Consider the following 72,089-nt stretch of genomic DNA (forward strand, 5'->3'; position numbering starts at 1 on the left):
TATAAAGTAAAAGAGAAGATTATTCCAGGAATGGAATGACTCTCTTCTAAATAAAAGTCACAACATGTTCTCAAAATATTTCCAAAAGCATTGTTGACATTCTGACTTCCACATCCCAAACAGTCTTAGTATGTAATCCTGAACCCTCTGTCTGGAGCCCAACTTTGAGGCTGAATCAATTACACAAAACTTTCAGGATGGGAAAGCTATCTGGCTGTGGCATCTCATGCATCTACTGGATTTGCCATTTTTAAATGTAAAAGTTTCTAAATTATTAACTTTCCCTAAAGTGATATTTGATGGCAAAAGTAATATCCGCATGAAGTAGTAAGTGATTTTAAAGAAGAAGAGCCAAATAATTTGACAGAGCATAATAATTACACTGTCAAGGAATACAAGTTTCCATTTTCTCAGAGAAATCTCTATTGCAGGGTTTTGGTTTCTCAAGCTGTCATCAAGATGGTCAGATTTATTTTTCCTTTAATTGCACCATGACAGCTATTTGATGGAAAATGTGTATGTGGTACTTGCTTTTAATAAGGGTGCAGAACCCATGACATCATTTAAGCATTTTCTCATGTACAGTTAAGATCCTGGTATGCTTCCCAAGAGAACTAGAGAACAACTGGCATTAAGGTCCCATTGTGTTCATCAGATGTGGTTACCTGGGTAAGAATGATGAGCTGTTCTGGGCAGGAAGACAGACATAGCTTCTTCCAAAGTTTTCCCCTGAATTGAAGTTCAAAATAATTGCCCACCAATTATTGTTTTTTCAACTATTCTGAGGCATCTCGCTTTTTAACACATAAATAATACAGAGACAGATAACAATCTAGAACAGAGGATAAGGGGAACAATTTAAAATTTGCATCCCTCCTTGAATAAGCAACCCTGTCATATATCAGCGTAATTTGTCCACATTTGTTCTAACTCTGCAAAGACCATTTCTATTTAAAATCATGCATTGAAAGAGATTCAGAATATATGAGACTAGTATCTCATTTTGTGCAAGGTTCTGAAAGCAGTAAGCAGTCATCCTATGTGTCCCATTCCTCAAGAGCCTTTAATTGAGTTGAAGAATTACAACTTGTGTTTATGTCCTTGAGATTTTAGTACAGTGTTATAGAAAAAGAGAGAGCCTGGCAGCACAGAAAGTGCTACAGAGATAGGCAAAAAAATGTCTGATATTCCTTCTCATAATACTGCACTGTGATTCTACGCATGACTGCCATGGCGCTGAGGAAAATGTACTGGGATGTAAATGAAGGGAAAATGAGGTGATTTCTGGACCTTACCCTATTTATCTCCTTTTTGCCTCTGACCTTGAGCAGATCTTCCACTCCATGTTTGATCCTGACTTCCATGTCTGATTTTCATGCATGGATTGGATGAGTTTATTCTTGTGAAATTAATTGCCTTGTATGTTGTTTCAGGCTGTGTTAATGTTAAGATTAAAAAAGAGAAGATGCATATGATAACAGTAGCACAGGATCCATCCTGGGTACACAGCAGGAAAAACAAACTCTCAAATTATTTAACCATCTTTTGTCATCTTTTGCATCACTACCTCATCACCACCAGTATTATCCATGACTTTCTCTCATGATTTTATCCTGCAAGATGTAAATCCAACTTTATCCCCTTCTCTAAATATTCCCCAATTCTACTTAACATTTAAGGCAAAATAAACACCTTCCTCTTCTCCATACCTCTTGTGTCCTTTTATGACCTTTCAGTGAGTTCTTCCCTTCACGACTTATTCTTTCTCTTCTTCTCAAGAATCATTATACCTCCACCCTCACCCTGACTGCAATGGCTTAGAGCATGTTTTTCCTTCTGGTAAGAATGAGGTCATGTTGTCCTAGAACAGTGAATGTCATAAGGTAGATTAGTAAAAAGTGATAAATAAGCGAATAGACAAATATGTGAATGTCCCAAAGTTTTCAATTTGAATGCTATATGAAGTAAAGAACAATTATTTCTTAACAGGGACTAACCAACCCAAACTACTTTTTCCTAAAGCCGTGGTTTTTGAGGAAGGTTAATATCTTCCAAAACTCTCAAATAGTTTTACATCCAGCAGGAAACACACTGTACACTCATTTGTGATTGATTTTACAGACTCAAAACTATTTCCTTCTACATTGTGCAGAATCATGGAGGAGCTAGGAAATGTAGCAGAGGAATTAAATGGTTTGGTAAAGGTCTCTACACTGACTCCTGTGTCCCCAAACAATAACTGGTTTCTCCCTGGTTTATTTAGTAAAATATTATAATCTAGTCCTATTTACCAGTACCTTATGGCAGGAAATTGGCAACTGATAAAGAAGCCACTGACTCCCTGACCATCTAAGAATCCCCGGTCAAGGGACAAGATGTCTAACACTGGACAGCTGAGTACCAGTTGTAGACTCCTAGTCTCTGTCCCATGTGGAGGTCCTGTCTCTGAATCAGCTGAGAGTTGGATCTAATGGTCATACTTTATCCCAAAGGTCCTTCCCTAAATGACCACAATAACCGTGTCTGCTAGATTATTTTTACTACACAAGCCCTGAAGCTTTTACTCTTCCATGTTTAGCACCTCTTGTGAAAACATCTCTAATGATGCATTAGCTAACAGGCTGCCAAGTCCCCCCTAATAAGTCGTATTTATCATTCAGCTATAAATTTTTTCAAAAGACAGAGCTTGTTGACATTGAGTTCTGATGCCATTTTATTACTGCTTGCTTTCCAACAGAGGAACTCAGAGGATGGGTGAGAAAGAGGAAGGAAACTTGGAGGGAAAGGAGTGAGAAAGGAACAGAGAAAACATAAGGAGAAAAGTGAGCATTTCCAAAAAAGCCAGAGTGTTATCAAAGGTTGGAGGAAAGAACACATGGGAGATACTTGCAGTAAGCCAAAGACCGAATGAGGAGCCAAGAAAGAACAAGAAATGAGAAGATGATTAAAAAAAATAAAATAAAATGGCCAGGAGTGGTGGCACATGCCTGTAATCCCAGCAGCTCTGGAGGCTGAGGCAGGAGGATCATGAGTTCAAAGCCAGCCTCAGCAAAAAGCAACACACTAAGCAACTCAATGAGACCCTGTCTCTTAATAAAATACAAAATAGGGCTAGGGATGTGGCTCAGTGTTCTAGTGCCCCTGAGTTCCATCTCTGTCACTGAAAACAAACAAACAAACAAACAAACGAATGAATGAATAAAGAAATAAAGCAAGGGATGGTGGTACATGTCTATAATCCCAAAAGCTTGGGAGGCTGAGGCAGGAGGGTCATGAGTTCAAAGCCAACCTCAGCAAAAGTCAGGTGCTATGCAACTCAGTGAGACCCTGTCTCTAAATAAAATTTACAAATATACAAACCTACAAAATAGGACTGGGGGTGTGGCTCAGTGTTCTAGTGCCCCTGAGTACAATACTTGATACTCCACCCCAAAACAAACAAACAAATAAATAAAATAGAAGACTTTCCTCATCAGGGTGGTCCTGTTAAGTGTTTTTCTTTCTTTCCATTGAATTATTGAATTAACATTTATTGAGCCTCTGTTTATTATGCCTTTGTCAAGTGTTCTATACAAGCTATTAGCTGTGTTTATTAGAATGTAAATTTTGTATAAATTCCAGCCAGTAGGAGGTGCAGGTTCTCAGTGGCATAGAGTTTTCAGAAGCCAAGGCATATGCCAACTAGAAAACTGGAGTTCTGCTGAGTATTGAAGACTAATTAGAATCTGAGAAATATAAACAAGATCTCAGGACACTCTAAGCCCTATGGGCTGGAAAGATACAGAAAAACACAGCTCATTCTAGGGACCTGCAGTCCAACAGCCCTGTATTCACTGACAGGAAAAGAACCAGGGCCAGCCAGCAGAGAACAAAGGTAGGACTAATGAGGGGAAAAGAAAGTAAATTTGGAAGACAAAGCAGAATGGGGAATGGATGAGGGAGAGAGAAAAAAGGAAATACGGTTGCAAACCTTTCCAGTAGAAGGAGGATCTTTCAAGCCTAAGTTGGAAGATCCAGTTTCAGAGACTCAGTATCTATCTTGTTTTTCCACAATCTCTAGAAACTTTCCCTCATTTGCATTGTTCAAATTGGCTTATCACATCTATATTCCAACCAGCAGGAAGCATGAGAAACAGAAGGAAAGGTTTGTGTTGGTTAGGTTTTCATCACTATGACCAAAATTCCTGACCAGAGCAACTGAGAGGATGAAAAGTTTATTTTGGGTTCAGGGTATCAGAGATTCAGTCCATAGTTTATCAGCTCCATTGCTGTGGGCCTTACATAAGGTAGAGCATCATGGAAGAAGATGCTCAATTTAGGACAGCCAAGAAGGGGAGGGGAGGGGGGGGCAGAGAGAGAGAGAGAGAGAGAGAGAGAGAGAGAGAGAGAGAAAGAAAGAGAGAGAGAGAGAGAGAGAGAGAGAGAGACAGACAGACAGACAGACAGACAGACAGACATAGATATTGTGTTGCCAGGGACAAAATATAAATCTCAAACACATGCCTCCAGCAACATGCTTCCTCTCACCATGTCCAACCTGCCTACACTGGCCACCCCAGTACAGTAGTCTTTTCAGATTACAAATTCATCACATGGATGAACCCACTGAATAGGTTAGAGCTCTCATAATCTAATCAACTTACCTCTGAACATTCCTGTCTTGCGCATAAGGTTTCCGGGGAACCTCATATCCAAATCATAGCAAGACCTTTGTCTTCCCTTAAAGAAACTGATCACCATGTTTTTCACTTCTACTTACGTCCTACTGGCCAGAACTTTGTCTACATGGTCACAGTTGGCTGCCAATAAGGTCTGAGAAGATAGGATTATTTTGGCTCACTGTATGATTTCTATTAGGACATGCTTTTAGAGTAGCCTGCAGTTATGCCAGTTCATTATCTATAGCATCATTCTTTAATCAACTGTTCCCTTCACAACATCCCTGAATACATACTGTGATCTGGGGTCTGTACCCCTAGTTTCTTGCAGAGTCTGGAACATTGTACTCATACAGCGAGTACTGCCGGAATTAATAAATTTAAATACTCTGAACACATTGAGCAAGCAGTGGGCATATGGCCCAAACAACTCTGTTGGACTCTGTTATGGGGGGGAGGTGTTATCATGATATGCAATGCTAGATAGTTTATGTGTTGGTTATGTGACAAGTTCAGAGCTTAAGAGAGCTACTAAGTTCTTTCCTCAAAAAGACTGCCTGCTCTGCCAGATTGTGAGGGCTGAAGGTGGAGAGGGCTGAAGGATTGAGACAGGAAAAGAGATTGAACTAGGGAGAAAATAGGATTAGCATTTCATAACTATAAGACTGGTTCATGGACAAGTAAGTAACCCTCTTTAACCTTTGTTTCTTTTTTTTTTCATAAGGACAATGGAATATAGACTTTTGTGCAAATGCTGGCTATTATCATCATTGTGGGAAATGTAAAGGCAAGATTTCAATGGAAGGGCCTGCTCTGTTTTAAAACACACAGAGACATGTGATTAGTTGAGCACAAATGTGTATCTGGCGAAACTCAGTGCCTGGGACTCTGCTGATTTGTAATCTGTGCTGATTCAGTCTGTGCTGATTGTGATTAAACTGCATTCTTTAGGAAGAATGGGGTGGCAATAGAAATGCACTCATATAATAAATGGAAGAGTAAAACTTCTGGTTAAAACCACCTTTGTCAGTTACCATTTGAGTCATTTTCTAAAGTAGACACCCAAACCATGGCCTCACAGAACTTACACAGAGGATGAGATAAAAATAAACACAGTGGCCAAGAGCCACTTAAAAATATTGTGAAGAGTTATCCAAAATGTAATGTCTTGGAGATAATAATTGTATAATCTTATAGAGCTATGGAAGTATATCAGGATGTGTATATGATATCACTTACTTAGGACAGCAGTCGTCTTCCATCAGGTAATCTCTTTCTGCACTCTGAGGTTTTATTCTGGTTGGAACCAGGCATTCGTATATCCCCTACTTCCCACAGCCTGGTCCCTACTGGAACCCACAAAGGAAGTCTTGTAACCTGGCTGGGCCACTCACTCTTCTCAGTTTTCAAAGTCAGTCATAAATGTCAAAGCATATTTGAAAGAAAACCAAGAATAAGGATCACCTAAGACTCCAAGCCATTCTCATATCTTAATAATATGGGGTGATACAAGGAGCTGGATACACAGGTTTAATTTGTTAAAGAAAATGAACATCTCTGAGTGGACCACCTAGGTGGTGGTACAGATTGGTTTCAGAGATGTACTGTGTGGAAAACACAAAGGAAGATGAGGTTTTCTATAAGTATGTAAATTCATATATGCGAGTTTGATAATTGCTTGGGTTATTTCTTGACCTGCTCTAGTTGCAGTCTACTGTAAAAAAATCAGTGCATGCAGATTCCCATTGCTCTCCCCCCGTCTGTCATTCAGTGTTCTTGCAATAACTGTGTGTTTGGGAAATAATTCAGTTTGCCCATTGGCTGCAGTTGTTATATGAAAATGCATTGTAGAACCCATCACAGTTCACTGCTTTATCCAGCTCACTGTACCTGGAAAGGTCAAGGCCACGGATAGGAGGGGTATAGGGAGTCTGATAGCACCCTCCTTTTTCACTTTGCTAGTTGATTACCCTGAGCATGACTTGGTTGTTTTTTTCTGGACTGTAAGTATTAGATATTGGGCAGAACAAATCACGGGGTTGTTTCAGCAACAGTATTTGGATACTGATTATGTCTGATATCTGTGGATTCTTTGCAACCTAGATGTTCTTTGGTTAAACAGATGCCTCAGCATTCAGGGATGTTAAAGAAAGTTTGACTGTCACTCTGTATCTCACATATTCACCATAATTCTGTATTCCTCACAGCATCTGAAACCATGGCTGTGAGAAGAAGTGATTCTGACATTTATTCTCTCATGGATTTATCCTGGTCCATACTTAAGAAAGACTATTTAGGGTTTGCATTCCCTAATGATAGCAGAAGGAAATTAAGAAAGCTCTTTACAAAAGTTTTTAGTAAAGAGAATGCAAAAATGTTAAATCCAGAGAAGCCGCCTATTTCAAGCACTTCATTTTACACATGGGAAAACTTGTGGAAAGTTGTTTTAACTTTCTGGTTCTGAGTCATACAAGTTCATTCATGGTCATATGAAGAGAGCTCACAGATGCCCTTATCATCAACCCAAATCCTACAAAGTGGCTAACAGTTTACTCTTAAGAGTTTGCTGAACTTAGATTTAAAATAAGTGTCTGCCAATATAAAGCAGCTTAGTGACCTCAGTTACATTTTAGATATTTATAAACTGAACTCAGGGAAGGTAATTTTCCCAGTCCCTAGAATGTACTCTATAAAATCAATGTGAATCTAAGTGCTCAAATGAGATTATCTTGCAAAGCCCTTGACACAATGCATGGTGCTGGATAAAAGTGGGCTAATATCAACATTAGTAGAATTATTATTATTGCTACTTATCTGAGTCCATTTTGTGCTGCTGTAACAGATACCATAGAATGGGTGATTTATAAAGAACAGAATTTATTTTTTTCTTACTTCTAGGGTCTGGGATGTTCATTATCAAGGTGCTAACAAGTTCAGCCATCTGCTTCCAAAATGGCACCTTGTCACTGAATCCCCCAAAGGGGAGGAATGCTGCATCCTCTCATGCAAGAGGTGGAAGGGCAAGAGGGTTGAACACTGTGAGAAGTCATTTAAAAAAAAAATAAAGGGCCTTAATCCCATTAACAGGGGAGGAACCCCCATGACCTAGTAACCTGCTAAAGGCTCTGTATTTTAACACTATCACATTGGCAACATTGAGTTTCAGAGGGGACACATTCAAGCCATGTGAACTAAATCATGATACTGTTGCCTCTCTTTAATAGAGTTGGCTTCCATCAATAACACACCTGTAAATTTCCCTTCCTTCCACACATGGATGTTTCTTCATCATGATTCCCATTCCCAAGCTGCATTTGGTCTCTTCCTCAAATCTCTCCTATTTGCGTCCTCTGCATCAGATGCCAAGCATCTGCATTTCCGCATTTCCCCCACTTATTTTTTGCCATTAGATGCTAAATCACCATCATGAGAAAGTGCAAGCGACAGTTTGCAACCTTTTATCATTATAAACTTCACTCTGTGAAAACAAACAAAAAGCACAGAAAATAAGAGTTTGGAGATCAGAAGGAATATCAAAGTATATATACTGTTTCAAGCAGTTTGAACTTATGCGAGTCAGAATATAAAATGTGTTACTGCTAAGGAAGTAAAGAGATTCCGTTAATGAAACTTATTACCTCTGATAACAGGACTGTCACTGTTGTTTGCCACATAAAAGAATGGACTTGTTAATGTTGAATGCTAGTTTCTTTAATGGAAAGATCATTTGTTCATAATGAGGTGTTCCCCAGGGCCAGCACTTTATTAATAAAGATTAAAAACCTTTCTGAATTGTCAGAGGTTATCTCCCTGTTCATGAAACCCTTCCAATAGTATTTTGACTGTGAAATGAGGGAATGCTGGGTACTTGCTCCCTGTGACAATCCTGATGTGTTGTCTCCTATAGGAGTTAACTGCATCTCAGAAACAGCCTGAGTCCCTTAAGTTGTACCCCAGGGTTATCCCTGTGTCACTTCTAGACTTTAACCTGGGGAGATTCTATAGAATAGGGAATTGAGAGGAAGAAATCTTAAAATTGCAGAGCCAAAGTAAAGAAGCATGATTGGTAGAAAAAGCATTCAGCTTCTCTTTGTCTTCCCTCCTTGCAAAATCAAAATGATTTATAGAACTCTCTCAAGTGTTTTCAACTTTCTCTCTGTCTCCCTCTTCAGTTGCCTCTAAGCTGGCTTCCATTTCTCTACCAAAGAAATCACCTTAAAAAATCATTGATGCTCTCGTGATAATTAAAGACATAAGTAGTTTTAGCCTTTTTCATACTTGACTTTTAGATGTAATTTCCCGAAAACTAAGACCTAGAATTTGTTGGAGACACTCAGCTATGACTTACTGAGTGGAATAGTTTTCTGGGATATTGCAATATAAACACTTGCTGAGAAACCCTGCTAGACTTCTATTCACAGTATCATAGAGGCCAACCAAGGGACATGTCCTCATCAGGTCCCATTGAAAAATTGTTCCAAAGGCTACCAGGGGAAGTCAATGGTACTGCAGCCACTGGTATTTCCAGACACCTCGTACTGCAGAATGGAAGTGCAAGAACTGCTCACTGTAGGAACGCTTGGAGAGAGTGGCAGAGCTAGGAAGAGCAACTCCTCCTTCATCAGGTTCTTCTCCAGAACACTCAACTGGCAAACCCAATATAAATCTACCTGTGAAAGACTACAGGGTCCATCTCTATTATTACAGAGGAGGAATATTGGGTAGATATGGATGGGAAAAGCAATACATTGATGTAGGACATATCAACCTAGACAGCTCTACTGAGTTTAGAATTCTCTTATAAAGTGAAAATTACTATTTAAACATCTCAAAAAACCGTAAACTTGACCTGTCCAGGACAAAATACAAGCTCTTTCTCCTCAAACCTGGATCCTTTCCACTACTCATTTCTGTTTCTTTTTCAAAGCCAGAAATTTGGGATTAAGGATTAACACCTTCTTCTCACTTTAGACTGGCCAAAGGGGAGGGAGGAGAGAAAAGGGGACATAAGGATAGGAAAGATGGTGGAATGAGATGCACATCATTACCCGAGGTACATGTATGACTGCACGAATGGTGAGCTCTTACTTTCTGTACAACCAGAGAAGTGAAAAATTGTGTTTCATTTGTGTTCAATGAATCAAAGAGCCTTCTGCTATCATGTACAACTGATTAGAACAAATAAATAAATAAATTTTAAAAAGATGTTAAGAGACTGAAAAACAAAAGAAGAAGAAAAGGGCTGGCATGTAACTCAGTGGTAAAGAGACCCTGGGCCTAATACTTAGTTCCTAAATAAATAAATAGGTTCGAGATGGGGATATTACCATGCAATATCCAGGTGCCTAAATTCAGATAAATATATCCTTATAAAACAAATGTAGAGGAATATTTAACAGGCACCAAAGAGAAGAAGGCATTGGGGCATTGGTACCACTAAGGCAGAGACAAAGGAGACACAAGTGATATAGCCTCAAGCTGAGAGCACCATCACTCTCTAGCAGTTGGAAGAAAAGAGGAAGGAATTCTCCCTTAGGGTCCTCAGAAGGAGTGCATCCCTGTCGACAGAGATTGTGTTGGACCCAGTAAAGCTGACTTGGCTTCCAGAACTGTGACAAAATATATATTCCTATTGTTTAAGCCACTAAATGTGTGGCAATTTGTTACAGCAGCCATAGGAAAGTAATTCACCCTGTCAACAGCACCTTAGTCCATGCTGCCGTGGTTTATTTCTAGAAATGTTTCAAAAATGTCCACATTGGCCTTCCTAATTCATATTACCTTCCAAACTAATCAATTTCCCACATTATACCTAAAGGAAATTTACTAAAATAATTATCTCTGATCATGCCGTTCCCTAGCTTATACCACTTCTTCAAATAATTGTTCCTAGGATGGATAGGATGAACATTCTTAGACAACTGCATGACCTGCAGTAGCATGCATGGCTCAGTCACTGCCTATCTTTCTCTCCTCCTCTCATACTTCAGACTCCCCTTTCTCTCTTATCCAATCAAACTGGCCACACCCATTTTTTGCCCCTTAAACTCCTTGCATTCCTACTAGATCCTCTCAAATGCCTCTACCTCATCATCCTTACTAACCCCGACTCACTCTCAAGGTTGCAGCTCATTTGCATGCCCTCCCAAAGTCAACCCATTGTATTTTATTGTCTCCTGACATAATGTACTGCTGAAGTTATAATTTTAATTTGTGTTATGTGTGCTTCTGTGTTTGTGTATTTGACTATAACCCCTCAGAGTACCAGCTTTAATAAGGTAAACTTCATGATAGCCAAAACAACATGTGATTTTCCTCTTCATTATATTCCCTAACATATCATGGTTGATGTTCAAAAGGATAAGTTTAATATATATCTTAGGAGACCACTCATTGCTATGCTAAGAACTAGGGCACTGCATCAAAGAAATTTCTCTTTTGTTATTGAGATTTATATATGCAGGCCTAAATCTTACCCTCTATGGGACTCTTCCATTTGGGAATGTGTATTTTAAGTAATACTCTTATTCTCTGAAAGTTTGAATAGAGGAAATTACAAAACAAACATTTCCCATTTTCACACTTTTCAGAATAAAAAACTTAAAAATTTGCAAAGTAACGAGTCCTATTCTGTATCATCCACTAGTTTGGTCTGGTTTTGAATTCAGCTTTATACACTAAAACCACTACATGCATTTTTAATTTTTTAATTTACATGTATTGATTTTACATATTAATGAGGCTCAGTGTGATATTTCTATACATTCAAAAAGCATGCATTGACCAAATCCACAATATTTCTTTAAAATTTTTTACAATTTTTTTTTTACAGTAACTCTTTCATATATAGAGGCCATAGACATAGATATAGGGGAGTTATAAGTCTATATTAGGAATGTGTGTGTATGTATATATTCTCCCAATATAGACTATAAACTCACTCTTTGGAAGAGCAAATAGAGATTTATGTTTCTAAGTAAACTTTAACTGGAACACAATACATATGGTCTAATGCTTGAGTGGATCAGACAGAAAGCCAATGACCAAGGCAGTCAGATCCTTGATGTCAGAGGAGAAAAAAATAATAGTTAGACAATCTAGGGCAGAGAGAATTTACTCACTGCTGGGTAAAAAGGTTAACTTGGCCACACAGTCCCATTGTATTCTGTGTTTCCCATAATTCAATATAAGACACACCTAAATGACTATGCTATTAAATTAAATTGGACAGCTTTACAATAAAGTAAACATATAGTCAAGATCTGCTTTCTAATTCTTTATTAACTAAAGCCAAACTTTCCTTGGAAATTCAGAAGGAAAGATTTGTTCTTCTTTTACTTTTCTTTTGTTTTCTGCAGAGATAAGAAGGTAGATCTTCAGATACAGAGGTTGAAAGACAATTTCTTTATTGTGCATTTTAACTGCCATCAATTTAGGATGTGGTGTAGTTCCATGCACTACATCTTGTTGGGTTATGGAAAAATTCTATGTATCCCAATTTCCTTCTTCAGTTGGCTCCCTCTGTATGGTCAGACTGTCTTTTCCTGAGTGATAAGACATCCTCTGAAGGATCTCAATATTTGATGAGTAATGACCTCCATCATTTTCATGAAATGATAGCAAAGCAAGAAAAATCAGTCCTAGACAGTTACAGAAAACACATTGCAAGAGAGAAGGAAAAGAAGAAAAAGAATGCACAAATACACTTTCCCTCTTGCCATTTGGTTGTACTTGTGCCATTCAATAATCCTATTTTGACCTTTGAATGTAGAATATCTAATATATTCAGTTGACTTCCATGTCAGTACTCATAGAGAAACTTCTTGGCCTAGACTTGAATTTGATAACTAGTGAAGGAGCATAAGTATTACTTAAAAGACTTATGGACTATTTTGTCTTAGCAAAGAGTCCTTTCTGGGCCACAAAGTCACTACAATAAGCCTACCTAGAATTCTGTATACCCTTTCCCAGAGTAACAACTCATTCCTGTCTAGTCACGTTAGAATTTACAAACAATTTCATTTATAATGCATTAGGGTCACTCAAAATTTAACTTGCCATATACTAAATCCTACAGGAATTCAAATATTGTCTTTACCCAGTGAAAAGTCTCAAAACTGTTAATTGGTTGTTTGTACATAAATTTCTATACTGCTCTAGAATTACTTTTAGTTCAATTCTACTCATCATTATTTATGGAGATTCTTCAGTTGAGTGCTAATTTCATTTTGTGGTATATGTCTTCTTTTTTTTTCCCTTGAATCAGTTCCTGAGTTTGTCATCTCTAATATTTTCATGCTAAATATAGGATATAAAAAACAAACTGTTACAAATCATGTAGCCAATTAGCACTGGAGTTAGCCTGACAGCAGGGGGAAAGAAAAGCAGAGATTTAAAACTTTTCTAATCAGGGCATTTCAAACAACGCAGTCGCAGCTCTGAAGACAAGGTTGCTTCCGCCTCTGGGGCAGGGGGTTGGGGATGGCATCAGAGTACAGAATCCCAACTAACTGTGCCAAGTGAATTGCAAAATTTATTTTTCTTAATAAATGTGCTTGTCTGTTTCTTTACTTATTTCTTGTGAAAAGAAGATAAACAGAAAACCTTTCAGGAGAAGTCTAATTTTCACTTATTGCAGATACATCTAGAATAAAAAATATGTGTAAAGCAAACTTCAAGGTAGAAGTCAAATATTTGAATTTATCTTTATTGTGCACTTTAACTGCCATCAAATAAGGGATTTAGCTCGATACATTTTAAAATTATTAATAATAATTATTGAAACTTCAGAGGTGAAGTATTTTAATACCTAAGCCAAAAAAGGCTCTCTATGGCTACCCTCTTGGACATCAAAGTTATATATTTGATATTCCACCTCTAAATGCTCAAGACCAATATGAGATTAGTGAACATTGCAAGTATGATCAAGAGATTAAAAACTATGTCATACATTTAAACCACAATTTTTTCAGGCCAAATTGAGAGAGATGAAGAGTCTAAAATTTAAAATGCCAACTAGTCTTAATACAAAAATATTCTAATAATGCCAGCTTAGTTTTCACATGCAACTCAACAACAAAACTGAGTCTTTCTAGATAATTGCTTTCATGGATACTAAGATTAACATCTGTTAATTAAGACTGAACAAGGGGCTGGGGTTGTGGCTCAGTGGTAGTGCGCTTGCCTAGCATGTGAGAGGCCCTGGGTTCCATTCTCAGCACCACATAAAAATAAGTAAACAAAATAAAGGTATTATATCCAACTACAACTATTAAAAAAATAAATATTAAAAAACGACTGAACAAAATAGAATAGACTATCTGCTTAATAACAAAATAATGGAGCAAATAAAATAGTAATGTATGATCTAGAAAAATCCTCGTTATGAAGATACAGTAAACCCCTAGTACATTGAAGCTACATATAAGAGGAAGAGGTTAGAGGTAGTTGACATTAGAGATGGTTGCATATGAACCCTTGATAGTGTGCTTTTTTGTTATTTTTGTTTTTTTTTTCTCTTGAATGGTTCATATCTTCTGCTGCAAGGGAATAATGAGATCTCAAGGCAAGAGACTTTATTCTGTTCAGTAAGGCTACAAGCTGTTAGCTGGCTGGTAGGTTTGAAACTAACCCTGCCACCTGAATTGATCATTAAGCTTAAGCCCGATTCTCTAACCTGGGGAACAGTTCACTTCTAAGCTCCTGCGCTTGTTGCTGAATCAGTACCCCAAAGGCTTTTAGATTAAGGGCCTTGGTTGCTAACTGGCTGTTGGATGAGGGCTCCTTTCAGAAGTTTCCTGCTGCATGGTCCTCTTCAAAATGGGAGCTGGCTTTATCAAAGCATGCTGTCTGTACAAAGGACAACAAAGAGACTACAGTGGCGAGACAAATGTCACAATATCTTATAACTTAATCACAGAATGCCATCCCCTAATGTTATTATAGGTTTTCATTATACCCAAAGTACTTCAGGAGATTACAAATACCGTGAATGGCCGCTAGACAAAAATCAATGAAGGCTATTTTAGAAGCCTGTCTACCACACAGTCCTAGAACCGTCAGGGTAGATTTTTGTCAACCAACAAGAATTCCAAAGGTAATCTGAACCCTGCCAAAGATAAGGATTCAGAGCTGAGCAGCTGGTCATCACTGAGCCCTGAATTCCTGGTCAGGAAAGCTGAGATTACAGGCTGGGATTATGTCAGAGCCAGCCTCCAGAGGGAAGCCAAATATGCTATATCAGGAATTTATAACCATTTTGGGATCTAAGGATGCCTACAGGCTAAGATTGGTGTTGAATGGTAGCAATGAAGGCACAGATCATTCAAATGCTCTGCTCTGCCTGATGGTTCTCCATGTAGCTATTTGAGGTTGAAGCATTGGTTTTACTTTTTTTCTCATTTCCTTCTCTAATACCCGTTCACAGGGATTGAAATGGACTTCATACACATACATCATCTAATAGCCCTTTATGGTTTGAAAGCCTGATTACAAAGTATCAACCAAGACAACTCAGTTTTCCATCATTTCTATCAATAAGATTTGAGGAGCATACTTTTGAACCACAGGCTATGGGAGCTTCCCAGGAGCTACAATCCAAAGTGCTACCTGTCGGACTCCTCCACAGAGATATTCCTGGGTGGTCAATGAAGAAGCCCCTTTGACCAGGAACCTTATTTAAGGGTATGGGGAGAGTTGGTGATGGAGCTGGAGTGGAGCAACATAGAAGAGCTTTTGGTCTATTTTCTTAAGAAAGTCAACGTTGATTTCTTTTTTGTATTTTCATAGTAAGATGTTCAGTAAAAGAAAAGTGGGATAAAAGCCTGCCACCTCATGAAAGGAAAGAAGAAAGACAACATGGAAATAAAAGTGGGACACACAGAGTCTCTCCTCAACCTGCAACTGTCACCTCCAGTTCTCTGACCAGCCATCATTTTTTCTTAAGTGACAAGAACTTCCGGTTCCAAAAACATCTGTTTTTGTTAGTCCAACATTTTGTGAAACCAAGAATGACATTGTTCTTCCATTGGAGTCAAACCCCCTAGCTATTTGAACATGGATTATATAAATATTAATTTGCATAATAATGACTGCAACCTGCAGGCACCTATTTGGAAATTGTACATGTATTTAAAACTAACTAGGATTTTTCACAGCTCTATTTTGTTTGAATTTTTTTTTCATTTGAATATAAAACCAATTTACTGTGACCAACATTCACATTTTTAAAGACAGAGAAGGGGAGGGTGCTTTTTTCCTTCTTGTTTTGTTTTGTTTCAGGTGCTAAAGGGGATCTAACCTTGGGCCAGGGCCTCACACATGCTAAGCAAGGGTCCTACCACTGATCCCAGAAGGGGCAATCTCTAAGGGATTTTTCTTTGACGTGGTGAAGGCTGTTCACTCAATGTAAAAAAATGATTGTTGGAGGTGTAATCCTGTCCCTCAAACTCTGACTCAGCTTTCCTGTGAGAATGGTGGGTCTAAACAACAATGATCCAGCCAAATTTCACATTTCCTCAGTAGTGAGGCATTTTGTTATAGTCTGTTTTTCTAGTTGCAAATCCATTGTAGCTCAATAAATCCCACATGGAGGGATATACACACACACACACACACACACACACACACACACACAAAGGGCCAATACTAATTATGAAAATATTTACAATAAAGAATCCAATAATTTAAATGTAAGATGATGCCTTCATCAAAATCGTATTACGCAGCATTAAAAAATGACGAAATCATGGAATTTGCAGGGAAATGGATGGCATTAGAGCAGATTATGCTAAGTGAAGCTAGCCAATCCCTAAAAAAACAAATGCCAAATGTCTTCTTTGATATAATGAGAGCAATTAATAACAGAGCAGGGAGGAAGAGCAGGAGGAAAAGATTAACATTAAACAGAGACATGAGATGGGAGGGAAAGGGAGAGAAAAGGGAAATTGCTTGGAAATGGAAGGAGACCCTCATTGTTATACAAAATTACATATAAGAGGTTGTGAGGGGAATGGGAAAATAAACAAGGAGAGAAATGAATTACAGTAGACGGGGTAGAGAGAGAAGATGGGAGGGGAGGGGGGATAGTAGAGGATAGGAAAGGTAGCAGAATACAACAGTTACTAATATGGCATTATGTAAAAATGTGGATGTGTAACCGATGTGATTCTGCAATCTGCATTTGGGGTAAAAATGGGAGTTCATAACCCACTTGAATCTAATGTATGAAATATGATATGTCAACAGCTTTGTAATGTTTTGAACAACCAATAAAAAAAAAAATAAAACAGAAAGTAAAAAAAAAAATCCTAATGACAATGTAAAACCCTCACCTTTATTGAGTCTAGTTTTTTCCTTCTATTCCAAAACCTACAAATATAAGAGAATTATTTTTTCATCTTTGACCTAAGAATTCACACCATCTCCCACTATTTTCTTTTTACCTCTATTATGTGTAATGACTTGTTATATTGCAATGGTCAATAAAATATTTCCCTTGCCCCAAACAAGGATAAAATTTGTAACTGTATATGCAAGTTTAATTCTATGTTGAAGAGCTCAGAATTCACTATCACCACTACACACAAACACACACATTGCATTTTTCTTAACCACTTCATGGGTAACTAAGCTTCTGACTTCAACTCTAATATGTCCACATTAGTTCTCTTCATCTCCCAATGTACATATCAACACAGTGTACATCATATTGGTACTTAAACTCAGGATTAACTCCAAAGTTTATACACAATTATGTTGAAATTTTGAAAAGTTTTTTTTTTTAAAGAATGATTCATTGTACCAACAAATCTATGCCAATATTAAATAATTTATTTTCCACCCCAAATTTATCTGTCCTTATTCAGCTTCATCATGCTGAACTGAGACCATGCAAACATCTTCTCCTTCATTATATAACTTCCTTTAGATCCCATTAAGAGAGGCACAGTACAAATACAGGAAGACAGAGGAGAGGAAAAGCAATTGCTCCTTAGACTTGCATTTGTGATTTCTATCAAGGACCAGCTTTCCTCTAGAAGCAGCAGTGCAACTCGTTTCAGTGTCCTTTGTTACTCCCCAAACTGTCCTGTCTGGGCCTCCTCAAAGGCAGCAGAACCCGCTGAGCACATTTAGAGGAATGGTTTGGTCACTTGTCACTCAACATAGCATTAAAGGAAAATGGAAGACTGGCAATCTATGGCAAGCAGTTCCATCATAATATCACCTGTGGTTGATTGTGATACAGATTTTAGAAGAGCAAGTGCCTTGGGCACTAAGTGCCAACTGTGTTTCAATGTTATGGGGGTAATGAAAACTATAAAGCCAGTAATGTGGTCAATGTTTTGTCTGTTGGAACGTTTTCAGAATGAAACAATAAACCTGGTCTTTAATCAACTCCATGTCTAAGTAACAGAAAGTTCCAGTGGTAGCCTGAAATGAACATCTTATTTTTTATAGCTATCTTTGAAAACATAAGTGCAAATTTAACTATGTGACAAAATAATATGATTGACAGATGCAGAATATCTTCTGTGACTATTAGGACATTGGAAAGCAGAAGGCTCAGTCTTGGAAAAGGGACATCTGGTTGGACTGAGAATAAACTTAAAGTCTTGAACCCCTGAATCACTCAGTGCTTTTCTTTATAAAGTAGTAGGTATAAATTAAAAAAAATATTTTCTATATTTTTCAAATACAGAGGTGTTCTTTTGATGATAAAATGAAACTCACATTTTACAGCTTTTTTTGGCTTTCACATCATTTTCCCTCTTTAATTTATATTGATATGTACTACTGGCAAAGCTAATAACTTTAAGCCAAACTCACCAGTTTTGACCTGCCCCAAACCTGTGCCTTTTCATGGATAGCCTGCCGTTTTAAACTTCCCACTTATTAAATTAGTTGCTAAACTCAATTCAGTTCAACAAAAATTCTGGAATGCTTTTGATATTAATAGACACAAATCCCGGTACCAAGACAAGTTTCACATAAAAGTTATATTTTTTGTCTGTATTCTAAGCAATTATCTCTAGAAAGTCTACGTAAAATGTGTAATAGAAGTTATCAAGATAGCCCAGGAGGGGGTTGGGGTGGTGGCTCAGTGGCAGAGCACTTGCCTCGCATAGGTGAGGCACTGGTTTCAATCCTCAGCACCACATGAAATGAATAAATGAAATAAAGGTGGGCTGGGGATGTGGCTCAAGCGGTAGCGCGCTCGCCTGGCATGCATGCGGCCCGGGTTCGATCCTCAGCACCACATACAAACAAAGATGTTGTGTCTGCCGAGAACTAAAAAATAAATATTAAAAAATTCTCTCTCTCTCTCTCTCTCTCTCTCTCTCTCTTTAAAAAAAAAAAGAAATAAAGGTATTGTGCCCATGTAAACCCCCCCCCCCAAAAAAAAAGATAGCCTAGGACCATGGTAAAGAAATAAGTTCCACAGCTCCACATCTTGCCTGAGTCGCCACCTGATTTACTTTGTTTTTAGTTTACCTAGAGCTGACTGGCTCAAAATATCTGAGTAATCAGAACTGCGTAACACAATATTCCAATCTTCTTTCCAGAAGTATTTTATCTTGTGGGTTAATAGTATGACACATTAAAGTATATTCACTGTGCCACCTTATATGCATAATCTGTGAGAGTTACATAATTGGCCTTTTCGTCAGCCCTACACAAATCTATAACATGATATATTCATCAATGACCCTTTCTGATGGTACTGCCAAGCCTCTCTGTTTAGGAAAAGTACTGAATCAACAAGGGTTTTATGTTATTTGTTGATAATGAAGAAAAAGTGCCAAGACCAGGCTGATCCCTACATATCCAGAGCCATTTTCATTTAGCAAAATTTTATGTCCTTGATGTAAAAATGAGGATGGCTTTCATATTTCTGTTTGTGTATCCTGGAGAAATAAATAAACTCGATAGGCGAACAGAGCTGAGCTCTGCATCCTTCCACTTCTATGAAATTGAAGTGCCCAGCACTAGAGAGACTTATTGACATTTCAGAGGATCCTTGTCCAGTCATTAGCTAAGGTAACCCAATACAGACTTCAGTGGCTACACAGCAACACAGACTTTTCACATTTGCATTGAGAAGCCACTAAACAGAAAAGTATGGCAAAGAATAGCAAAGGACACATCCCACCAGGGGAGGGCATCTGATTTCCAGGGTGGCCTTGTTGTGTGAGGTATAATGTCCCGTTTCCAGCAGAAAATGGAGATATGCAAATAAAATAGAAAGTATGACCCATACAGAGAAAATCAGATGCATTCAACAGAAGCTATTCCTTTGGAAACAGAGACACTGGATTCACTCGCTAAATCAGTTACTTTATAAATAAGTTCACAGAACTAAAGGAAGCCATATGTAAAGGACTAAAGAAAGTGGTCTTGCCACATAGAGACTAGCATCAAGGAGGAAGAACTGTAAAAGTGAACCAAATGGCAATTTCTGGAGTAGAAAAATAAAAAAATGAGATTAAAAATCACTAGAAGGGTATAAATACAGGTTTGAGCAGTCAGGAAAAAAAATTAGTGAACTTGAATTAGTTCAATTGAGACTACCTAGTTCCAGAAAGTAAAAAAGTAAAGAAAAATTAAAAGGACTTCTGCATCCTACAGGGTATTGCCAAGCATACCAACATCTATACAAGGGCATTGCAGGAGGAGAGGAAAGAAAGAAAAATTCAGAAAAAAATATTTAAATACGCGGTGGCCAAAATATTTTCAAATTTGATGAAAAATGTTATTATATACAACCACAGAGTTCAATAAATTCCAAGTAGGAGAAATTCAAAGAGATCCTCATTTAGATACATTATAATCAAATAGTTCCCATTAGAGTCTGTAAAAAACAGAGATGACTGATCACATTTTCACAATAAGGAATAAAAAAGGATTGTAAACAAGAAGTCTGTATCCAGAAAAACTCTCTCAGAAATGAAAGTGAAATTAAGGTGGGTCTCAGTCAGCAACTGAAACCATTCATATGAAATACACAAAATATAAAAAGTAGTCCTTAAAGCTGAAATTAAACTGGAATGCATGCAAAGGAATAAAAGAACACAAATGAAGGTAACTACCTCAATAGTCTAAATGAGTCCATCACAGTCAGCCCCCATTTGGAGCTAACCTATAACCCCTTTCATACTAACTGAACAAGCTATTTCTTATACCTATCATTCAGCAATGTTCCCTGGGTCGCTGAGGAATAAATTCAACTTCTATTCTAACTGGAAAGACTTATGGTTACTTGAAAACACATACAGCTTCTCTTGATTATTCTTTCTCTAAGATAAATTATTCTACACTGACATCCCAACCTAATGCTTACCTAGCGTTTGTTAAATGTATTCCCACTGCTAGAATACTGGTTATCTGGTTATTCAGACTTCCTTTTTTCTGAGATCTGGCTCACCTTTTGGATTTTTGTATTGCTTTTTCTAATCTCTCCTTCCCTTGAACACTGAGGACAACAGATATTCGTGTGTGTATTGCTACAAAATGTTCCTCTCCTTTTTTTGTCTATGAATTTCCCATCTCCTCAGTCGTATGCAAGCTAATCAAGTTCAAGGCCTTCCCTTTGATTATGTAAATATAAATTTGTAGATTTGGGGACCAGTTAAAAACATTAAGAGCAACCTGTTTTCAGATTCATTTTATACATAAGACAATGGAGTTTGTGCTAGGTGGTATGACACATTCCAAGTTCATATAAACAATCTCATTCTCCTGCCTCCTATACAAGGGCTCTTTGTAAAGAATAACATTTTCATAATGCATTTCATTTTGTGTATTGCTACAAAATTAGGCCAGCAGATTGCAGAATTTCAAGTGGCCAACATTTTCTTGTTTACTTTCTGTTTCTGACAGAATATGTTAAAACCAGAATGCTTCTCATAATGCTATTTAGAAGGAACTGAAACACCCTGCTAATTTTAGCCCTGTGTTCCAACAAAAGGCTGTCACTTTGGGTTCCTGTCAACACCTCAGGGTACCTGTTGCTTTTTTGTCAGAGTTTTATGTCCGAAAACTCTCCATACATCCTGACTGCTACAGGCAGTTATGCTTGTAAGGCAACCTTGTTGTAGTATCATACATACACTTTTATGAACAATTTTGTATATACTAAAGGACAACTAAAGGGATATGGAACTGAAATATACATGTGCAAAAATGTTTGCATAAAGATGAATTCACATACACAGAGTAAGTTATCTGAGGTTATTATGTGATTCAAGTAGAGGCAGAGAAGCACAGTGGTTTAGAGGATCTTAGACAACCTGCAATGGATCCCTGTTTTACCACTTGTTAGCTCTATAGTTTTGAGAAAGTCTCTGGAACTACTGGAATGTGGTTTCTTCATTTGCAAAATGAATATGACAGTATTGGGGGGGAAATTAAAGAAACTAAAAGGAAATTTTTATTGAAATTTCTTGCAGTCTGGTAACTGGATCCAAAGGCTCCTGACTTTCGAGTGCAGAGTTTCCCATTATACTACTCTTTCACACCCACAATCTCTTAAATGTCACCTTAGCTCCTGGTCTCTTTTGCATGTGAAAGGTTTCTGTAGTGGGGAGATTTGGAAAGGTCTCATATCTAAGCACTTAATGAGCAAGGGAACATTTTCAACATTCCGTTCCAACCAAATCCACCCCCAAAGAGTTTTATATGGGAAATCTGAAGGTTGCCCTGCGTGGGAAGAGATTCACTGAGTCATATATTCAGTTTGATCCTGAATAGGACTAGATGGTTTTATGTCCAATTAGCCATGACTGTTAAAGTATAAAGAAAGAGGATAATCAAATTTCATGCTTCACTAGGTAAATCAATGGCTATGGAAGTATAGCTGATCTCCTTTTTGAATGCCATTAAGAACCTTGTACAATTTATTGACCACCTACGTGGATAGGTTTACCTCTGATAAAACAATAATTTGCAGAAGTTTCCTGGGCCTCACAACCAGACAACCAAAGTCCATGAGTAAGGGCGGCCAATCTTCGCATTCTCAATATTCCTTCTTACTTCTCTACTTTCAGGCATTGAACCCCAAATCTTTGAATATATTTTATCAGTTGTATGATCAAATATTGCCTACATAATTTAGGCTCAGGGATCAGAAATATTTTTGAGATAGTATTTCCTACACCTTGGGAGCTTCATAGAGAATAGTGTTTAAGGTTTGTGGGGTAGTGTTTTTTCAGAAATTGGTTCTTGGCTTCAGAATTACCTGTTGTAATTTAAAAAAAAATGACAAAACAGAACACCAAAAGACAAAACAATGAAAAAGGGAGAGAGGACAATAAAAAATAAAAGAAATATTTCAAGCTCGTTCTCAAATTTCGGAGTATCTGGGGGAAAGAGCCTTAGAGTCTATCTTTACAAGATGCACTCTGATTAACACTGAGGCTCACAGTACTACGAGAATTCCTGAGCCAAGTGATCAATAAAGGAATGGAGTATGTAACAGACTCATAACTGTTAGAGATTTAAGAAAACTCTTGGAACCATTTCACTAGCGGATCTTGCCATGACGGAGACATGAGAGAGCTTTGAAGTTATGAGCCCAATGTGATGAGAAACAGAAAGACTGAAGCCCCTGAGATGGCAGCCAAGATCTCCACTGAGGGCAAGACAAAATGAAAGAAAGGGAAAGATGATGATGGGAGGGTGCTACCATCTCTGTGGGTCTCTCCTGCTGGATCTTGCAGGGCTAATTTCCCATTCCAGAAAATCACCTCTGTGGAAATCCATATATGTATGTGGATCAACCCACAAAGCTTACCATCAGAAAGTGTTGTTGAGAGATCCAACATGGCGGCGGGCGCGGAGAGATCAAGTCTCTGACCTCTTCAGCTGTGCGGGCATAGGGAGTCGTAAACAGTCTAAATGCTGTTTGCTCAGGATCACTAGGCAATGCTGAGCTGACATGGATCTGGGGCGAACAGTCTGGGCCTCTCAGAACAAACACTGAGCCTGGATCGGCTGAATTCAAGCTCCCGTTTGCCTGCTTCCCGCAGACAAACAGCTGTGACTCAGCACTAATCCATTCGGCTGAAACAACTGGTCAGCCCTTCTCATCCTACGGAGGTAAATGCCAACCGAGCCTTCATAGGCAGTGGCCACAGGATTGAAACGGGGCTTAGGAGAGACAGTCAGGACCCATCCGTTGCATTGGTCACCCGGCAAAGGGAAACGAACTGTCGCATTTGCAAGAGACACCACCATGGCAGAGAACTGACATCATCAGACTGCGGCGGAGGAGATAACTTCATTGAAACCAGCGGCTACAGGTGTGTAATCCCCTAGCCTTCCTTCTCTACACATCGGGGAAACCTTAAGGGCCCCTCCCAGCTCTCCCATGAGCGCAATAGCCAGACCAAGGGAATCAGGAGTGGTGCGGGACCCATGGCATGGAACTCCCAGCTACCGCTCCCACCAGTGCTGACAACTGAAGTCTCTTGCACCAGCTACCGGGGGCGTGGCTACCGGAGGGCAAGTAAAATTCCCTGAGGATTCTCAGCCCCAAGCTCTACAAGCATAGGGTCTGAGGGAATGGCAAACAGGGAGAGTGTGCCCAGTCGTTCATGAAAATAGGGCTCCTGGGAACAGCAGACCTGGCGTGTAGCCAGTATTGTGGTGAGTGTCACCGGTGAGAGGGGCCTGGCTAAAGGAAAAGTGGGGAAGTGACTAGACACAAGAGGAGGCCCTAGGCACTCAGGATTGGAGACTCGCCCAGTCTGGGAGGAGGAGCTGCTGCACAGTGATTGGTTCCCGCGTATTGACAGGAGAAGCTTGGCCTGGTGGGCACAGCTCCACCTACTGGAAGAGAAGTTAATCAAACTTTAAGACTGCATTTATTAGTTTTTTTTTTTTTAATTTGGGTTTTTTCTTTTTAATTTTCATCTTTCTTTCTTGTTGTTTTTTTTAAATTTCTTTTTAAAAGTTTTTTTTAAATTTTTCTCTTCTAATTTTAATTTTAATTTTTTATTATTATTATTTTTTAATTTTTTTCTTTTTCTATTTCCTATTTTTTTCTTCTTTTGTCTCTTCATTTCTTTTGAATTTTCTTATTCCCCCTTCCTTGAATTCTACCTGCTTACTCTCATTATCTTTAGTGACTTCTTCCCTTCCCTTCTAATACCTTTCCTCCCAAGCATCAAATAAATTTATAGGAGTAAACAGTAACTCAGCAGTCAAACAGAACAAGAAGTAACATGGGCAGCATGAAAAAGCAAGGAAGAAAAGGAGTACAAACAATGCAGGACAGCCTAAATATTCAGGAGGACCTAGAGTCATCAGAAAAATGGTCATATAAAGAACTCAAGGAACACCTTAGACAGATGGAATGGAACTTTAAAGAGGTTATGAGACAGCAAATTCAAACAGTGAAAGAACACATTGAAAACGAATTACAAAAACAGATAAAAGAAGAAGTTAAGCATCTTTATCAGGAGATAGAGATTATAAAAAAAATCAAACAATAATTCTAGAAATGAAGGAAACTATAAACGAAATTAAAAACTCCAATGAGAGTATTACTAACAGAGTGGAGCAAGTAGAAGCCAGAACGTCAGATAATGAAGACAAAATATATCATCTTGAAAAGAGTCTAGCCAACTCAGAAAGGCAGGTAAAAAATCACGAGAAAAACATCCAAGAGATATGGGATAACATAAAAAAACCAAACTTAAGAGTCATCGGGATAGAGGAAGGTATAGAAATTCAAACCAAGGGAATGAGTAACCTGCTGAATGAAATAATTACAGAAAACTTTCCAGAAATAAAAAAGGAAACGGATATACAAGTTGTAGATGCATACAGGACACCGAGTATACAAAATCACAGTAGACCAATGCCAAGACACATTGTTATGAAGATATCCAATATACAGAACAAAGAGAAAATATTAAAAGCTACAAGAGAAAGGAGGCAGATTACATTCAGGGGTAAACCAATAAGGTTAACAACGGATTTTTTATCACAGACGCTGAAAGCAAGAAGATCCTGGAACAACGTATTTCAAACACTGAAAGACAATGGATGCCAACAAAGAATTCTGTATCCAGCAAAATTAAGCTTCAGGTATGACAACGAAATAAAAATCTTTCATGATAAACAAAAGTTAAAAGAATTTGCAGCCAGAAAACCAGCATTGCAAAGCATTTTGAGCAAAACACTACACGAGGAAGAAATGAAAAACAATAACCAAAACCATCAGTGGGAAGTGCCTCGGTAAAGACAGAGGGAGGGGGGAAATATAATCATGGAGAAACAAACTAAATTAAAAAAAAATGTAAATAATCAAACATGGCTTGAATTACAAACCATATATCAATAGTAACTCTGAATGTTAATGGCTTAAACTCTCCAATAAAGCGAAATAGGCTGGTATCATGGATTAAAAAAACAAATCCAACAATATGCTGCCTACAGGAGACACATCTGATTGGAAAAGACATACACAGGCTGAAGGTGAAAGGATGGGAAAAAATATACCATACACATGGCCCTCATAAGCAAGCAGGGGTGGCCATCCTCATATTGAATAAAATCGACTTCAAGACTAAGTTAATCAAAAGGGATAAGGAAGGACATTATATACTGTTAAAAGGAACCATTCACCAACAAGACATAACAATTACCAATATTTATGCACCAAATAATGGTGCTGTGACATTCATAAAACAAATTCTCCTCAAGTTCAAGAATCAAATAGACCACAACACAATAATTATGGGTGACTTCAACACAGCTTTATCACCATTGGACAGATTCTCCAAATAAAAGTTGAATAAAGAAACTATAGAACTCAATACCACAATCAATAACCTAGACTTAACTGACATATATAGAATATATCAACCATCATCAAGTGGATATACTTTTTTTCTCAGCAGCACCTGGAAGGTTTTTTGCTTCAGTGGGTTTTGGAGACTGATATTTACTTGTTTAGAATTTAAAATTTGTACGATATTCAGTGGTCTTTTCAGTTTGAGTCTGAAAATCTATAATCACTTTGTGGCTTTGAATGGCCTCATTATATCTATGCTCAAGATTTCTGATTTTATTGCTCTGGACTGAGCATCTTTCCTCCACTGGGCCCTTACTCCTATCCTTGGGCAGAGCAATGGAGTCAGCCATCAAGGAACTGAGACCTCTGGAACTGTTAGACCCACAGAATCTTCTCCTCCTCCAAGTTGTTCTTGTTGGATATTTTGGTCAAAGAGACAAGAGAGATAATTAAAATACAGCCATACACCACTGCACAGCTTGATAAATGAAATTGTGTGTGTTTGTGTGCCCACACTTGTGCGGTTCTGGGAAGTGAACCAGGTTCTTGCACATACTGGAGAAGCTCTTGTAATGTGCACATCCCATCCCTGGGGTTGGGGCTTTCTGGCCTAACCAGCTCTCAATCCTGTTACATTGAGGCTGAACTGAATACAGGAAGTTTGGAGGGATACCTACATTCAAACCAGAGCACATGATAAACCAGAACCCATGGAATTGGTCCCCACTAGATGTGTCCTGTGTGAGGGGAGTCCTTCATGTTGCACTGAAGGACTAATATTAGATAGGAACTCACATCTTGATGGAGACAGAAAGAAACCTGGTAAAATAAATTTGTGACAATTATTTAAAAAAGCTAGTGCTATTTTTGTTTTCTACAAGACATAAGAGAATATGAAAGCACCCCAGTTTTCTTCTATAGTATCAAATAAATAGCATATATAACACTGTAACATGAATGAATGAGGGACAGGTGTAGAAGACGTACAGAAGCCTCATCTGTATACTACTGAAGTCATGTTGCTAAAGATTCACACCAGAGTGGCATCTCTTTCTCATGTTAAATGGAACCCCCATGGGAAACACAAGAAAGTCCTTGTAGAGCATACCCAACATGAGAGGTTAGGGAATTGAAATGTTTCACCACCATCATGAACTAAATAGGAGGAAAGATAATCAAATAAAGAAGCAAGGCATATTAAATAAAAGCTTGTGATGTTCTTCTTATAAGGACACAAGACATGCTGACCCAAGGGTCCATCCTTTTGTCCTTATAAGGACAAAAGCCACAGCAAACCAAAGGCCTTGTCCTGATCTCCTTATAAGGACACATGCCATTCTGAACCAGGGCCCCTCCATGATCTCCTTATAAGGGCACAAGTCAAGGTGATCCAGGGCCCCACCCAGATCTCCTTAAAAGGGCACAAACCAAGCTGAACCAAGACCCCACCCTGATCTCCATTTATGACACAAACCATCTCTTGGAAGAAATGAAAAACAATAACCAAAACCATCAGTGGGAAGTGCCTCTATAATGACAGAGGGCGGGGGGAAAGCTAACCTTGGAGAAACAAACTAAAAGAAGATGTATAATCAAACATGGTTGGAAGTACAAACCATACATCAATAGTAACTCTAAACGTTAATGGCTTAAACTCTCCAATAAAGCGACATAGGCTGGTAACATGGATTAAAAAAACAAATCCAACACTATGGTGCCTCCAGGAGACACACCTGATTGGAAAAGACATACACAGGCTGAAGGTGAAAGGTTGGGAAAAAATATACCACACACATGGTCCTTGTAAGCAAGCAGGGGTGGCCATCCTCATATCAAATAAAGTTGACTTCAAGACTAAGTTAATCAGAAGGGATAAGGAAGGACATTATATACTGTTAAAAGGAACCATTCATCAACAAGACATAACAATTATCAATATTTATGAACCAAATAATGGTGCTGCGACATTCATAAAAAAAATTCTCCTCAAGTTCAAGAATCAAATAGACCACAACACAATAATTATATGTGACTTCAACACACCTCTCTCACCATTGGACAGATCCTCCAAACAAAAGTTGAATAAAGAAACTATAGATCTCAATATCAAAATCAATAACCTAGACTTAACTGACATATATAGAATATATCAACCAACATCAAGTGGATATACTTTTTTCTCAGCAGCACATGGATCCTTCTCAAAAATAGACCATATATTATGCCATAGGGCAACCCTAAGTAAATATACAGGGGTGGTGATAATACCATGCATTTTATCTGATCATAATAGAATGAAACTGGAAATCAATGATAAAAGAAGGAAGGAAAAATCCTACATCACATGGAAAATGAACAATGTTACTGAATGATCAATGGGTTACAGAAGACATAAAGGAGGAAATAAAAAAATTCTTAGACATAAATAAAAATACAGACACAACATATCGGAATCTATGGGACACAAAGAAAGAAGTTTTAAGAGGGAAATTCATCGCCTGGAGGTCATTCCTCAACAAAAGTAAAAACCAACAAATAAATGAGCTCACACTTCATCTCAAAGCCCTAGAAAAGGAAGAACAAAACAACAGCAAATGTAACAGAAGGCAAGAAATAATTAAAATCAGAGTGAAATCAATGAAATTGAAACAAAAGAAACTATTGAAAAAATTAACAAAACTAAAAGTTGGTTCTTCGAAAAAATAAATAAGATCGACAGACCTTTAGCCATGCTAACGAAGAGAAGAAGAGAGAGAACTCAAATTACTAACATACGGGATGAAAAAGGCAATATCACAACAGATGCTACAGAAATAAGAAGACAATTAGAAATTATTTTGAAAACCTATGTTCCAATAAAATAGAAGATTGTGAAGACATCGATAAATTTCTTAAGTCATATGATTTGCCCAGACTGAGTCAGGAGGATACACACAATTTGAACAGACCAATATCAATGGATGAAATTGAAGAAGCAATCAAAAGACTACCAACCAAGAAAAGCCCAGGACTGGATCGGTATACAGTGGAGTTTTACAAAACCTTTAAAGAAGAATTAATACCAATACTTTTCAAGTTATTTCAGGAAATAGAAAAAGAGGGAGCTCTTCCAAATTCATTCTATGAGGCCAACATCACCCTGATTCTGAAACCAGACAAAGACACCTCAAAGAAAGAAAACTACAGACCAATATCTCTAATGAACCTAGATGCAAAAATCCTCAATAAAATTCTGGCGAATCGGATACAAAGGCACATCAAAAAAAATTGTGCACCATGATCAAGTAGGATTCATCCCTGGGATGCAAGGATGGTTCAATATATGGAAATCAATAAATGTTATTCACCACATCAATAGACTAAAAGATAAGAACATATGATCATCTCGATAGACGCAGAAAAAGCATTCGACAAAGTACAGCAACCCTTTATGTTCAAAACATTAGAAAAACTAGGGATAACAGGAACTTACCTCGACATTGTAAAAGCTATCTATGTTAAGCCTCAGGCTAGCATCATTCTGAATGGACAAAAGTTAAAGGCATTCCCTCTAAAATCTGGAACAAGACAGGGATGCCCTCTCTCACCACTTCTATTTAATTTAGTCCTTGAAATACTAGCCAGAGCAATTAGACAGACGAAAGAAATTATAGGCCTAAAAATAGGAAAAGAAGAACTTAAATTATCACTATTTGTGGATGACATGATTCTATACCTAGAAGACCCAAAAGGGTCTACAAAGAAACTATTAGAACTAATAAATGAATTCAGCAAAGTGGCAGGATATGATATCAACACGCATAAATCAAAGGCATTTCTGTATATCAGCGACAAAAGTTTTGAAATGGATATGAGGAAAAACACTGCATTCACAATATCCTCAAAAAAAATAAAATACTTGGGAATCAACCTAACAAAAGAGGTGAAAGATTTATACAATGAAAACTACAGAACCCTAAAGAGAGAAGTAGAAGAAGATCTTAGAAGATGGAAAAATATACCCTGTTTATGGATAGGCAGAACTAACATTATCAAAATGGCGATATTACCAAAAGTTCTCTATAGGTTCAATGCAATGCCCATCAAAATCCCAACAGCATTTCTTGTAGAAATAGATAAAGCAATCATGAAATTCATATGGAAAAACAAAAGACCCAGAATAGCAAAAGCAATTCTAAGCAGGAAGTGTGAATCAGGCGGTATAGCGATACCAGATTTCAAACTATATTACAGAGCAATAGTGACAAAAACAGCATGGTACTGGTACCAAAACAGGCGGGTGGACCAAAGGTATAGAATAGAGGACACAGAGACTAATCCACAAAGTTACAACTATCTTATATTTGATAAAGGGGCTAAAAGCATGCAATGGAGGAAGGATAGCATCTTCAACAAATGGTGCTGGGAAAATTGGAAATCCATATGCAACAAAATGAAACTGAATCCCTTTCTCTCGCCATGCACAAAAGTTAACTCAAAATGGATCAAGGAGCTTGATATCAAATCAGAGACTCTGCGTCTGATAGAAGAAAAAGTTGGCTCCGATCTACATTTTGTGGGGTCGGGCTCCAAATTCCTTAATAGGACACCCATAGCACAAGAGTTAATAACAAGAATCAACAAATGGGACTTACTTAAACTAAAAAGTTTTTTCTCAGCAAGAGAAACAATAAGAGAGGTAAATAGGGAGCCTACATCCTGGGAACAAATTTTTACTCCTCACACTTCAGATAGAGCCCTAATATCTAGAGTATACAAAGAACTCAAAAAATTAGACAATAAGATAACAAATAACCCAATCAACAAATGGGCCAAGGACCTGAACAGACACTTCTCAGAGGAGGACATACTATCAATCAACAAGTACATGAAAAAATGCTCACCATCTCTAGCAGTCAGAGAAATGCAAATCAAAACCACTCTAAGATACCATCTCACTCCAGTAAGATTGGCAGCCATTATGAAGTCAAACAACAACAAGTGCTGGCAAGGATGTGGAGAAAAGGGTACACTTGTATATTGCTGGTGGGACTGCAAATTGGTGCGGCCAATTTGGAAAGCAGTATGGAGATTCCTGGGAAAGCTGGGAATGGAACCACCATTTGACTCAGCTATTGCCCTTCTCGGACTATTCCCTGAAGACTTATTAAAAGAGTGTACTACAGGTACACTGCCACATCGATGTTCATAGCAGCACAATTCACAATAGCTAGACTGTGGAACCAACCCAGATGCCCTTCAATAGATGAATGGATAAAAAAAATGTGGCATCTATACACAATGGAGTACTACGCAGCACTAAAAAATGAGAAAATCATAGAATTTGCAGGGAAATGGATGGCACTAGAGCAGATTATGCTTAGTGAAGCTAGCCAATCCCTAAAAAACAAATACCAAATGTCTTCTTTGATATAATGAGAGCAACTATGAACAGAGCAGGGAGGAAGAGCAGGAAGAAAAGATTAACATTAAACAGAGACATGAGATGGGAGGGAAAGGGAGAGAAGAGGAAAATTGCATGGAAATGAAGGGAGACCCTCATTGCTATACAAAATTACATATAAGAGGTTGTGAGGGGAATGGGAAAATAAACAAGGAGAGAAATGAATTACAGTAGATGGGGTAAAGAGAGAAGATGGAAGGGAAGGGGAGGGGGGATAGTAGAGGATAGGAAAGGGATCAGAATACAACAGTTACTAATAGGGCATTATGTAAAATTGTGGATGTGTAACTGATGTGATTCTGCAATCTGCATTTGGGGTAAAAATTGGGAGTTCATAATCCACTTGAATCTATTGTATGAAATATGATATGTCAAGAGCTTTGTAATGTTGTGAACAACCAATAAAAAAAGAGAAAGATCAAACATGCCTGACCCAAAGGCAAAACTTAAAAAAAAAGAAAGTGTTGTTGAAGTAGAAACTAGAAGCCTCACTCATTTTAATTAAATCTAAATTACAGAATCACATGGTTTTTCAAGATTTTTGATTCTTTTAATAGTTTTAGATATCTTGAAAGCCCAATAGAAAATTAATTTGTGCTTTGGGTTCTTCTGTGTACAAAACCAAAGAAACAATGTCTTTGCCTTTCTTTTCATCTTCTACTTAGGTCAGTATGGCTCATTCATACTGCTGTGGAACTGTAATCAGTGGAGAAATGATGTGTGACATACTGCTATCGGGACACACGTGCAGGTTTATCTGCAGAAGAAGTTACTAGGATCTTTGGTGGCAAGTGGCTACTCATAACCATACTCTGACAACTTCTTATGGTAAGGCCTTATTTCTATCAGAAATGAAAGGTATTGTCACCTTGTATCTCAATGCTGGCCTAAGCATCACTGCTGTAACAGAAGATATCATGCATATAGATGAGTACAGTGGACATATATTCTTAAACAACTTTTTCCTGCATTTGTTGAGAAGTATTTAATTTTCCTCTGAAACTCTTGCACTGTGTGTGTGTGGAATGGGGCTAATCCCACCCTAGTTCCAGAGACAGGCAATAACACATTGCATTCCTGACTACAAATATTCACACAAGAGTACTTATGCAATCACATTGGAGCTACTTTGAGATAATTATTCTGAGTTGATCAGGGGAAACATTTTCCCTTTCTTCCTTGATTTAATCCTATATGGAGAAGCAGGGCATGTTTGAGAAGGGAACCAGCACAATGAGAAAGAAGGAGTCCAGAGAGAGAGAGAGAGAAACCTTTTTTTTTTTTAATCCTTACCACAACCTTTTATTATTCCTGGCTTATACATGAGAAAACTGAAATATGGCAAGATTAAATCACTTTCTCAGGATCACTTGGATAGTACAGTGGCAGAACTATGCTTTGTCTCCTTCCTTTGTAACTATTTAACCTCTTAACATGACATATTATAAACAAAGTCTATCTTATAATCCATTTTTATAGAAGAAGAGCCAAAAATAATATGCACTATATATATATTCCTTAAAATTTTCAAAATTCAAACATAATAAGTGTACATATTTGTGGGGTATAGTGTGATAATTTGGTACATGTATACAATGTGTAATGATCAAATCAGAGTAATGAGTATTTCTGTCTCCTTAAACATTTATTATTTCTTGCATTTTCATTACATTGCATTTGTAAATTATGTTTTCCATGAGAATCAGCAGGAATTACAATGAATGTAATTATAGGCAAAAAAAGAATTTACCAAATTAGAAAGCATTAGTATATTTGGTCAGACTAATATGATGACTGTAACCAAAGTCATAATAACCTTAATATGAAAATATAACAAAAACACTATTAAATGTATAAAAGGCCCATTTTTGTGGTTGACAATTTTTTTAAAAAATCATATTTTAAAAATTTAAACAGGTATAAATTTCATTTACCATCCAGTCCTAATATATTTCTTCATTTCCAATATTTTTAAGGTACCTGGTCTAAATAACTGTTCCTCAATAGGACACCCATAGCCCAAGAGTTAACAACAAGAATAAACAAATGGGACTTAATTAAACTAAAAAGTTTTTTCTCAGCAAGAGAAACAATAAAAGAGGTAAATAGAGAGCCTACATCCTGGGAACAAATCTTTACCCCCCACACCTCCGATAGAGCCCTAATATCCAGAATGTACAAAGAACTCAAAAAATTAAACAATAAGATAACAAATAACCCAATTAACAAATGGGCCAAGGACCTCAACAGACACTTCTCAGAGGAGGACATACAATCAATCAACAAGTACATGAAAAAATGCTCACCATCTCTAGCAGTCAGAGAAATGCAAATCAAAACCACCCTAAGATACCATCTCACTCCAGTAAGATTGGCAGCCATTATGAAGTCAAACAACAACAAGTGTTGGCGGGGATGTGGGGAAAAGGGTACACTTGTACACTGCTGGTGGGACTGCAAAATGGTGAGGCCAATTTGGAAAGCAGTATGGAGATTCCTGGGAAAGCTGGGAATGGAACCACCATTTGACCCAGCTATTGCACTTCTCGGACTATTCCCTGAGGACCTTAAAAGAGCGCACTATAGGGATACGGCTGCATCAATGATTATAGCGGCACAATTCACAATAGCTAGACTGTGGAACCAACCTAGATGCCCTTCAATTGATGAATGGATAAAAAAAATGTGGCATCTATACACAATGGAGTATTATGCAGCACTAAGAAATGACAAAATCATAGAATTTGCGGGGAAATGGATGGCATTAGAGCAGATTATGCTAAGCGAAGCTAGCCAAGCCCTAAAAAACAAATGCCAAATGTCTGCTTTGATATAAAGAGAAAAACTAAGAACAGAACAGGAAGAAAGAGCATGAGGAAAAGACTACAGTAAACAAAGACGAATGGGGGGAGAGAAACGGAGAGAGAAGGGAAAGCATATGGAGAGAGAGAAACTTGATGAGCACTCTCAGTAGCCTCTCAAGTCCAGCCGCACATGAGGATAAAAAGCATCCTGGACATTTTCAGTTCCATTATGAAACACAACCTTATTCTGCTGACATTTAGTTTATTTTGTTTGTATCTATTTATTAAAGTGTTCCCATATGCTGATTTTCAATATTCAAGAGCATTTGCTACCTCTTGAAATTTATCAGACATTTCAGCAACACTACATCATTCTTTAGACAGATTTTAGTATGAAATGCCATTTACTGTAGCTCTAAACTCTTCCAACTTCCCTCATATGTTTTCCTAGTGTATGGCCTATAAACAAACCCTTATATACAGAATGAAATCTGCCATTCAAAGGGTGTCTCTGTTAGATCTCACTGACAGAACAACAACTGTTTTGAAATTTGACTTTGATTGTCTAATGCATTTCCTTGATAAATCCAGTTTTTATATGTCTAATTTTTCTAAAGCAAATGTTCACCTGTGTGGTATTCTCAGAATTGAATCCTAGATGTTTGGTCTACTAGTTATGGAATATTGGAATATTGTGCTTACTGTACAGAAACATCAGAACCTACTCTTCTCTCCTTCCTTCTTATTTTCCTTCCTTCTTTTTTCTCTCTTCTCTCTTTCAATTCTTTTAAGATCTGTTGTGCATCTTATCTATGTGAGACACCACTCTAGGTGTCCAGAATCGAAAATGAACTTGATAGATAATGTTGCTTTCCTGGAAATGCTTAGGTTTTAATGTGAAGAGGTACAGAGATTCTACATGCATGTCGATACACACATAGGCAATTAAAAATCACGGTAATATGGTTATAGAAAGGCAGATGGCTGATATTCTCCAAGATAGTAAAGATGAGAGGAATGGCATCTCATTTTTAAAAACCATGGTTAAGGAAGAACTCATGACCAATTGATTTTTGAATGACTTTTGGACTGAAGATCAGAATTATAAGAAAGACCGAGCCATTCGAAAATCTTGAGAAATGGTGATTCTGTCAGAAAAAATAGGAACTGGAGTCTAAGGAGGTAAATATCATGGGCCCATGTGATTAATAGAGACAAAGTATATATGCTGGAAACCATTAGCCCAGGGAAGACTGGTGAGTTGCAGATGTGGGTAGAGGACAGGCCTTGGTAGCCCATGAAAACCTCAGCCTGTATCTCTGATCAGGATCTTCTCTTTTAGATATGATTATTTTCACCCAACCGCCTGGTTGGATAAGGGTTTGAGAAATTTAACCTCCCTTAAAAAAATTTATTATGGAAAAACATATATTAGATAAAAATTACCATTTTAACCTTTTTAAAATGTACCATTTGATGGCTTTGAGTACTTTCCTTTGATTGTGCAATCATCACTACTATCCATTTCCAGAAATTTTTCATCATTCCAAATTGAAGCCCTATACTCATTAAACAATGTCTCCCTTCTCCTCTCCCCAGCTCCTGGCAACCAATATTCCATGTTCTCTTTATATATGAGTTTGAATCTTCTAGGTACCTCATTTTATTGTGATCATGCAGTATTTTTCCTTTTGTGTCTGGTTTATTCCCTTAACAAAATAGTTTTAAAGAGTATTCATGTTGTAGTATGTATTATGATTTCATTCCTATTTAAGACTGAATAATATTTCACAGCATGAGGGTGCTACATTTTTTTCATTCTCTTCTGTTGATGGACATTTTATTTGTTTTTACCTTTTGACATTTGTGAATAATGCTGAAAACCCATCTTCTTGATTCTTTTTTTTTTAATTTTTTATTGATTATTTAAAGCATTACATAGCTCATGATATATCATCTTTCATACATTAGACTCAAATTGTGTTTTGAACTCCCATTTTCACCCCAAATATAGATTGCAGAATCACATCTGTTACATATTCACATTTTTACATAATGCCATATTAGTGTCTGTTGTATTCTGCTACCTTTCCTAACCCCTACTATCCCCCCTCCCCTCCCCTCCCCTCCCATCTTCCCTCTCTATCTCCCCTGCTGTTGTTCAATTCTCTCCCTTTTTTTCCCTCCCCCTTGCCCCTCATAGCCTCTTATAATTTTATGTATCCTTGAAGGTCTCCTACCATTTCCATATGCTTTCCCTTCTCTCTCCCTTTCTCTCCCCCCATTCGTCTTTGTTTACTGTAGTCTTTTCCACATGCTCTTCCTTCCTGTTCTGCTCTTAGTTGTTCTCTTTATATCAAAGCAGACATTTGGCATTTGTTTTTTAGGGCTTGGCTAGCTTCACTTAGCATAATCTGCTCTAATGCCATCCATTTCCCTGCAAATTCTATGATTTTGTCATTTCTTAGTGCTGCATAATATTCCATTGTGTATAGATGCCACATTTTTTTTATCCATTCATCTATTGAAGGGCATCTAGGTTGGTTCCACAGTCTAGCTATTGTGAATTGTGCCACTATAATCATTGATGCAGCCGTATCCCTATAGTGCGCTCTTTTAAGGTCCTCAGGGAATAGTCCGAGAAGTGCAATAGCTGGGTCAAATGGTGGTTCCATTCCCAGCTTTCCCAGGAATCTCCATACTGCTTTCCAAATTGGCCTCACCATTTTGCAGCCCCACCAGCAGTGTACAAGTGTACCTTTTTCCCCACATCCCCGCCAACACTTGTTGTTGTTTGACTTCATAATGGCTGCCAATCTTACTGGAGTGAGATGGTATCTTAGGGTGGTTTTGATTTGCATTTCTCTGATTGCTAGAGATGGTGAGCATTTTTTCATGAACTTGTTGATTGATTGTATGTCCTCCTCTGAGAAGTGTCTGTTGAGGTCCTTGGCCCATTTGTTAATTGGGTTATTTGTTATCTTATTGTTTAATTTTTTGAGTTCTTTGTACATTCTGGATATTAGGGCTCTATCGGAGGTGTGGGGGGTAAAGATTTGTTCCCAGGATGTAGGCTCTCTATTTACCTCTTTTATTGTTTCTCTTGCTGAGAAAAAACTTTTTAGTTTAAGTAAGTCCCATTTGTTTATTCTGGTTGTTAACTCTTGGGCTATGGGTGTCCTATTAAGGAATTTGGAGCCCGACCCCACAATTTGTAGATTGTAGCCAACTTTTTCTTCTATCAGACGCAGTGTCTCTGATTTGATATCTAGCTCCCTGATCCATTTTGAGTTAATTTTTGTGGATGGCGAGAGAAAGGGATTCAATTTCATTTTGTTGCATATGGATTTCCAATTTTCCCAGCACCATTTGTTGAAGATGCTATCCTTCCTCCATTGCATGCTTTTAGCCCCTTTATCAAATATAAGATAGTTGTAACTTTGTGGATTAGTCTCTGTGTCTTCTATTCTGTACCATTGGTCCACCCGCCTGTTTTGGTACCAGTACCATGCTGTTTTTGTTACTATTGCTTTGTAGTACAGTTTGACCTCTGGTATCGCTATACCTCCAGATTCACACTTCCTGCTTAGAATTGCTTTTGCTATTCTGGGTCTTTTGTTTTTCCATATGAATTTCATGATTTCTTTGTCTATTTCTACAAGAAATGCCGTTGGTATTTTGATTGGCATCGCATTAAACCTATAGAGAACTTTGGGTAATATCGCCATTTTGATGATGTTAGTTCTGCCTATCCATGAACAGGGTACATTTTTCCATCTTCTGAGATCTTCTTCTATCTCTCTCTTTAGGGTTCTTAATATTCTTTGCAGAATTGCAAACTTTATATCAGACTGATATTGCATATTCTAATGTCAGATAGTCTTCATATAGGTAAACTTTAAGACTACAGCCAAAGAACAAAATCTAAAATAATAAAAGCAATGTGACCACAATAAAATCCTATTTTGCAACTAGAGAAAAGTTTCTATAATATGGTTCCGGAAACTTTTATTTTATGATAATAATAGGAAAAGAAGATTAGCATTGTGTTTTAGACAATGGGAGTGTGGGTTTAGAATTCCTGAAATCTTTTATATTGTTCTTAACTAGTGTACTATACTATGGGGAGATAATGAGTTAGAAAACAGGTGGTAAGAACAGAGATGTAGGAATCAGGCATAGGTTTGAAATTTACTAAAACCACTTTCCCGCCAGTATAAAATGGGGAAAATACAAGAAATTATTTTATAGGTTTACTATGATATACTATACAAGTTGTTAAAGATTTTAGCAAAATGTCTAGAAGATGGTAAGGGTTTAATATGAATATTTATTATCATGAATATTATTATAATCATTAAATGTTGGCCAAATCTCTTTCCGTTCCTTTAATAGGTGTCTGTAGGGAACCTGATATAGTGAGTGGCAGTGAAGAAAAAAGGAATTTAATTCACATTTACAGCATGTGTTAGTTGAGACCTTAAATAATTCACCCCTTATACCTCTTTGCTTTTGTATCTTCATAAGACAAATACAGATAATAATAATTTCTTTCCCAAGTAAACTTATACAAAAGAACTGAAGTAATATTAAAGAGATTAATATATAATAGAGGAAGGGTTGAATGCTAATGAAGTTTATAATATTCCTATTTCTTAAATACTTGAGTACATTTAACACAGATTGCAGGCAAAGAAATAATGGTCTACTCACAGAACCAAAGACCATTTCCCAGTGGTGTTGACATTTGAAAGGTTGTTTCAAAAGGAAGCTAGATAACAAGAAGCAAATCAAGGGAAAGGACTGTCAACTCTATTCTAGCCTATGAAAAGGACAAGTCGCAGAATGTCCTTCCAGGTCCAGAGTGGTCTCTGCCTGGGAAGTTTTATTATCATAGCCAAGGCTCAATAGCAAGCGTGTGGGGGGTACCCACATGGTAGCCTATGAAGTTAGGCTGAGAAGGAAAGTCAAGAGGTGAGGTTATTTCTCAGTGGGGATATGGAATCTCTGAATGGGGAGTTTTTCTTTGTTCTGTTTTCAGGATGAAAGGGGCTTAGACTTGTTTATAGCCTAAGTCAAGAAGGACAACTTAAAAGTATGTGAGTAGGAGTGTGTGTTTATGGTGGGACTGGGGATTAAGTAGTATGAAAAGACTGAAGAAATCAAATGACCAGAGGAAGGAGGGCCATCTGAGAAGCAATGGCCCCTAAGTTGGGAGGGGAGACCCAGGCCCAAAGTATTAGATGGTTGAACTGTGTGGACTCAAAAGAAAAGCAGGAAAAGAGGAGGTTAAGAGACTTTTTAAAAAATATGACATGGCTTTTTCACATATGTGTACATATGTGAACATATGTGTGTATATACACACAAGTATGAATTGAATATATATAATAGGGTGAAGAAATGAATGAGAAAATAAATTAATATATTACCTTTACATTCTTATCTTTCCCTACCCCTTCCAAGTACATTTATCCAGAACCTATTTTGTGACAAACACTGCTGAGAGTATGTGGGAAAAATTTTCTCCTACCCTAAAGGAACATACAGATGGGCTGTGCTTGTGTCCAAAGAAGAAGGAAAAGTATGAGCTGTGTGAACTCAGAACAGAGAAATCACCTCATCATCTCATAAAATGTTTACAGTGCCTGATTAACATGTATGTGTATGGATACGTATATATGCATGTGCATACAATCACAGGATCTTCCTCACAAAGACAAGAGGGGTGTTTTATCTCCTCTTTTTTTGTTCGTATTGAGATAAAAAAACAATAAACTGAGTAATTCTCCCAGATCATAAAACAAAAAGATGATAATGCAGGACTATAAGCTTACTACCTGATTTTAAATTCATTTTGCCCTATCTTCTCTCTCAAAGAAGAAAAAATGCAAAAACCAGAAGAAAAAGAATATCATAAACAAACACATGCTAATGTTTAAATCTCTTAGAATATAGCAGTGGAGGAATTATGCTGAGCCACATTCAATTACAAATTCAAATCTGGCTGAGTTCAATATTTGAATTATGAATCAGACAACTTTATTAAGGTAGAGATAATTTAAACCTTAAAATTAAATATTAATTTCCCTGAAGCAATCCACTTCCCTTATTTTCTAGCTTCAATATCATCTCCCATTGCAGCCTGAAGGAATTTTTTCTATCCTGAGAATGACCTGACCCAATCCCTGGTGCCATATCATGGATCCAGATCTGGATATTTTTCTTGACCCTTTGGTCAAATTTTAAAATTCTTCATGGCTTTTCCTTTGTTTGATAACATGCCCCTTTTAAAATAAGCAATAAATAATTTCCATAACAGAAATTAAATAACAAATCTATTGCAAACAAATGATGAACAGTAAAACAGAACATGGTACTCTCTGAGCATAAAGAAAGATAAATGTAGCTCTTGATCATACCTTGATATTCTCTGTACCTTGAACCCTTTCTCTTTTCTTTTTTTATTAAAAATTTCTGTCATTGAAAATGATAATCATCTTGCCTACTTGTCTTTATTGTTAAATACTGAAGAGTTTACCTAATCTACAAGTATATTGGTGAAAGACAGTTGGTACTACAATATTTCATTGATATTTATGGATGTACAGTTTTAAATATTTTTAGATGCTATAAAAGAAAAGGTTTAAGGGGAAAATCATGGTTATGCTATAAAATCATTATGGAGCTTAAATAAGAGAATGTGGTGTTGAGAATATGTGTAAAGTGTGCAGGATAGCAACAGGTACATAAAAAGTGCTTAATAAACTTTAAGTAATGTTACCTAATATTGTAGTTTAGATATGAGGTATCCCCTAAAAGCTCATGTATAAGATAATGCAAGAAAGTTTAGAGATGAAATAGTTGGGTTGTGAGCTTCAGTGTAATCAAAGCATAAGTATACTGATGTGGATCTACTGGGATGTAACTCCAGGCAGGTGGGGAGTGATTAGAGGAAGTGAGTCACTAGGAGTGTGTCTTGGGGTTTATATTTCGTACCTGATGAGGGGAGCGCTCTCTGCTTTCTCTTTGCCATATCCTGAGCTGCTTTCCTCCTGAATGTTCCTGTACCCACCATGATGTTCTGCCTTACTTTGGGCCTAGACCAATAGAATTGTCTATCTATGGACTGAGACCTCTGAAATCCTGAGTGCCAAACAAACTTCCCCTCCTCTAAATGTGTTCTTATCAGGTCTTTTGGCCACAGCAGGGGAAAAGCTGACTAAAACACCAAGTCTGTCAATTTATAGAAGTGTCTTTCTACAATATTGTGTTCAACTGTTCATGAGATAAATGTCCACATGGTGACGATCGCCTGTCTGAATTAAGTAAGTCAACAGAAATAGATGTGATTCATTTTGTACCTTTCTGTGAAAAACATACCTCAAGGCCTGTTCTATGTGCTTAGAAGACATCTTATGAAAATATTGTTGATTTTTAACCCCAAATAGAGAATAATTTCTGCAAGACATTGAGAGAAGAAATTTCACAAGTTTCTTTTACTCATTCTATAGCTTTTGATTTACCTGATCAGAGGGATTTCCTTGGGGACAAATCAAAGTCTAGGCCGTAGACATCTCAGGAAAGTCTAGGCACAGTCATCTCAGGAAATAGTGAGTGCTTTTTTTCTTTTTTTTGTCTTGCAAAAAAGTCCTACACATGGAGTCATTTTCTCAATTGTACTTCACTCCAATTCTGTCACTTATGTGAACTCTACAGTTGAATACCTTTCCTGGAGATCCACTTTCCCAACTGTTTAATAATGATGAGACTTTTTTCAATCTTTCCCTACATTTTTAAGGATGCTGAGGACGGGGTGCCCATGACAAGGGTGCCATCTTTCTTCACCCAACATACATATCCTCTTTATGAATTTTAGAACGGCTACTGAACAAGAAACCCTACTGGGTTGTCTCCATCTGGAAACACCAAGGATCTATTACTAGGACACCTACTATATGCTTGTGTCTGGTAACCTCTTTTTCATTACTGCCTATGCAGGGTTGGAAACCTGTTGATCACCCTTATTATAAACTCAATTTCACATGCTTTATACCAATTACGCCACCTTTATTAGCATATATTATGATCATCAGAAACCAGAGCTAACGAGGAAAGGTTTAATTTTATGTAAGATGTGAAACAGGTGAGTCATTGTTTCTAGCTCCAGTGTGAAAAAAGAACTGGAGGAAGCACCAGTAAATGAATATATTAAGAATGCATAATATTCATTTAAGAATAATTGTTTAGGTCACTGCCAATGGTTAACATATCCATTCAGGGTAAGAGTACTTTCTCTTAGAAAAGAAAAGTGAAGATGGAGGGAAAGTAAAAAATTGAAACAAGAGGTACTGACTGAATAATTCACTAAGGAAGGAGAAAGAGAAGAGACAGGGAAGAGAGAAATAGCTGCTATCTTGAAAGCAGCAATATGTGAAATGATGTCTATAAAAGAGATCATAAAGAAGCCATTGCAAGTTAAATAAATAATATTTTATTATTAAAGAAAGGCACATATACGCATCTTCCCCCAGCTTCCACCAGACTTTAATATCGCTAAATAAAACAAAGTGGAACACATTCATTCTGGAAGTCTCATTATAAATATTAGTCTTTGCCTACTTTAAATTTCAACCCAAAATGTCAAATTATTTTCCTTAGTTAGAACTTTATAAGGCATCCTTCATAGAGGTACAAGTTTGGACTCTATTTTCTTGATTAGGAAATTAAGGTCAAAAAGGAATAAAGGGCACTCCTTGTCAATCTTCCCTGCAATTTCTCTGCTGATGAGACTCTTGCTTCAATCACACCCATAACCATGCTTCTCTCTTGGAGACTGTCAGTTGTGAATATCTTGTCTACATGCAACAAAAACTTAACTAATAAAACCTTAAGCTAAAATAATACAAAATATTAAATAGTAGAAATTTATATATGAGGTAGGCATTATGTGAAGTATGTGTATATGTGTATGTGTATGTGTGTGTGTGTGTGTGTGTGTGTGTGTGTGTGTGTGTGTGTGTATGTGTATGCCCACACATGTCAGCCACATTTTGGTGATTCTTTTCTTCACAAGAGTGAATGTACTATCCTTTCTTTACTACCACTCTGATTGGGTTTGTAATACCCGGGCTGGCATGCAGCTGACCCTGCATAAGTACCTCTGCCAGTCCAGTTGATTCTGACACTCAGTTTCACTCCTTTTACCATTTCACCATTTCAATGATAATCAGAGCCACTGCTATCTTAAAAGCATCTTTTTCAGCACTTCTTTACTCAGAATGAACAGATATATAAAGGTTTCTGTTCCAATTTTTTAAGTGCATAGGCCTAAATTCATAGAGAAATGTTAGGAAACAAATAAATATATGTAAGCAATACAGAGAATAAAGAAAATATTTCTAGAAGTTTGTTATCATAATTCTGATCTATGAAAATCTTTTAGAGCAAAGGAGGTTGTTGGACAGCAGATATGTGGTCATGGGTGAGAGGCCTCCAGGAAAGTGTCTGAAGGTTAATTTTCCTTCCTTCTTCCTGGGTGGTGACTGTGAACAAATGACCAGGTCAACCTTTTGGTTAAAAAAAATGCAAGGGCTGGGGATGTGGCTCAAGCGGTAGTGCGCTCGCCTGGCATGCGTGCGGCCTGGGTTCGATCCTCAGCACCACATACCAACAAAGATGTTGTGTCCACCGAGAACTAAAAAAATAAATATTAAAAATTCTCTCTCTCTCTCTCTCCTCTCTCACTCTCTCTTTAAAAAAAAAAATGCAAAAGAAGTGTTGTATTAAGTTCATCATTAAATGTATTTGTCTTAAAGATTTTTATTATTTGTCTTCTAATTATAGGCATGAGCTCATGGGTTTGAACTGTGTTTGTGTTTTCTATGAATAGATTTCTGGATCTATTTTAGGAGTCTTATGAATCCAGGAACATTCAGAATCCTGCAAGGTCCACAGAAAGGAAATACACAGTTCTAAGCTCTTTAATGAGAGAAGTCCAAAGCACATGCACAACTTAGGAAAACATTTTGAACTTTAAAATCTTGAATATGGAAATCTTAGCTTTAATAGTTTGCTAGGCTTATTTCATAGGGTGGGTAGGATATAAAAGGTTAGTTTTAATGAGTATTGTGAGTGCACACAGGGGGAGTGGGAGAGGCAAAAAATTTGAAATAGGACCATATTTTTAGAAAGAGCTATAAAATGGCTTGGTCATTATGATGCTTAATGTGCTCATATGTAAGTGAGAATGTTGTATTGCTAAGGAGTATAGATTTGGAAATCCAAAAAATCTGATATTGAAAACTGGTTCTGTCTCATCCCAGCTTAGTAAAACTGGTAAAAGTCTATACGTATGCTTCATTTTAAAATAATATATAAAACTAAGACATTCATAAAAGCTATCTTATTAGATTATCAAAAAGCAAAATGAGATAATGAAGCCTTAAGGATTGTGTCTGTCACATAAAAATCTCTAATTAAATTTGTTGAAAAATGTTCATGATAATCCCAATGCCAGGCACGGTATTCTCAATATGGCCTCTCCTCTTCTAGGAAATTTTGGTGAGCACAAACAAATTTGATAAGAGGCAGAAATCTCCTGAAACAAACCAGAGATAACATTGAAATGGAGGGTCACGGAGCTGGTAACCAACATTCTTGATTCTAGATTTCCCAAACACTTTTGTTTGAACTGCACCTTACTGAAAACTGCAATTTCTCTGTTTTGCCTTATTCTTAACTTCTGAACAACGTATTTAATACAGTTAATCCCAATGGAATGCAGAAAAATACAGCATGTGAGGAACAGTGAGAATGCAGGAGAAAACAGCACTATGTGAAAGACTCTGCCCAGTTTGGTTGGCTCTCTCTCTCTGGGTGACGAAGATAGTGCCTCTCCTCCCCACACAGCTCAACCAAACTCTAGACACATTGCTACCTGACATTATGCCCCTGACAATCCTTTTTTGAAAAGCACTTACTTTATAAAATTTTGTATCATTTCTGTGGAGGGCATATCTAGACATACAGCAAAATTGTGCCTACTTCTTTGGATGGTTGGAAGGATTGATTTTACATATTATATTGCACTATTATGCATTATACTATTTAGGGATTTATGACATAGAACATTCACACATTTTTTTTTCAGTAGTGTTCATAAAAAGGTGCTGTGGTCCATTTGATGAGTGTGCAGAAGACTCAATAGTAGATACAAAGACAAAATTAAAAATCATCTAAATCCTTTGGGAATCTGGTTTTCAGCTGTGGGAGCAAAAGAGGATGAAAGATTTTGACCAACTGCTAGGATTTAGTTTTGTCTGATCACTTGCCCATACTGAGTGCTAATATTCTCATTCTCTCTCTCTTTATATATATTTGTATGTGTGTATGCATATATGTGTGTGTATCTATGTGAGATATATATGTTTGTATTTATATGTATGTGTGCATATGTATGAATGTATAATATTTAAACATGTTTCCTCTAGTTTATCTTCAATAAAGCTTCCTCTCCCAGTTTTTCCACCATGAACCAAATGGGTTCCATTCTTCCCTTTTTGTGTTGACAACCTTACATCCAACTGAAAAGTAAATGGCAAGGGTTTGTGATAAACTGTGGGGCTTTGGAACATGCTAAAGTTAATTATGTTACCCATGAACTGAATTCTTCCCTATAGAATGCACGCTATTAAGTAGTGGTGGTCAATCTAATTTTAATAGTACTTTTGACACATAATTTTGCAATTCCTTTGCCATGTGTCAGGGGGGAATTGTCTGAGATAATCTAGGATAAATGAAAGTACAACTGTTGTTCAGTTACAGAGCTACCCAATGGGCCTGTCATGTTTTATGTATTTATTTAAGTTTTAAATCTAAACTGAAACAAGTTCCTAAAGAAGAGTTGGTATTCTTTCATGGAGTTAATAAGTACGAGATTAAGCTCTGCATATTCAACAACGTGTTCCTTTCTTCTCACCACAATGTCTCCATTATCCCACCGTATCTATCTTAAGTCTGAAGAACTGAGTTGTCAGAGTGCCACATGGTGCGCTTTGGTTATTGTGAACTCTCCCTTGTAGGTGAAATACATCAAAGAGATTCCAGTGTCCTCAGTAAGCTCCCTTCACAGCTTCAATATACACAAAGACAAGATTTGAAAAAAAAAATTGATAATATGCATTCATTTTAAGAGCGATGGCCCCTATACACAAGAGAAACCCTACACTTAGCACATGGAAGACAATGTCAGACATCGGAGAGACCTTTCAAATATATCCAAATCCTGAGCCAAACATAAAAAAAAATATATAGGGTCCTGGTAACATGATGTGAATTATCCAGAAACAGAAGGGTAAATAGGCAAGACAATAAGGAGGTTTGTGGGAGTCTTCATAAAGGGCATGTGTGCAAACCCATTAGTGTCATTCAGTGCTTTTTTTTCTGTCCAATATTCATCTTCACCTCCTATGGTAATAACCTTCTGATTTTATATGTTGAACAACTTTGCACTCTGAAACCATGTGGTAAAGATGGAAAGGCATTAGTCCTCTTTAGCTGACATTTCACTCTAAAATATATGAAGAGGAAACCCCATCTTCTTGGCCATATAGTTACATGTAAAGAGTCAGGGAAACCTGAGAAAAGAAGCTCAGTTTTACATCTTCTGTTGAAAATATTGGGAAGGAAACATGTTTCTGCTAGATTCAGAATTTAGTAAGGTATGAGCCTATGGCCAGAGGAGGTTACATTTAGTTGAGGGATCTATTTTGAAATAAGTCAATACATATACACACAAAACAGATCTGAAAGATGACAAGGAACATTTTATTGCTAAGCTCGTCTGAATCCAGTTTTGTCCAAATTATTCATGTGTATGAGCAAATAACTTTTTTTTTGCTCTAAATTGGTTTGAGTTAAAATTCCAATCCTGGTACTCCTCCAAATAGTTGCAAACCATGCAAAATCATTAAGTGTTGGTATTACCTAATTTCTCTTAAAATGTGGAGCTTGATGCAACGTTTTATGTAGCTAGTCAATTTTAAGAAATTATCCCAATAAATAAATGAGTGTGAGGACTGGGTAGGATAATAGAGAAAACCAGGCTAGGGTTGACACCAGGTTTATCACTACTGTGGATCACTGAGGACTGATACCACTAGGGACATATTGCTTATCGAGGGAATAAAAGAGGAAAATAAGCCAGACATGGTGGTACATGCCTGTAATCCAGCAGCTCAGGAGGCTGAGGCAGGAGGAGCGTGAGTTCAAAGCCAACCTCAGCTAAAGCAAGGCACTAAGCAACTCAATGAGACCCTGTCTCTAAATAAAATACAAAATAGGGCTGGGATATGGCTCAGGTGATGAGTGCCCCTAAGTTCAAATCCCCAGTACTACCCACGCCCCAGAAAAAAAAAGGAGGAGGATAGCCAGCCACACATATATGGACTATAATACATTTGGTAGATCTGGGTTCACCACTGTTAGATCATTCTTTAAAAAAAATGTGAAAACAGAGGGATGCAGTAGCTAAAGTTCCAGAATTATTCTGAATTCAACAGTCAGGTCTATTGAGGGTGCAAAAACACAGTGTCAGATCTGATGGTGCCCATGCTGTTCCCGAGTACCTCTCAATGGTAGATTTGTGTGATTTGCACAACCAACATTTGTGTTTTCAAGTAATGATTACAGTTATACCGAAGCATAAAATTATTCTCATTGATTCTCCAGATTAATTTAAGCATTGTTTGTAAATCCATGGGCAAGCCCAGGCTACCCTCCTGACTCACATCACGACATGAATGTACTGCCTACACTGTATGCTCTGCTTGATCCCTCAGATAAACCTTCCTGATTCACAGGAATGAGTGATTATAGAAAAAAAATTCAGAATCCATGATTATCTGTGAAAATAATCCTCGCTGGAGCATTGAGCAGTGAGCTAGGGCAAGGATACCAACCCCAGTCGATTGACAAGACCTTCAGTCAGTTGATAACACCTGCCTAGAAAATTGTTCACATAAATATCTCAGGCTAGTAGTCAAGAAAAAAACTCTAATATTACTTCAACAATAGATACGAGAATACGAAAGATTAGCAGAGAAGCTTTCTTCTTGGCATTTCTGGAAAAGGGGGGAGAAGGGGATAGTTGTGTGGTGAAGTGGGGAACAATTATTCTCATCACAGACTTATCAAGAGTAGATGCAGGTGCCAACTCTTTTCCATTCCCTGATTGCATTTCCAGGTTGGACATGTGCGGGTGTTGAGCAACTCTCTGTGGGCATTTCCATCCTGGCACTAGAGAAGCACCAGGGAAAAGAGTAAAAGGTCCATGGTGCAAGGTCCATGGCAAGGAATGATCCAGTCATACCAGCAGAAAGCTGGGGACAGCAGTGATCATTGGAGCAGCAGACATGACATGAGGGGGTAGACAAGAGATGCCCTGTGAAGACATTCCACACCCACTTTTTTTTTTCCTGTGGTGCTGGGGATTAAACCCCTGGGCCTTGTGCATGCAAAGCAAGCAGCGCACCAACTGGGCTATATCCCCAGCCCCCATACTCACTGTTGATGACACTGTACTCTCTAGCAGCCTGAGCTGATGAATCAACAAATTCCACTGGTTCTATCAACATGAGAGTGGTACTCTTTGCTTTTGCTATGACATTTTAATAATTATACTCCTCAGAACCACACTCTAACCATTGATTACGAATCCACATTTAATCCTTGAGCAGTAAATCATGTCATTTGAGCATAGGGCACAGCTCCTCTCTAGGTGAGAATGTCAATGAAATAAAAATTAACAGTGCGACATGTTAATAAAATAGGGGAATTCCTTCTAAATATGGATAATAGCCTGATCCAAATTTGTTCTCATTTCCTGAAAAAAAAATTGGGAGTTTTCCACAAATATATTTTTTGAGAATGGTACCAACAGTGATGAAATAGGAAAAGATGATGGATGCTAATAAATTAAGATGCTTCATAATGGGTTATAAAATTGTACCTCTTTGTTGCCCATGCACTAGTGATGAGCTTGCAATGTTTTAGACCTCTTTAATTTACGATGAAACAAATTTTATTTCTTTCAGCAACAGTGAATATAATTTCCTTATCTGTCATTAGAATGGTTTAATACCTTCATTAATCCACACATCATAAAGCACAGAGTGATTCTTACACCTTCTCCAATCACTCATTGTGCCTGTTCCAGAAAATGAAGTAATGTTTCCTGATGATTCCAAAGTTAGACTGAGGGCCCGGATCTTCACTAGCCATCACCATTACGGAGAGAAAACACAGAGACGGGGTGTCTATGGCCACTATTTGCAAAGGATCGTGACTATGAATACCACTAGATTCTGGAACAAATCAGCAGAACAATGTGGCAATTCTGGGCTGGTGACATTGGAAATCAGTAATAATGATTCTGGAGAACATAGAGTTGGTTCCCTCACCAGATCCACAGGGAATTCCTGCTCCTTTCGTCCTACTCTTTCCTCAGGAGAAAAACTTCCATTTAGTGAATACTTGGGCAAGTTTGAAGGCAGAAGTTCAAGACAGTTAAAGATCTTGAACTATTTCTCTCCAAGGAGCCCTGATGATTATCTTATTTCTTTCATCCACTGAGCATCTGTTCAGAAGGCTCTCTCTGTCCCCACACAGAGAACTACTCTAATTTGTATTGTACCAGAGAGAGGGAAGAGGCATTCATAACACCGTAATACTAAATGATTCAGATCCCAAGTGGTATGAGCTTCAGTGGAACTTCATAATTTCCAGTGATTTTCTAAAATTGCTGTGGTATAAGAACAACTTGTACAATGAAAGAAAGGCCACTCACTGAGGAGCTGAGAGACTCGCCATGATTTAAAAACAGATACAGAAGATGCTGTGTGGGCTAAGAGAAAACTGGGTAATTTAGGCCCATTGACAATTTGGGGGGAGATGGATTCTACCTACATCATGAAATGATCTGCAGTTTAACATCAAGAATGCAGGATGAAGATTTTAAGAACAAGGAAAGGGGAAAAATAGCTAAAGAAATAAAAACAACTTATGATGTGAATGGAAAATATATATCACTCCTAGGTGCCACCCATGTAAGAAATCATTAAACTTCCAAAAAGCTCTTTCATGCAGAGTGATGAGAAAAACTCAAATCCTTTGTGACATAAAACTCTCATGAATGTATTTCTCATTTTTCCAAAGAGAAACAACCTATCTGTAATTTGTAACCTATGATCATGCCCACTTTTGTCTCATATACATGCCAATATATGCTTCTATGCTAGGGAACATTAAGAGTGGGTTAAAAAAAAAGTATTTTCATGAAATACCTGGAACCCTCCTGTTGCTATTTTCAGAATACCTATTTTCTGTTTAGAGAAACCTATTGTCTATTCCTAGTTTTACTGACATCTTTCTTGAGTCCTATTTGTAACTGAGAACTGAGAGCTGCCTTACCCAATCCAGCAATTCTATCCTCCACATAAATAATGTTTTAAGATTTCCATGTTTAGAGAAAAGTAGAAAAATGCACACTAATATCTAATGAGATGAAAGTTGTTCTTCTCACACTTAGGTTCTTTTTGCTTTAAATATATTGGAACAACACTACTTGATTATTCTTTTAATCGCTTCTGTGTCTGGCTACAACCATCAACTCAGGTAAATAAGTGGTCTTATTAGTACTATAGGAACATGTTTCCTTCAGCCATCTCTTGTATTCTGTATCCTTGAAGTGTGGAAGGACATTGGTGGGTACCCTGCCATCTGGTCTTGGGAAGGATAGATGTTCAAAAGGAATGAATTGTCATTCCGTCTTCGTGGCCACAGCTTTATCCAGATTTGAATGTCCAGACTGTTTTTGGCAGAAGGAAGTGGGACTGAAGTTTCCTTTTATAAGGAAAATATATCACAACAACAGTTTGAAAGAGAAAAAAGAATAGATGTTGAACAAATTGAATATAAGAGGTTTTATGCTCTATAATGAAGAAAATATTGGCATAAGGTAGATTGAAAAATCAGAGGAATAGAATGAGAGTTCAGAAATAAATTCACACATATGTATAAAATTGATACACAATAGAGATGTCAAGGTAATTCAATATATAGTAATTTTATCTCAAAAAATTATTCTGGGACACTTGGATAGCTATATTTTTAAAAATTTCACATAAATACTGTATATTTCACATAAATATCATATACAAAAAAATAAGAAAAGAAATTTACCATTTACCTAAATGTAAGAGATTTACCATTTATCATTTATCTAAATGTATTTACGTTACCTAACTGTAAGAGATATAGCTAGGCAATTTTTTGAAAACATACAAGATAAAATAACAATGACCTTAAATTAGACAAAATTTTCTTAAATCAGATGTATGTAACCAGCAATAGAGCAAATCAAAATTGGCCTCAATCATAATTAAAATCCCTTATTCCTCAAAAGATAGTACTAAATAAATGGAAATTCCTAGAGTGTAAAAAATATTTATAAGTATCTGATAAAGGATACATACCTAAAATAGTAACAAAACCTACAATAAAACAGATGTCCAAAAAAAATTGACAAAATACCTGCAACTAAAGACATGTGAAGGGTCAATGAACACATAAAAATGCTCAGAATCATTACTCATTAAGGGAATACAAATTTAAACCATCATGGAATACACTACACCTTCATTACAAGGGCTAAGACCAAAAGGATGGACGTAGAAAGTGTGGATAGGGATACAGAGCAGCTAAAACTCTCAGACACCAATGGTAGGTATTAAACTACTGTACCCTTTGGAAAGCAACTTCACAGTTTCTTAAAAAAGATAACCAATGCTCATTGTTTGACACAGTGATTGCCCTACTAGGTATTTATTCAAGAGAAATAAAAATATGTTCACACAAAGGTGTTTTATGAATGTCCATAGCAATTTTGTCTCTCATGGCACCAAACTGCAAATAAACCAAATGTCTTTCATCAGGGAAAGCATACAAATTGCATTACATACAAATGATAGAATATCACGAAGCATAAAAAAGTAAAAAATAAAAAAGTTGACATATCCAACATCTATGAATGCCAAAATAATTATAAGTGAAATAAGTCAAATAAAAAGAGTGTACCTAATATAATTCTCTTAAAAAGTTTAGACAACTTAAATTTAACAGAGTTAAATTGAGCAAAAAAAAAAAAGATTCACTAATTGGGAGGCATTCAGAATTGGACAAGGTTCAGAGAGCTCTGATATGAAATGTGGTCAGTGAGGATTTATGTACAGAACATGGAAGTGAACTTCAGAAATTGTTTGATTGGTTTCAGCTAGGTATTTGCCTGATTTGGACAGGGTCTGAACAGTTGGGTGGCTATGATTAGCAGAAGCTCAGCTGCTAGTGATTAACTGAGATCCAACTATCTTTTAATAAATGGCTACTACAAAATTAGATTTTGGTTTGTTTCCCTACTAAATTCCACTGCTTTTTGTTATTCAGAAACTCAAGGTACAGAGACAGTGTCAGATCAAGTTTGTTTAACTATTTCATTCATATAAAATCTTAAAGCTATCAACTACTTCACAGTGACAGGAGATATGTGCTTTTCCAGATAAGGAGAGGGCAAGGAGGGATGGAGTAAAAAGACAATAGAAAAGGTAAGTGATGATAAATGATAGATATGCTTATTATCTTGTTGGGATATACACTTGTTAAAACTCATCAAATAGCACACGTTAAATAGGAGAAGTTCTTACACATCAGTTCTCCCTCCATAACTTTAAAAACATGAATAGAATAGAGGCATAGGCAATGTGCAAGGTGTACTGGAATCTTCCTGGAGGTAAAGCTTGAGAAAACATTAAGTTTTTAAAAATGACAACTCATTCACTTAGTAAGAATGTTGAATGATCTCAAATTTAAGATACTATATTGTGACTTGCAAAAAGAAAAAAAATTCCTTCCATAGTTGTCTTGGATTTCAACATAATCATCCCCCATCACTTTTTAAAAATATATATATAATAATAGTAGTCTTATTAACACATATTTTCCCAAGCTTGCACCTTTCCTATTAATTTCTTTTTTTAAACCTCCACTCTTTTTAAAATTGTTTTTAGTCGTATACAGACACAATATCTTTATTTTATTTATTTGTTTTTATGTGGTGCTGAGGAGTGAACCCGTGCCTCACATGTGCAAGGCAATCGCTTTACCAACCGAGCTACAAATCCAGCCCCTCCTATTAATTTCTTAACATCGTTTTTAAGGTAAGGTTTCACAAAATCTGATTTATTACTTTTATAGTTGTTTTTTTTTTCTGTAGCCTGTCAAAGTCTATCCATGCATCACTCATATTTTCTTCCATGTCTTATTCCAATAATCTTATGGTTTCAATGTGCACACTTTTACTGATCACATTGGATTAAATTTTGTCTATAGTGCAAGGTAGGAGTGAAGATTTTTTTTCCATTTTCTTTTCTCTTTTATCCCCTGTGTGGATAGCTGCTTGTTCCAGAATCATTTTTTGAAAAAAGATTTTTTCCCTCTTAACTTCAGATGTTTTATTCCTTCCTTTGGATAAACAACATTATTTAGTATTCCACTTTATCTCCTTTTCTCCTTTGCTGTCTTACTAGCTGTAGCTCTTTGTTTTGTGTTATGGAGGTTACTGATTGCTCTAAAGTATGCATTCTGATGAATCTTTAATTTCTAACAATCTGTCTCAAATAAGATCACTCTCAACTAATGTAAATGTTTTATAACACCTCTGGTTTGTGCTTTTGTTGAAGTATATGCTAACATCTATGTGTTTTTCAAAACTTGCTCTATTATTTTTACTTTAAATGATAAATTATGACTGAGATTTTTAACGTGACGATTGTTTTACCTATCTGCGTGCATATTTAACTTTGCTGATTCTCTTCACTGCTATGTGTAGCTCTGTTTCTAACCAGAATGTTTCCCTGTAGCCTGCAAAACTACCTTTGCAATTTTCTATAGGACAGTTTTGCTCTGTGACAATTCTCTCATCTTTTGTTTCCCTGAAAGTGTCTTCATTTTGCTTTTATTTCCAAAGGATATTTTCAACAGATGCAAAATTCTAGTTTGGCCTTTGCCTCCCTCTTCCAATTACTTCAAAGGTATAAATACATTACTTTCTCATGAGAACTGAATGGAAAACCTTATCTGTGCTCTCTTGCACTCATTGCTTCTTTTTTCTCTTACTGCTTTAAAGGTGTTTTTTTTTTTTTTTTCCCATTAGTGCTGCTTTTCAGAAAGTCACTTGTGATATGCTTGGTGTGCTTTCCTTTCTTTTTATTATGTTTGCAATTAATGTCTGTTTGAGATTCTTTAACAATATGAAATATTTTTTAAAGTTTGAGAATGTTTGGCCATTACTTAATCAATTATTTATCTTGCTTCCCCTCTTTTCTTCTATGACTTCAATTATTTGTTTCTTAGGATGCTTCATGTTGTCTTCAAGATTGCCAACACTCTATTCCCTTTATTGTATTCTTTAGTTTGGATACTTTCTATTCATTTAAAATGATTAACATTTCTTCTGCAACTGAACTTGCCATGAATCCTATTGATAATTTGTTTTCATTTATTATATGGTTCAGTTCTAGAAATTATGCTTTACTTTTTTATATAATTATTGCCATCTTGACATAACATTCATCCTTACTTCAAATTTATGTGTGTATATATACATATAGACATACATATATATGTATTTGAAAAATTTATTTGTGTATGAATTGTATACATGTGCATATCTGTATGCATGCGTGCATATACACACATACACCAGACATAAAAATTTCTTGTCTGCTGATTTGATCATCACTGTTATTCCTTTTCCTGTTTGCAATTGTTTGCTTTTAATCCTGGTTTGGGGTTGTATTTTCCTTTGCATTGAACATCTAGTAATTTTGTTAGAATTTTGATATGCATAGATTTTTGGTATGTTGTTGAATGTCTAGATTTTGTTATATTCTTTTAAGGAAATTGAATTTTCTTTTGCTAGTGATTAATTTATTTGTGGATCAGTTTAATCCTTTTGAGGCTTTTTAATCTTCATTAGAGTGAATATAGAAAAGCCTTTATTCTAGGATGATTTTGTTCCTGAGATATAAAGCAAGGGATTTGGAGGTTCTCCATTGAATGCTCTAGGTGCTCACAAAGGTGAGCACTCCTGAAGTTTAAACTTCTGTAGGCCTGTAACTGTTGGGTTCCAGCTCCCTAGTCCTAGTTTGCTTCTTCATCTGCTTCCTGCACACTGACTCCTATGAATCTCCTGTTACCAGCACTGGAGGCCAGAGGTTCTGCTGGGGTTGTAAAGGTCTAGATCTAGTCACACTACCCACATCATAAATAGGAAAAAATTATATAAAAAGAAAAATGAATTTAATCGTAGTTCATCCAAAACTGGGAAAGCAGCTAATGGATCCGTGTTAGCCCTACAGAAGACTTTTTACTTTAGAAAACAAAAGCCAGGAAATATACAAATGTGGATTTAGCTCAGTTGTGCTGGCCAGAGAATATGTTATGATTCTTCATTTTAACCTTTGCTGGTGCCAACCCAGGCTTGGGAGACAGTTCCTGTTTCTGTTTTCAACATGAGGAAACTCAAGGGCAGAAAAACAATTTATCATGAAAGTGGGACCTCTAATTTTCAAGTGGCACCATTACCGTATCTTATGCTTGTATACACATGGTACTAGTAAGCCAGACACATGAAATTCCTATACAGTCTTCTGAAATTCTTTTCCCAAATAGTTCCCATTTTTCTCGAACTCCATCCTACAAGTTCCAAGTCACTCTGCTTCTTCAAACCTTGATTTCCATATCTTCAGTTTAGAGACACCTTTATTTTAGATTTGGTTTCTCTTTCCTGACTGCTTGCACCAAAGTTTAGTAAATGTCCTCAGAGAGCAGAAGGACCACAGGACTAACTTATTTGTTTCTCCTTCTCTTGGTGTATATTCCTATGCTGCTGACTAGACAATATTTAATAAGGGGTAGGAGTTTGTTGGATATCTATACTCTGTACACTTTTCTAATTGTGCATCATAGAGCCAATAGAGTAATATTACTCAGTTATAAACAAAGTAGAAAGAAAAACTTTAAGAACAATATTTTTATATCAAATTACTTGACTCCTACCACCTAACAGAGGGGATAGTATTTCGTGGTGGTTGAGGGCCCCCATTCTGAAGCCAGACTGTCTGGGTTCATTGTTTATTAGCGCTGTGGCATGAACAAGCCACTAACTCCAGGCACCGCAATTCCCTCATTTTCTTTTAGAAGGATGGTAAGAGTACCCTTCTGACTGTGTGTGTGTGAAACGCATACAATAGTCAGTGGCAGTAATTGCTTTTTAAGCATAGGATATTATCTGATTTTCACTAACTTTACTCATTTCCTTTTCTAGGCCCAACAGAATCCACATTAATTCTCTTGATTTATCATGTCCTTCCTTGTAGACAATATTCCTGTTCTCTTTCCAGGGTCACACTTTGAGTTTGAATGTTACTCTGATTTTACACAGGTTTAAATTCTCACTGAGCAATGCACAGACGAGAGATTTGTTTCCCCAGGTAAAATTGGTTACATCCTTGCTAAGCACAGAATTTGGAGAAATTAATTAGTTTTCTTTTCCTGGGGATAATATAAATCAATAAATCTGATGCTTCATTGATATAGTTTGTACCCAGAAAATAATTCTTTTGCGTCTTCGATAGCACACTGCTCAGTCCTTCAGATGAATTCATCGGAATGACATTTACCTTGAATACAAAAATTAGAAGCTTGTATTAAGTTTCAGCAGATTTATTTTTCTCTGATGTACTGCTTATAAATTAGAATTTCTCATCTTTTGCTTCAATCCACACCTTCCAGTTACTTCCATATGACTAAATTTATCCTTGTGTACCTTAATTTTCAGCTGGATTTTCAGTGAATGGCCTCTTGAAGGTCTTTCCTCTGGAAATAAATCTGTTAGTTCATGAAATCTTTTGATAATGTGCATGGAAATGAGGTCTGGATAATGTTCAACCACATCCCATACTTCATTATTCTAAAACTCCAAAACATTACAATGTAATTAATGAGCTTATATATAGTAAAAGTAGACAATTTAAAGACTAATAGCATTTAAACTAATTTTTAAAATTTGCTATTACTTTGGAAATGAAACCACTTTGTTTAACTAGTGAGAAGATGGAATTTTTTAAATACACCACAGTGAATCTCATCATCGTATACATCCACAAGACTGAGGTCCTAATTAGAATAATATATATCCCATGCTTATATAATTATATCAAAATGGACTCTACACTCATGTGGAACTAATAAGTACCAATAAAAAAAGCTATGTTTAAAAAGATATTTGAATTAAAATATAGTTTTAAGGTAGAATTCAGTCACTTGTTTGTCTAAATAATGAAGGGAATTAAGTATATTCTGCACATTTAGGGATGGCTTATGGCAGCTATGTTACACTACAGAAAAAAAGAACAAAGTTTGAAGCCCAATGAAAACACCAAAATGGGTTTCAGCTTCTTTTCACTAGAGCAAAAATTTATTACAGTCACCATAAGCAAGTAAGCCTTTAATTCTAATAAGATCTTTATTTAGCCTTCAAAAATTGTTTGCCTTCCCTTCCAAGGATATTTCCAAGTCATGTAAAATGGCTACACTTTTAACAAGAATATTTGAAGTAAACACATTTTTAATGGGTATATAATGGATGAAGATCATTCCAATTGAAAATGCTTTGAACAAATTTTAAATTCTTTATAAAATTAAAGTACTAAAGACTTATGGTTCCTAGTCCAACACATAAGGAGTGAAGAAGCTGTCATTCTATTTCAACAGCACACAAAATGCTACACAAACAGGTCTGTCAGAGAAGTGGGGTCCCAGGACAAATCACTGTATTCAAAATCAGAGACAGTTGAGCACATTCCAGAGTCACCATATGCCTGATGAGAAACCTGGTACTAGACACCTCCACGGATACAATGTTGGGGTAGGAAAATCGAACCACTAACTGACAAGTGGCTAGAGACCCATTGTGTACAACTCTGAGAGTTAAAATCTCCAAGAGGAATCAGTCATGGGGGGGGGCACTTTTGGGAGTTTTACCTCCAGGAACTAAACCAAGTTCTGACAGTAAATACTTTAGAAAATTGTGCTTCCAGCAGAGTGATAGAAAATAAGAACATTTTTTATTTGCTTTTTTAATTAATGCATAATACTTATACATTTATGGGGTATAGTGATAATTCAATAGATGGATGGATAGATATAAAATATGTAATGATCGAATCAGGGTAACTAGCATTTTTTTTCTCCTTAAACAATAATAATTTCTTTGTGTTGAAAAAATCTGGACTCCTTGCTTCTAGTTCTTTATAAAATATATAACAAGTTGTAAGCAAGAGTCACCCTACCCTACTTTATAATACTAGAACATATTCCTCCTAAGTGTATTGTGGTAACTATTATCAGGACTCTCTCTACTTTTCTTTCCCTATCCTTCCAAGCCTATAGAAACCACTATTCTACTCTCTATTTTCATCTTCCACATAAGAGTGAGAATGTGTGTTATTTGCTTGTCTGTTCCTGACTTTTTACCCATAACAAGTTCTCCAATTCTACCCATGTTCTCACAGATGATAGGACTACATTCTTTTTACCACTGCATAGTATTCCACTATGTATATGTAGCATATTTTCTTAATCCATTCACCCTTTGATAGACCCATTGGTTGAGTCCATACCTTGGCTATTGTGAATAGTGCTTTAATAAGATTAGGAGTGCAAGTAACTCTTCAATACGCTGATTTCATTTTCTTTGGATTTATTCTCAGTAGTGAGGGGGAAAGTAACCATTTTGAAATATGTCAGATCAATAAGAAATTATTACCAGGCCAGAGTTTGCTAGAGTTTTATCCATGGGAGAAGAAAGACACTCAATCCTTTGGCTAGTGGGCTCTGTGGAGGGAGGGAAATACCCAACTCCAGCACTCTAGCTGTTCTGTCTCACTACCAGTAAAACCAACATCAGTAAAAACAACAAATCACCCACTGAGAAGCACTGGTCAAGTCCATAGTCCAGAGGCACAGGCTTATCTGTATAGTAATACATAGCCACGGGGCAGGAATACATCCCTCCTCTACATTTTATCAACACATCACTAAAAAACTTATTTACAACAGTCCCTTTACTCAGTACTTTATGTCTACCTTTCAACCAAAATGTACAAAGCACATGAAACACAAATCATATGTTAGCAGACAGTGAACAAGTACCAGTATCACAGTCAGACATGACAGAAATGTTGGAATTATCACACTGCAATTGAAAACAACTACAATTAAAAACAAAACCTATGATGAATATGCTAAGGGATTTGATAGAAAGTATAGACACCATGCAATAAGAAATGCATAATGTTATCAGAGACATTGAAGTTTTAAAGTAGAGTAAAAAGATGCTGGAGATTAGAACACTATAACATAAATGAAGAACCTCTGTGATAGGATTAATATTAGACTAGACGTGGCTGTGAAAAGAATCTCTGAGCTCGACAATATGACAACACAAAGTTCCTAAGCAGAGAAAAAGAATTGAAAACAACAGAATATCAAATAACTACATGAGACAACTTCAAGATATTAATACACTTAATAGAAATACAAGGTAAGGAAACACAAAAAGGAACAGAAGTAAATTTGAAGCAATAACAACTGAGAATTTTCCCAAGTTAAAGTCAGACACCAAATCACAGATCCAGAAAGCTCAAAGAAAGCATCAAATATGGTAGATGCTAACCCCTCCACTGTCTCCCACCCCCTAAAAGGCAAAGAAACAACTATACCTAGGTTTGTAACTTCAAAATTTAAAAAAATCAAAGATAATTTAAAAAATCCTAAAATAAACTAGAAGAAATTCTTACCTATAAAAGAGCAAAGATAAGATCATATACTACTTTTTAAAAGCCACCAAGCAAGAACTTATATATAGTAGAAATATCTGAAGTCTTAAGAGAAAAACAAAACACACCACCAAACTAGAGTTTTGTGCCCTATGAAATAAGAAATAAAGGAAAGAGAATTTCTCAAATGGGAATTGGGAAAATTTTGTGTCAATATACCTGTCTTGCAAGAAATATTAAAAGATGTTCTTGAGAGGGAAATAAAATTATGTAGTTAGTTAGAAAGTTGGATTTATATAAAGAGAAGAAGAGTATCTGAAAACAAATAAGTAAAAATAAAATTAAGAAATTTATTTTTAAATTTTTAATTATATATTAATTAGATAATGGTTCGTTCAAAACAACAATGTATCTGAATATATACTTATATAATCTATATTCATGTATTCTTATGCATAAGTGAAATGAATAACAGCTATAGAACTAGTGGTGACAAGGAAGAATTAGGAATATTTTATTATTAAAAGGTACTTGTGCAACCTATAAGTTGTTATCATGTTATTTTAGAGTAGAATTGGAACAATTGTAAATATATGCTGCGTACTATAGGACAACCACTTAAAAAAAAGCAAAAAAGGAGTATAATTGATATGCTAATAATGTGAAAAAAATCAAGAATTTAAAATGGAATTTTTTAAACTAATAAATGGTATTCCACTTAAAATCCTTTGATTTTTAAGGACAAGTTGAAAGTAATAAGAGAAGGAGAGGAAATCATGAATTTCCAAAATTCCTTAATTCTCAAAACCATGTACTCTGAAAATAAAGAATAATAAATAAATACCTAGAAATTTAGAATAATTACCATGAAGTAATGATATTATATATTAAAGAGTTTATATTTCCTCTGTAATTATTCATCATTAAGACAGAACTAAGGGATCAAAAAACTTTATGACTTAAAAAACAATGACCTATCCCAAAGCTTCCTTATATATTCAAATAAGCAAGTTAGAGTCACCAAACTGTGACAGATTTTTGAAAAATGCTATCTAATTCCTCGTAGGCCTTCTGCCTACTAGTATGCATATATAATTTCTCAGTGTGGTATTCAAGAGTTCAGGGAGGAAGAGAGAAATAATACATTCCCTAGAGGACACAGGCATGCAGTGGAACTTAGGATTTGGATGGGAAGAATGAAAAAGAAGAGAGAATGTGAGCACAGATGGTTCAGATGTGAACAAGGGAGGGAGCTAGAAGGCTCTGGAGTGGATTCTGTAACCACCATGTTCATGGTGAGATGAGCATTGCATCTAGAACATCATACCAGAAAAGATGAGTAGAAATGAATATTGAGTCTGTTTCATTTGGACGTAATGAAAATGTAAAAACACATTAATCTTGATTTCCATCTCAAAATAATACCATGAGAGGCAAAGAGAGAGAGAGAGAGAGAGAGAGAGAGAGAGAGAGAGAGAGAGAGAAACCCAAACAAACATTGGTTCATTTCCAAATTGATTATGCAGTTGGGTTGAATATTCCTTATAGGGAATAAAATAGGGACCCAAATCAAGGCATACTTAGTCAAATTTCAGAACTTGATAGAATGTCTAAGCATTTCCAGAGAGCTACAACGATGTGGAGAATGAAATTGCTTCAAATATCTTAGCAGGTATTTTTTTTTTTGTGATAGGAAACAACAAATTTATGTATTCAATAATATTATGAGAAAAATGGTATCATCCTTTATATTCAGCCAAACTCCCAATAGAATGAGAAAATAAAATGAAGTTTTCAGATTCTATTATCTGTATTTTCTTCTTCCTCCTCCTCCTTCTCACTCCATGTCTCCCTTCCTTCCTCCTTTCCCCCCACTTTCTCCTTTATATCTTTCCTCGGCAAGCTGCTGATTGAGAAGGTATCCAAGAGAATGCATCCCACTTCATGAATGAAGCAAAACTAACAAGCCAACAAACAAACAAAGAAACTAAGAGACATTAGAATTCAGTAAACAACAAGCGGCCCTCATCAGACACATAATATAAAAAATACATTCTACTTTGCAGTTGGAGAGGGAGAAATCTGTGGAATGGGGTTTTCCAGAAAAGTAAAATTGTAACTCAAAGATTCTGAGATGCAATTCTGAATTTTCAAAGAGAATATCCATTAGTGTATGAGAGGTCAGATGTCATTCACAGAAAACTTTGTTTAGCACCAAGTAGTATTACAACATCACACCAAGATGAACAGTGAGTGATAACAAAACATTCTTATACAAGTTTGGATGTTTCTAAGTCAACTCGGTTGAGTGAGAATTTATGAATTCCTACCACTGTATAAATCCTAAATTGGGTTTGGTAGAAGGAAACTTGAACAGATTTGAAGGGAGGAAATACTACCAACTGACGTTACTATGAGATGGTTGACATGGAAAGATAGGCTCATGTATGGATACAGAATAGTTTCCCATGCCTGTCCAGTTTGTGTTTAATGCCATCAGTTTTGCATGTGACTTACTTTGTAGACTATTGACCTAACAGCCGGTAGCCCTCCACTGGAAGCACAATGCAGGACCACACAGGTATCATCAGGTATAGCAGCACACATTCTTGTCAATCTCTTCATGAGCTCACCCTTCAAAAGCCGATTTTAGTAGATGGATTCTGTTTAGATTTCCTTATTTCACTAAAATCGCTGACTTGTTTCACTGTGGCAGTGATTCCAAGAAACTATTAATAATACTTTCTCTTATCCTCTGACTTCTTTTCAATCTTTATCTCAGCTCCAGTCATTGATCTAACAATGGAAATAAATCTCTTAATCCCATAATACTCTATGATGTCTCTGTGACTAAATATGCTGGAAATTCAGATACTAGTATCAGAAGTGGTTCTATGGACTGAGAACCTCGAGGAAAGAAGCTTGGAATTGGTTTTTGATCTGATAAGATTTAACCAGAAAAATTACTGTTGGAGGCAGAAATAGAATACTCATAATACTTGTTAGTTAATGGCAAAAGCATTATTAAAATTAATACCTTAAGTCACCTGGAGTGAAGGGGACAATAAGCCACTCAGTGAAACCTTGATTACATTGGACTGTTTCTGTTATGAAAGAAATAGTGCTTTGTTCTCATTGGAATAGGCACTTATTTTAGATATAGTTTTGCCTTCCTGACACTAATGATTCTGCCCAAAATTTCAATGAAAGACTAACAGAATGCCTTATTCACTCTCTGCATGTAACTTAGCATTGCTTCTGACAGGGGAATTCATTTCATGGAAAATGAAGTACAGCAACAGATTAAAACTCAATGAATTCATGGTGTGACCACATACCCTATCACCATGAAGTAAATGGCTTCACAGAATAGAGGGACAGTCATTTGAGATGCACCCTGGCATCAGAGAATGATGATACTCTGAAACTCTTAGGCTGTGTCTTCTAGTATATATTAAATTCTCGCAGTCTATAACACATGCTCACTACTTTTTCATTCATTTCCAGACTTTATGTATCCAAGTAACAAGGGATATAATGGGCATTGCTCTAACCATTGCCCCAAATGGTTCACTAGAAAAATTTTACCTACCTAATATACGAATGGTGGTCTTGCTGGTTCACAGAATTTTGTTCCCAATGGATAGATACTTGTACAAAAAGAAACAATAAAATGGCTCTATTGAATTGGATGCAAGAGTTCCAGTTGCCAACTTTTGAGTGTTTTATGCTAGTGAACAAATACGAAAAGAAAAGGGTATCCGCACAATTTGGGTTGAATGATATCAATCACCAAGGAAAAATCAGCTTGTTTCTGAACAAGAGAGAGGGTAACTCGTATGAGTATGATGTATTATGTCCTAGGGTATCCTGCTTGGTATTCTTATTTTCTTTTTAAAAATATTAATAATAAACTTCAATAATGAAATTAGGGCTTCTTATAGCACAAGCATTTTGGTAACAATGATTTGGTTATAGAGTTTTTCTGGTTTGGATGTGTGGTATTCCCCAAAAGCTCACGTGTGAGACAATGCAAGAAGGTTCATAGGAGAAATGATTGGGTTCTAAGAGTCTTAACCAAATCAGAGAATTAATCTGATGATAGGGATTAACTAAGTGGTAACTGAAATGGTAGGGCTGGCTGAAGGAGTTGTGATTTGGGGCGTTGGCTATGGGGTATATATTTTGAATCTGGAGACTGGAGTCTCTCTCTGCTCTACTGCATCATTGACAAGTGAACTGCTTCCCTCCACTACACTCTTCTGACATGATGTTCAGTCTCACCTTTAGCCACAAGGAATGCAGTCTGCTGTCTGGGGATGCTGAAACCGCGAGCCCCTCAAATAAACTTCTCCTCCTCTACAGTTGTTCTGGTCGGATTTCTTAGCCACAGCAATGAAAAAGCTGACTAAAACAAGAATCATGGCCAGCTGAGATGGTTTCTCAAAGCAAAGGTATAAATGTTAGAAGAAAAAAGTTTTGACTATCAGGCATCATGAAACATTTATTAGTTAGCAATATTTATTTGTTCTGACATAAATATTTTTGCAAGATATCTCATTTTTGTTTAAACATTTGTCAAATACCTAAAAATAAATGGGAAGAATGAGTAGAAATGATTAAAATTAAATCTCATACAGTAGGTTCACAACATCCCAAGAGGAGTATAAATTAACTAGATGAAGGATGAATGTATCTGAAGATGAATAAACGTGAAAACCATAACAAATGGTAGTTTATGCGTCTTATTTGGAGAACAGTTTAGGATGCTTTCAGTTTCACAATGAATGGTCTTGTTTAACATGCAAGCATGGTTTTGCCATGGAGTTTGTGTGTAGGAGCGATGTATGGATGACAAGTTGAAAAGAGACTATCAATTACGGACTGTACTAGGCCAGTTTGTAAGCTGGGAACTTTATTCCCCAGAAGCTCCAAGTGATGGGTGAAGGGAACACTCTTAAAATAGATGGCCATCTGGAACCTGCGAATATGAATATATTTAGAAAAGTGTTTTTGTAAACATAATTAAGTTTAGGATCTCAGAATGAGTTCATTCTTGATTATATGAGTGGATGACAAATCCAAATACAAGTGTCTTTCTAAGACTATAAAAAGACAAATAGAAGGTAAGAGGGGAGGCGTGTAAAGATTGAGACAGTGATGGCAGTCATGCTGCCGCAAGCCAAGCAGGGCCTGCAGCTACCCCGAAGAGGCAGATAAGCATTCTTGTTGGTGACTTCAGAGGAAACATGGCCCTCCAGTCGCCTTGATTTTGGATTTCTGATCTCCAAAACTATAATTGCCTGAATATCTATTGTTTGAAGCCATTATATTTTCAGTAATATATCTGTTGACCATAGGAAATTCATATAACTCATTAGAACCTGTTATGGTTCTAGATCATGTTTGGTAAAAACAGAAATTTGGTTTTGACGTGGAAGGCAAGGGTAAACTGATGTTCCTCTCTACATTTAGATGTGATGCTGAATGAAGAGGTGACTTTGAGTGACCACCAGTAGCCTCCGACCCACTGGGAGCTGTGTGTCTATAAACTGAATAGAAATGTCTTCTCATAGAACTCCCCACAAGCTCTTCCCTCCTGCACCTACCTTGGCCACCAAATTAACTTGTTTATCTATTTTATGACATTTTCTTATCCTTGATTCTCATTCTCCCTTCTAGATATCCATTTCCCCAGAAACGCTGAGCAGACGGTATGTCAAATTCAGAGGATCACATTAACATTTCTACATGTTTATATACTTACAATAGAAATTTTTCAGAAAAAAATGAGAGAGGTTTTGTTTATTTTAAAATCCATACCAACAGTAGTAGAGGTGTTTTTTTGTTCTATAAGTAATCAGTGTGAAATCATACTTTAATTTAACAAATTCTAAGAAAAAAATGAATCATGAGAAACTTTGAACAATTTTAAATCTAGCTATCTGATTTATATATGAAAACAAACAAACAAAAAACCCAAACCAAAGGTGGTGAAAAGAATATTCTCAGGATCAAAAGAGAGAAATAGAAACAGAATTTAGGTCTCTTTGATGTAATTTTATAGTTCAGATAACAAAGCTCTCTAACAACAGATGAGAAGCATAAAGACACCCAAGAGACTGGTCCTGGAGGCCATAACACAGCATCTATGTATGTACCATTCACAGTGTCAGAACTGTGGGACAACATGTGTTTGTTGTTTAAGGTACCAGGTTCATAGTACCCTATATTGGCAGCCTTCACAATCCAGAAGAATGAGAAAGAAGGAACACACAGAAGGCTATTTCTTATGAAGCAGGATCTAGAACATACATAGTCAGCTTACTTGTGCTTGGTTATTTATCAGACATCTAAGGTATTAAAATGTGTAACAAATTAATTGACAATAAAAAAGTAGAGAAGTGATGGCTACCATAGACAAACCTTGGTCTAAGCTTGTTCATGACTTGATGTGTTATTGGTAACTTGATACGACATCAATTAATGTCTTAATATAATAATCATAAAAATTATTTTAATTCAATTCCCAAAATATATTTATAAGCAAAAAGATATTTAAGAAGCCACCTTGTAGAATTTAGCAATAGAGATGCTACATGAGGAATAATTAAAATACATACCAAAGAATGTTAGACTTGGAAGAAAACCAGATTGAGAGCCCAGTCCCTACCCTATGCAATACCAAGTTAGGCCTGACCTTTGGATGCTGATAACTGTATAGTAATCCTGAATACTTTTTTGACTTGTTGGTGAACAGTTTTTCTTAGTGATGCCAATTATTAAACAAGTACTATACTAAGCTCTTTGGATACATTGTCTTAATATTCTTAAAAATTGCTAAAAGGTATTATCTTCTCATTTTAGAGATTAGAAGGCTGAGGTTTGCTGAGGTAAGGTGATTGAAGATATCTGTGGGGTAAGAAAGTATGGAGTCAAAATCTGAAATTTGCCTCAACCTGATGCACAGACTTCTTTGTTTTCTTTTCTGTCACCTTCTGAGCCTCCTTGATAGTTACCTTCTTCTCTTAGTTGTAAGGGATTCTCTTACCCTATTTTTAGATTTATTGAGGGAAATGTAGTAGATATCCTGGGACTTCAGGTTAAACAGTTGACTCTAAACAATCACTGTCCAGTAGAAAGAAAAGAAAAGCATCATGCGTAATTTAAATTTTTCTACTCGTCAACACTGAAAAGGGTAAAAATGAACAGGCGATATGGATTTTCACAGTATATTTTGTTTAACTCAATAATCCAAATATTATCTCTTTAACATGTAATAAGTGTAAATATATTCTTTTTAAATGGAGTACGTTTTACACTTACAGTGCACTCAGAACCTGTTATACCTCAAGTGCACCTGTAACAGGGAATTTGATTACATTACCTTTTGTAGGTAAAGTATTGGAAGGGAACAATGTGGATGTGGTGTGGGTGTGGATGTTGAAGAGGTCTGCCACTTATCACGAGGAACAAATTGACTTAGCCTGTACCTTCATAAATGGATTTTTCATGTCAATCAGAGTCATAAATTGCACAGACTTCTGAGGAGAGATCATATGTAAAATACTGCACTGCACAAAGTTGAATAAGCAAGGAAGACTATATCCAAGACTAAAATATAATAGGGGAGAGACATGGAATTCTGCTCAGCTTAAACAAAAGGTTGGAGAGCTTTGAAGAGCTGGGGTTAGAGGATCATAGACCACCTGTCTTTGCTAATTGGCCTTACCCACAGGAAAAGAAACTTGACTCACATCTTTATGACAGATGACACTTCCCCATTTTAAGCAAAACACTCCCAAAGCCAGACTACCATCCTCCTTTAGGGATATAGGGACTGTGAGAAAGGAACAAAGTCATCCTTGATGATCATATTACGAATAAATGGATTCCAGTTCCTCAATAAAGACATCTCCTGTGTCCTAAAACCTGCAAGAAGCTTTTAAGGAGATTTACATATGATTCAAAGGGAACAGAGAAAGAATTTATAATTGCAACTTTTCTAAATTAAATTCTCTAAGAAAAGGGAAGTGAGGAGCCTACAGTCAGGAAAAACACTGTCTATAAAGTTTAGTCAAACTCAGGTATATTATAAAGGTGATCTTTATAATACAATAAAGATACAATAATATATAAATAAATAATACAATAAAAATACAATAATAAAGTCAATAATTTTATTATCCCTACTTATTACCCTCAATGCAAACAAACACACAAACCCCCACCTCTTTCATTAATGCCACATTTGTACAAAATTCTTAGCTGTTTAAATGCACAAATCACTTTTCTTAGACTTTCATAGATTTATTTTGAATGGTTCTTAAGTTTTTATTTTTTTAAAAAACAAAACAATTCTCTTTTTCTATCTTGGTCATAAGGGAACTCTGAAACAACAAAGTGCTGAGACTGAAAGCCACCCTGTGGTTCCTCTTTCCTTTGCCCCCTCAGAGGCCCATCAATAATCAAATTCAGGAGGAGAGAAACAGTAGGGGGCTCTACCCAAAATCAAAGTCCACAAACACAAGCAGAGAACACAAGGAAGCAAGAAGGGGGGGGGGGGCACTGGTGGGGAAAAGGGAAGAAAATGAAATGGATTTTAATTATACCATGGAGAATAGAAGAGAAACCTTGTAAAGTAAAGAACTGCATCTCTGATAGAGAGCCCTGGCTGGTGATGATAAAATACTCCATAAGATCAACTGAGATAGCTCTGCCATCACTGGAGAAGTCCCTCCTTTACTATTCAGACATTCAGTCGACTCATTTCAGTATATGTTTTTCCTGTAACATAAGGAATATATTACATTCCTTATGGGAATATAACATATTAGGCAATTAGGAATACCATATTGGAAATTAGAATGCAAAGATAGCACAATGTAGCCAGTGAGGGTCACAGATAAAAAATGTGAAACTACAAAGAGTTATAGTCATAAAGTTTTTTTTTTTTTAACAAATTCAAAGTTTCTTGGGGTTAAGATCCATAAAAGTGAGAAAGAGGAGCTGGGGATGTGGCTCAAGTGGTAGCGCGCTCGCCTGGCATGCGTGCGGGCGGCCCGGGCTTGATCCTCAGCACCACATACCAACAAAGATGTTGTGTCCGCCAAGAACTAAAAAATAAAATATTAAAAAATTCTCTCTCTCTCAAAAAAAAAGCCAAAACAAAACAAAAAGTGAGAAAGAGACAATGATGTTAAGGCCTTCAAACATCATTTCAAGAAGTATGGATTATTTAATAAGGAAACATAGTCTTGTAGAGAAGGATATCCTGTAGGTAGGCTAAATCTACTCCCATTCCCACATGTAATAAAATCACTGAGAAGTTGTGCAAACCTTGATAGTTGATACCTGGACTCCACTCTGTATGGAAAACCAGATCCTGAAGGCTTGCATCCTTATAGTCACGTATTTTATTACTTGTATCCAGAGGCATTCCACATCAATATAGCTAAGCCCTCAGGTGCTTAGGGCTAAATCTCTGAGGTCATAGTGCTTTCCCTTTGCTTAAATACTTTATTTTAGAGAGCTAGTTACTGATTGATGAAAGAGATTTCTATTTTCTTCAGGTTATGAGAGAATCATTTTATGCCTTTTTCCTCCTAAATTTTCAGGGGAACACCCTGTCAGCACTCCACCACTACTCACTCCTGAGGAGACACACCATGAATGCATCCCACCAGCTCTTTTAATACCTTCAAAATTGATCACTTGGAGTGAATCTTCACAGTGTGGAAGGGATAAGACTGGGATAAGGTCAATTTTACAGGGATGAATTTGATTAGAATGACTAACATTAATAGTCACTTTCTCCTTATATCCTCCCTCATAACTAACCCTGAGGACCAAGAGCTAATTTAAGAGGGAGACAGCCAGGCCTGGAAGTCTACAAGTAAGATGTTGATTGAGTTTACTCATCTAAGATAAAGAGTGATTATTGTGTGGATTAAGTCTCTTTAATATGTACTTACTTATACACACCACAAGCATACATATACTCACAAACACACATAAACACATAAGAAATTTTCATTTTCTGAGTTATAATAAGTTATAACTAGTTATATTCATATTTGGTCAATTTCAGAAGCCAAACAATTGGACGATTTTTGTTGAGGTTGAGGTACAATTTAGGTGCAAGTGTGCTATAGAGAAAGCATCTCAGAATTTTTGGAAGGGTATGTTCAGAATCTTGATTACTGGGGGAGAACCAAGATAACTAAATACACATGGGGAATGCAAGGGAAAGTCCTTTCCCTTGTTACAAGGTTTGGGATGAGGACCTTCTGACTCGAGACTAAAAAGGGCCCAACTCCATAAGGTTAAACAAATTTTAGCTCTGCAGAACAGAAGTGAGAGCTTTTTTTTCTTGTGGGTTCTGGAGAATCACTGTAACTCTCCTTTGAGTCTAGTCTATACCACCTAGAACTATCATTCTCCTTATGAGATGTTTCTCCATTTTCCTCTTGAGTTAATATTCCCTAGGGCCTAGAGTATTTCCACATATCTGCAATTTCTAGCTCACAATGGCATAAAGTCATTACTGAATAAGTTTTAATAAAGATATAAAAATGAATTAAAATAGTTTCTTTAATATATTTCAATATTGTTATTATATATCATATTATTATAATAAGATTATATTATATAAAAATATGCTGTATGTATTTTAATAATATTGGCTTCTAATGCATTTTAACCTATGCCACCCTGCAAAAACATCTTAAAGTCTGTAATTTTCAAACGAAAAATAAAAATTTCATTTGAATTACAAGTTTCAAGCATAGAAATTGCACTCTGAGGCAGAGTAACTTCATACTTTGACCAAGCTGATAACTATAAAAGTCAGGTTTTGATGCTGACTTCCATTTCTTCCCAAAAGATCAACAATACACTGACAAGGAATCAGATTAATGTTTTATAAAAGAGAAACTGGACATTATATTCCACTGTTTTATGAGCTAGGCGACATCACTGTCTTACTTTAGAATCAGGCTTAACCTTATTTTCTATTATCTACTTCTTGTTGTTTTAAAACAAGACTAATTCTATTTCGTGCAAACCACTGAAGACACTGAAATAAGATTGAGGCCGGATCTCTCTCCAGCAACCCACCTTCCTCCTTCTTTATCAGTGTTAATAAAATTGTTGTGTCTCGTAAAATTAAATCTATGACTGTTTGAGAGACCTTTAGGCTCCTAAAACATCCACTCATTTTTGGAATATGTTCTATAAGGTTTTAGAGAATAAATATTCTATAAAGAAACTCAAATAGAAACAGTATTCTGTTCTTCTATAAGTCCTCCTTGGGGAGTAAATACCAGTGTTTATTCCTGTTGAGAACAGTATTAATACTAATTGGTGAAAAGTGGTATTTTAATAAAAGACTTCAATGTTAAGAATATTTTCACCACATTCTTACCCAAA

Source organism: Spermophilus citellus (genome assembly GCF_964194105.1).
Source record: "Spermophilus citellus genome assembly, chromosome: 15".
NCBI classification, from domain to species: domain Eukaryota; kingdom Metazoa; phylum Chordata; class Mammalia; order Rodentia; family Sciuridae; genus Spermophilus; species Spermophilus citellus.